Genomic DNA, 64,034 nt, shown 5'->3' with positions numbered 1-64,034 from the left:
AGAATTCAAGACCAGACTGACCAACATGGTGAAACCCTGTCTCTACTGAAAACACAAAAAGTTAGCCGGGCACGGTGGTGTGTGCCTGTAATCCCAGCTACTGGGGAGGCTGAGGCAGGAGTATCTCTTGAACCCGGGAGGCAGAGGTTGCGGTGAGCCAAGATTGCACCATTGCACTCCAGCCTGGGCTACAGGAGCGAAACTCTGTCTAAAAAAAAAAAAAAAAAGTTAACACAGTAGTCACAGACTACATGCAGGACAGGGATCTAAGTGCTTCACTCATGTACACTTCACAGCAACCTCATGAAGTAGGCGCTATCACCATCCCCTTTTTAAGACAAGGAAATGGAGGCATGGAGAGGTTTGTAACTTACTCAGAGTCACACAGCAAACAAGTGGAAGAACAGGGATGTGAACCCAGGCAGTCCGGCTCCAGAGTCTGTACTATTAGCCCCTATGCTTTACTGCCTTTCAAAACAGCTGTCAGAGCACTCTAATGCCAACAAGGGCAAAAGAGTCTGACACAGAGTACAAGCTGGGGGGGGGGATCAGGGCAGAGGTGGCATTGGTAGGGGACTGGGCCCCAGGCCTCCTCGTAACTTTGGCCTCCCAGCCCCTTTCCTGATTGCCCTGGAATGTCCACTGTGCCCACACTGGGTGGGGGAGCTTAGCTCCCCTCCATGTCAGCTGACATCCAGGTCCCAGACAGGGCACCCACACAGTCACCGCAGATGTGGGCTGAGCAATGGTGCATCAGTACAGCTGCCTTCCTGCCCACCAGGGCCCCATACTTGGAGAGACCATATCAGGAGAGCCAGGATCTCCATAGAGACAACACAGTGCAGAGGGAGGCCTGGTCCAGCCCAGTCCCAGACTACGGAGCCTGGGTCCTTCCCTGGGAACACATGGTTCCAGAGGTGAACACCCAGGCAAGAGAGGGGAAGGGGAGAGGAGAGCCATCCACAGTTGGGCTGGCCAGGATCCAGTTTCATATCTCCAGGCCATCCTGCTGAGCTGCTTACCAGCTTTGTGACCACTTCCTGTTCCTCAGCTTCAGTTTGGCCATCTGTAAAATGGGGGAAGGCAACTCATTGAATTGTGAAGGCCTTTCCAGCTCTGGCAATCTAGGAATCTAGGACCTCCGGATTCCTTTTGCATGGTCCAAGGCCCCATGCTGGCATGGCTTCCAACACTCCAGAGCCTGCAACGTTTCCAGGCCAATTGCCACCAACAGGAGCGCTTTCTCATTGTCCAAAGCCTAAGCAGGAGTGAATGATGTTGGACCTTATGAGAGTTCTGTCACCATCCCGAGAAGTGATGAGATTAACCCAAGAGTACACAGCTAGCAAGTAATTGAGCCAAGACTTGTGCCAAATACATTTACTGCCTGCTACAATCTTAGCCTTATTTGACCGTGAGCTATGGGCTCAGAACTCGAGAAAGATGGGGGTAAGGAGCAGAAGAAGAAAGTGCAAACTGGGAAAATCTTGCAGAGGACACTTGCAAAAACAATGACACACAGGGGACTTTGAGCAGAGAGAGCCAGAGGTTGGGCTGGGAAATCGTTTGCCCTGCTTCCCCTAATGCATGTTGAGTCAAAGGGCAGGTGGCCTGACAGATCAGAGGCCCCGAATCAGAGCAGATACCCTGTCCACATTCCCTAGAGGGCCTCCAGACCCTGACTCCTGCTTCCCTAACCCTGGGGAACAAAGTGCCACCTTCCCCTTAGGAAATCCTTAAGAGACCAAGGGACCTCTGAACCCAGAGTCCTCCAAAAGGAGGACTTTAGGCTTAGAGACGCCCCCACAGAGGGGGCATAAGACTTTAGACTCGGTAAGCCCCCACAGTTTGCTGGACCTTCAGAGTGATCTCCAACACCCATGCACACAGGGCCCTTACTCCCCAGCTGCATGCCTCCCCCTTTCCCCACCAGCAGTAGGAGCTTACAGATAGTACCAGTCACGCCTTCTGCATATGCCCAGACTCTCTTCTGGCCCCATCATTCCATAGCCAGAGCCAGGATCCTTCATGCCAGCGTCTATGCCTCATCCTTTCTCTCCTCCTTACCCCTGCCCACTTCATCCCAACCTTCCTCTTCTCCCTTCCCAAAAGAACATCCCGGCCTGAGGGGCCTATCAAGATTGGTGGTGACCAGACAGCCCAATCCCACTTGGAAAAGTAGGGAAGGGCCTCCGGGAAATGTGAGGGGATTACAAGAGAGGAGAGGGAGTAACGGCGTGCCTCCATTTCCTCATCTGCGAAATACGCAGTGCATGGGATTGTTAGGAGAAACTGTACAGAGTGGGTGGTAAGAGTGCCTGCTTCCAGTTATGCCTCATTTAATAAATACATATGGAAAAACATAATGGGAAACCACTCCATACCCACCAGATGGGTAAAAAAATAAAATACTGACAATACCAGAATGTGGAGTAAGGGGATTCTCATATAATGCTGGTAAGAAAACAAATTTGTATAACCACTGAGAAGCAACCAGTAATTCCACCCCTAGATATATACCCAGCAGAAATGTGTATGTGTGTGTGTGTGTGTGTTCCAAAACACATGTTCAAGAGTGTCACAGCAGCACTCTTCAGAATAGCCAAAAATGGAACCAATAGTAGAATAGTTAAGTCTCGACTTGAATATGCTGTTGATACATCCAACAATATAGACAAATCATATGTTAGCAAAAGATTACTACTGTATCACTCTATATAAACTCAAAAACAGGCAAAACTAATGCTACGGTTTGAATGTCTCCTCCAAAACTCATGTTGAAATGTAATCATCGTTGTGACAGTATTAAGAAGTGAGACCTTTAAGAGATGATTAGGTCTTGGGGGCTCTACTCTCATAAATGGATTCATACTGTTATCACAGGAGTGGGCTGGTTATCATAGGAGTGGGATCCTGATAAAAGGATGAAGTTTACACCATAATCTCAGCACTCTGGGAGGCCAAGACAGGAGAATCACTTGAGCCCAAGAGCTTGAGACCATCCTGGGCAACATGGCAAAACCCAGTCCCTACGAAAAATACAAAAATTAGCTGGGTGTGGTGGCATGCACCTGTAGTCCTAGCTACTCAGGAGGCTGAGGTGGGGGAATCATCACCTGAACCTGAGGAGGTGGAGGCTGTAGTGAGCTGTGATTGCACTACTGTACTCCAGCCTGGGAAACAGAGAAAGACCCAGTCTCAAAAAAAAAAAAAAAAAAAGATGGTGCCAGGCACAGTGGCTCACGCCTGTAATCCCAGCACTTTGGGAGGCTGAGGCAGATGGATCACCTAAGGTCAGGAGTTCGAGACCAGCCTGGCCAACATGGCGAAACCCCGTCTCTACTAAAAATACAAAAATTAGCCAGGCATGGTGGCACACACCTGTAGTCCCAGCTACTCGGGAGGCTGAGGCAGAAGGATCACTTGAATCCTAGAGATGGAGGTTGCAGTGAGCCGAGATCATGCCACTGCACTCCAGCCTGGGTGACAGAGCAAGACTCCTTCTCAAAAAAAAAAAAAAAAAAAAAAAGGATGAAGTTTGGCCTCCTTCTGTGTCTCACACACTTGCTTCTGCCCTTCTGCTTTCCACCATGGGAGGACCCTTGCCAGATCCCAGTGCAATGCTCTTGGACTTTGCAGCCTCCAAAAACATGTGCCAAATAAACTTTTAGTGTTTATAAATTACCCAGTCTGTGGTATTCTGCTATAGCAGCAGAAAACAGACTAAGACAACTAATCTACGTTTTTAGAAACCAGGATAAAGTTTACATGTGGGGAGAGGAGTGAAGGTAGCCTTATGGGGTACAGGTAATATTATTTAGTTACAACCTCACTAAGTGAACATTTATTGAGCTAGCCATTTCTCATTTCTGCACTTTTCTGTATGCATGTTATACTTCCATTTTTACTGAAAAAAGAAAAAAAGGCTTTTCCTGTTTATTTGTTTAAAGAGTGCTGGCTCTCAAGTCAGCCTGCCTGGGCTGGATTCCTGGCAGCAGAAACCAGGATAAGTTAGCCTGTGCCTCAGTGTCCTCATCCTTCATATTAAATGAATATTATTATAGTGTGGCTATGATGACTAAATGAATGAATCTGCATAAAACACTGAGAATGCTGCCTGCCAAATATTAAGTGCCCAGTGAGTGTTAGTTATTAGCCATGACCAGCCAAGTGAGTGAGATTAAGAGCCTGGAGCCAAAAGGCCTGCACTGAATCCTGGATTTGCCATTTACTAGCTCTGTGACTTTGGCAAAGTGGCATCCTCCCTCTTGTCCTCAAATGCCCTCAGTTGTAAGAGAGATAATGCCGGCCCAGCCTGATAGGTCTGTGCAGAAACCTGCTGAGACAATGTGTGTAAAGCACTAAACACAGTGCCTGGCATGGAGTAAGGCTCAATGCCTGTTTTTATGATCATTGATTACCATGGTAACCCTATAAACCCATTTTATAGATGGGGCTCCAGGTAGTAAAAACGTGGGCTTAAGGTCACATGCAACTAAATGTCATTCAAACTCATTTTTAGGACAACAAAGCCTGTGTTCCATTCACACCCAGCCTCCAGTTGGCACCTCCCGCTCCTCACCTCCAGAGGCAGCATAGCCTTGGAGACTTTTCCCCAAACCCAATCAGCACCTTTTCCTCTTGCCCAGTGGCCCTGCTACCACTGAAGCCCTTGTCTTTCCAACTCCAGTTGTCAGATTCTGTGTGCCCAGAGGGGGTTATGTCTTCCCTGCTGGCCCAGATCTAGCGCTAACCTGAGAGTTCTGGTGCCCTCAGTCAGGGTGCATCCCGGGCCCCAGATCTAACCTCAGCTGCGCGAAGAGAGGGTCTCAGAGAGAAGCCACAGATCTCAGCAGGCTTTCCATGCCAGGGGCCTCTTTCACTGCAGACTCCTTTGTCTTTGGCCTGAGAGAGGTAAAGATGACTGGTGACAGCTGGAGAGAACATGAAGGCAGAGGAACAGGGCTGGGTAGGCCCAGCAACAAGGCCTATTACGCCTGGAACTCCTAATCCACAGGGCCTCTGTCTCCTCTCCTGAAACCTGGATTCACTCCCTTGGCCTGCACCATTTTCAGAGACTTGATGTGTGGAGCCAGTAATCTTTGAAGTCGGTGCAGGCTGTTCCTTACCCCCACCCAGTCATGATGATCTAAAGAGCAGCAGAAGCTGGGCCCCAAGCCAGGGGAAAGCCAGACGGCCTGAAATGGAAAAGAGCTTTGCTCCCGGCTTGGGATGCACAAACTGTGGGGCAGTCTGCACTGGCCCTGCAGTCCGAGCCAAGGGTTCAGATCTCAGCTCTGTCCTTATTAGCTGTGGGCTTGTCTCTTCACCACTGTGAACCTCAGTTTCCTTATCTGTAAACTGGGGATGCTATTCCCTACTTCACTCTGGCAGGCTGTTAAGGAGGATCAAATGAGGCTGTCTATAAAAATCACAGGCCTGTATACCAGAAAGCAGGTTACAAATTGATGGTGTCCTTATTATGACCCTCTTGGGTCTCTTTTGATGCTAAGATTCTATGATGATTTGGAGTGAAAGGATAGAGAGAAGAGGAGGGAGTACTAGCAAGGGAAAAACCAATAGAGGGAGGGGCCGAAACAGGGAACAGGACAGAGGGATGGAAAGGCAGAGACAGGTGAATAGATGTGATGAAATGAAAAGCTTGGAGAGGTGAGAGAGATTTAGAAACAGGTATGAAATCAGATATCAGAAAACAGAATGAGTAGGTGGTGGGTGGATGACAGGTGATGGCATTATTTGGGTAGATGAGTGGTTGAAGTTCCCGTGAATTAAGGGTCTGGGGTAAACTCTCCCTCTTCATTCATTTGTTCATTCTTCAGAGGAAAGAATGAGGTAGTAGCTGTCAAGCTAGACCAAGTCTCAGAGCCCACATCTACCCATCAGGCTTGCTCCCAGCAGCACCCAAGAGCCCTCTGAGGGCAATGGACTGGAGGATAGGTTTCTGCAGTTCCTCAAGTCAGACCCCTGGGTTCTGAGTCCAAAGTCCGAGGTGGGGGTCAGCTACCTGGAACGCTGGTCTCCTGCCCCCGCTCCCCACCCTGACTTCCACTAATGAATGGGAGTTTCATTAGGCTCTTTCAGGCCACACTGACGTGTACCCCTCAGTACCTGGCTCCTGCACAGGCAAACAAGTAAGCAGGCATGGGATAGGGGAGGGAGAGAAGGTGTAGAGCCTGAAAAGGTGAGATGGTCAGGGAAACAGATGGATGCTGGGTAAGGGCACACAGCACTCCACCCCATCCTGCTCCTCTCTTCTTGGGCCCCACCCTATTGCCTCCCAAGGACCCTATGTGGAATGTCAGTGCTAGGGAGAAAGTGACAGGTTCAGGTGACCCTATTCCCCACCACATTAGGAGGCATCACTGGCGTTCTCACCCCATCCCCCAGGTCAGCTTGCTGCCCCGTTGCAGCAAGTTACACCTCTCTCTGGGCCTTAGTTTTCCCATTTGTACAATGGGGAGGTGGGACTTAGTAATCTAAAAGCCAGCCTGATTCTAACCTCTCTTCCAAGCCTATCTCATCCTGCTCCCAACTCACCTTCTGGATGTGCCTGCCCTGCTGGGCCTCCTGAATGTCAGATAAGTGCCACCCTGGGTGAGAAATCTCTGGGCCTTTGGGATCCTCTGGGATGGTAGTGGAGGGGAGGTGGGTGAACAAAAGGAAGACTAAGGAGCTGGAGTGAGACAGAAAACCTCTCTTCCCTCCTTCCATCTCTACTGCATGTCCCATTTGTTCCAGCAGGGAAAGCAGGGGCAGAGGAGTGCCCCAGGACAGAATGGGCCTCTGGCTTTCCTGGTGAAAGGGAGCTTTAGGGATCCCAAGATCCTCTGCTCCTTAGGAACTCCCCAGGGGACCTCCAGACCCTCCTCAGAGATCCTAGCCGCCCAGCACCCTCTGTGGCTCCCGATTAGCACTACTTTTGGAAGGAGCAGCTAGACCAGAGGTGAGGGTGGATGGTATGCAGTTGGTGGGAAGTGGGTGGTGAGTTGACGGTAGGCAGACAAATGGGTGGATGGTGAGTGGGTGGGGAGGAGAGTGAATGGTGGATGGGGCTGAATGGATGGTGGGTGGGTAATGAGTAGGTGGTGGGTGGATGACAGGTGATGACATTATTTGGGTAGAATTGTGGTTGAAGATCCTGTGAATTAAAGGTCTGGGGTAAAGGTGATGACAGGAGTCTCAAGCTAAGAAACCGTATTATCTCTAACTATAGAGACAATCTCTATATTTACACCCAAGTGCTGGGATAGGACCTGGAACTCAGTAGCCCCACCCCCAGGACCATCTTCAATTTCCCTAAGTGATCTCAGGGCTGTGGGCACTTTCCCATGTGCACGCTCTACTCCCAGCAGGGTTCCCAGGCTTGGCCCCACTGACCGCCCCTATAAGAGACTCCCACCTTCGAATACACACCCTACTTCTGTGGTTCACATTCACAGCTCCAGCCTCTTCTTCCAGTTGCAGGGTGGAATTGGGCCTCTGGACCTCCTGGCAGCCCAGGATCTGTATGACCCCTAGGACCTCAGGTCTACTCTGGCCACGAAGGGCCCCAGGACCACCCTGGACGCCCAGGAGTTTCTGGGCTGCCAGGAACCCTGTGGACACTGGACCTTTCAGGGTTGCCCAGCCCAGACAAGCTCCTAGGAATCCATGGAGCTCAAGAACCAGTGAAGCCTCTGGGCCAGGGTCTCCTCGAGGACAACCAGGCCAGCCAGGTCTACAGGTGAGAAGAAGCCACCTACCCTGCCAGCCCACTCCTCTGTCCCAAGCCCTCCTGAAACCTTCCTTGACACAACCTTTTAACTTCTCTCAGGTGACTGCTCACTTATCACTGAGCTTTTTAGCCACCCTTTCTCTAGATGTCCGATTCTCACAACTAGAGTATGAGTTAAGAGACATTGACGGCCAGGCGCAGTGCCTCACACCTGTAATCCCAGCACTTTGGGAGGCCAAGGACGGAGGATCACGAGGTCAGGAGATCAAGATCATCCTGGCTAACGTGGTGAGACCCCATCTCTACTAAAAATACAAAAAATTGGCTGGGCATGGTGGCACATACCTGTAGTTCCAGCTCTCTGGGAGGCTGAGACATGAGAATAGCTTGAACCTGGGAGGCAGAGGTTGCAGTGAGCCAAGATCGCACCACTGCACTCCAGCCTGGGTGACAGAGCGAGACTCCATCTCAAAAAAAAAAAAAAAAGAGAATTGACAACTGAGCCTTTCTTTCTTCCCGTTCCCCTTGTTTCTTCAGTCTCTTCCTTCCTTCTCTTTCTTTAGCACCCCCTCCCCCATCCTTCCCTACGTCTTTTCCTACAACAAATGCTGCTTACATGGATGACACCATGTCCTACACATCCCTGTGTGTTCGGAAACTGACACTTAATAGATGCTCAGTAATGCCTATTGGCTCACTAACCCTGTACCTCACTCCCCTAGGATCTCCCCCTGGGGGGATTCCCCAGGGGCTGGAGAGCTCATCTTATCCTGTATTCTACCCCCCTTCCCAATACAGGGTAGAAGAGAGAGCAAGGCTTGCATAGTGGGAGAGGCTTGGAGGGGCCTCCTGGAGCCTCTAGTCCACCTGGAAAGGTGATCTATGCTCAGGTGGGTCTCCCTGAGAGAACAGAAGAGGCCTGTGTCCTCAGGCCAGGGCTCCCTTTCTTTATGGCTGCCCTTTCCTCTTTCTCTTTTACCTCCTTGTGATGGTTAGTACTGAGTGTCAACTTGATTGGATTGAAAGATGCAAAGTTTTGATCCTGGGTGTGTCTGTGAGGGTGTTGCCAAAGGAGATTAACATTTGAGTCAGTGGTCTGGGAAAGGCAGACCCACTCTTAATCTGGATGGACCCAATCTAATCAGCTGCCAGCACGGCTAGGATAAAAGCATGCAGAAGAATGTGAAAATACTAGACTGGCTTAGCCTCCCAGCCTACATCTTTCTCCCATGCTGGATGCTTCCTGCCCTCGAACATCAGACTCCAAGTTCTTCAGCTTTGGGACTCGAACTGGCTTCCTTGCTCCTCAGCTTGCAGATGGACTATTGTGGGACCTTGTGATCATGTGAGTTTAATATTCCTTAATAAACTCATATATATATATAAACTCACATATATATAAACTCATATATATATAAACTCATATATGTATAATATCCTATTAGTTCTGTCCCTCTAGAGAACCCTAACTAATACACTCCTCTTCCTCCTCAAAGCAACATCCTCAAATATTCCTCTCAAATATCACCTCCTACCATTAAGGATTAATTCCCTTGGCTTTGAGGAAGCAGTGTGTACAGTAGAATATCCGATAGACCAGGGATTGTGATCTTACACATGTCAATTTTTTTTTTTTGTTTTGAGACAGAGTCTTGCTCTGTCACCCAGGCTGGAGTAGTGTGGTGCAATCTCGGCTCACTGCAAGATCTGCCTCCCAGGTTCATGCCATTCTCCTGCCTCAGCCTCCTGAGTAGCTGGGACTACAGGCGCTGGCCACCATGCCCAGCTATTTTTTTTTTTTTTTTGTATTTTTAGTAAAGACAGGGTTTCACTACATTAGCCAGGATGATCTCCATCTCCTGACCTCGTGATCCACCTGCCTCGGGCTCCCAAAGTGCTGGGATTAAAGGCGTGAGCCACACGTGTTAATTCTTATATGTCAGTGAAGCCTATGCAAGTGTCTTTCTCGGCTGGGCGTGGTGGTTCACACCTGTAATCCCAGCACTCTGGGAGGCCGAGGTGGGTGGATCATGAGGTCAGGAGATCGAGACCATCCTGGCTAACACGGTGAAAGCCCGTCTCTACTAAAGAATATGAAAAATTAGCAGGGTGTGGTAGCAGGCACCTGTAGTCCCAGCTACTCGGGAGGCTGAGGCAGGAGAATGGGATGATCCCGGGAGGTGGAGCTTGCAGTGAGCCGAGATCGCACCACCGCACTCCAGCCTGGGTGACAGAGCGACTCCATCTCAAAAAAAAAAAAAAAAGAAGAAGAAGAAAATGTCTTTCTCTTCTCAGAATAAATAATTCCAGATGCCTCCCCTACCCTCTCTTCTCTCACCTATCTGCTCAAAATTTAAGCCATTGGCAATACCCTGCCACTCCCCTCATTGTTTCATCTGCTCCCCTTCTCTCAAAGTTCTCTGGCAGAAGTGGATGCTCTCCCTCCTCCCTACTGCCTCTAATGCCACCATCATTACCCCTAGCACCTTCTGCCTCCAGGTGTTACCCCAGTAACAGAAGAAGGAAGGTGTCTACAGAGACACTCTGTGACTGTCCCCTGTGACTGTTTTGCCTCTGCTTCCAGAGGACAGACAAAACCTGGTTCCTCAATCAGACACCTGCTGACACTTTATCCACTTCCCAGCTAGGAGCAGGGTTCATTAGCCCTAGTGAAGAATTCCTCTCCCCTTTTACCTATGAGATGCAGCCCTACTCAAGAGAAACTTTCTCTGAGACCCTTGCAACTGACTCCTTCTGCCCCTTCTGGGTTTTCTTTCCTGCAGCTTCCTCACTGGGTGTCTTAGTCTGTTTCATGCTGCTATAACAGAATACCTGAGATTAGATAATTTATTTAAAACATGGATTTATTTCTTACCATTCTAGAGACTCGGAAGTCCAAGATCAGGGGGCCTGCATCTGGTGAGGGCCTTCATGCTGTGTCATCCCATGGCAGAAGGCAAAAGGACAAGAGAGCAAGAGATCAAACTTGCAGCCTCAGCCTCAAGTCCTTTTATAATTGTCATTAATCCATTCATGAGGCCGGAGTTCGTGACCTACAAACCTCCCGTTAGGCCCCACCTTCCAACACTATTGTGTTGGGGATTAATTTTCTACACATGCTTTTTGAGGGTCACATTCAAACCATAGCACTGGGTCTCTGAGTCCAAGTTAGAGACGTTCCTGCATAGCCCAGCGTCTCCAAGGACAGCCCAGCTGATACCAGCAATGAGTACTGTACCTTCCACTGAATCCGAAGAGGATGCAGCAAACTGCTGGTACAGTCATCTCTGGCTTCCATGCGGGCGTAAGCAGAGGCTTGTGTAGACATTTCCCTTCACTTAGGGGTTTGACAGCCCAGCCACCTGGCCAGAGACCTGACTCTCCTGCACAAGGGGTCTGTAGCTGCGTGTGCTGCCTCCAAGTGGACAATGATAGTGCTAATAATACCATTCACAGAAGGCCTCCAGTGGGTGGGCATTGTACTAGGTGAGGGCACCAAAGAAGTAAGTAAATCCCTGCCTTTAGAAGAGCTTGTGGTTTGAAGTGGGAGACCTGTGGGTAAACACACAGTGCTGTGTGATAGAGAGAAATGCATAGGAAGCCAAGAAAACAAAGACGAACCAAGGGTGGTTAGAGTAAGCTTCAAAGGAAGGTGATATTGAGCTGGGTGTGTTGGGTGACAGAATCCCAGCTTACACTCGAGGCTGAGGCAGGAGGATCCTTGAGCCCAGGAGTTCGAGGTAATCTTGAGCAACATAAGAAGACTCCATCTCATAAATAAGTAAATAAATATTTTTTTAAAGGAAGTGACATTGGATCTGTGTCTTGAAAGATCAGTAGAAATTCACAATCTTGGGAACATTGCCTAACTCTTGCAAGCCTGAGTTGCCTTAGTTTAAAGGATTGTTGTAAAGATTAGGGGGAAAGTTATGTGAAGTGCTTATAATTGGCATTCAACAAACTATAATCAGCAAAACTATTGTTGGAAATAGAGTGTGTATCAGTCAGGATTCCCATCTTCCTGCTCATGTAGCTTCTCTCCTTTCATGATCAGGAAGGAAGACAGAAAACCACATAAGCAGCACTTAACTCCAGGCCTTTGGGAAACACCATTATTTTCTTCAATCCTAAGCAGAAGGATCTAACTTTCTATTTTCTTCAGGTGAATAATTTGCTCCTAGCACCATCCCACCCCTTTCCAACCTGCCTGGTGTCTCAGATCATCGTTGAAGGGGCCCCTATAGACATAAACTGGCCCTGATTGCCTTGGAGATAGCAGCAGGGGGGGACAACTGTCAGATAATGTCGGAGGGAAGACACTCCAGAGACGTACTTTTTTATTCCTCTTCCAAGGTAGAGGATTCCAATGCAGAAGTTCCTCAGTGATGACCTTCCATGTTCCACAGTGACCAAGTAAAACATACTGGGGGTGATCATTCGAGTAGCCTGAGGACTATCAAGATACTCAGTCCAGTTCTGCCTCCCTTTCCTGGTGTGAAAAGCCGAGAGAACAGAGAGGCCTAGCCCCCACCTCTGCTTTCAGATGGGAGGGCTACTTTACCACTTCCATTCCGTGGGCTACAGAGGAAGGATGTGGGGAGCTGGAGAGTTTAGGGGTGAGGAAGCAGCAAGGGGCTCATTGTGTTTGCCCAGGTCTTGCTGATCAAGTCTCCAGTAGGCATGAAACTAAGGCCAAGCTCCGGTTCCAGCAGCTGCCATCAGCAGGCACTGGTGCCAGAGAGGGGCAATTGGGGATGTCTTAGGGAGCTGGCAGAGCCCCAGCCATACCACTAGGCCACGAGATGGGGGAAGGGATGTCACATAAAGAGTGAAAAGGATCTGTGGCCCTCCTCTGCCTCCCCATACACCAGGGTTCAGCCCCAATGGGCTTGAGCTCCTCTGCAGCCGTGGCTGGGCTCTGTGGGGGGAAAGGAAGACAAAGCTGCAGGCATACCCTGATTTAAACCAACTCAATAAATGAAAAGTCATATTTGGAATTACGGTGTCAGAACTTGAAGAGCCCTTAACAGTAATTTACCCATGAATTTAAAAAATCTAAGCAGTGGAGCCCTGTGTTTAATGAAGTTTTACACAGAACCAAAGATATGAAAAGGTGAAAGTGGGACTGTTCTGGATTGGTTAACTGGGCCTCACCTCCTCCAAGTGCTTTCACTATCACCTCTCTCTTTTTTTTTTTTTTTTTTCTTTGAGACAGAGTCTTTCTCTGTTGCCCTGGAGTGAGGCTGGAGTGCAATGGCGCGATCTTGGCTCACTGCAAACTCCGCCTCCCAGGTTCATGCCATTCTCCTGCCTCAGCCTCCCGCATAGCTAGGATTACAGGTGCTTGCCACCACGCCTGGCAATTTTTTTTTTTTTTTGTATTTTTTGTAGAGACAGGGTTTCACTGTGTTAGCCAGGATGGTCTCTATCTCCTGACCTGGTGATCCACCCGCCTCGGCCTCCCAAAGTGCTGGGATTACAGGCGTGAGCCACCGTCCCGGCCTCACTATCACCTCTCTGAGACTGTGAGGAAGGCATTTTGCAACACACTCCTCTAGCTGGGGTACCTCAACTTCAGTTTACAGGTGGGGAAACTGAAAACTAGAGAGAGAAGGGGATTTACCCAAGCTCATGCAACTCGGGACAGCAGAGCTGGTCTGGGACTTCTCACCACAGCACAGTGTCCCTTACTTTGGTCCAAAGATTTAATTTTTCTGCAGAGTTCTTACCACTGAGTTCCCAAGTCTACTGATAATCTATCTTTATCTATAAAAATTACATTCTCACACAAACTTGTATAGACGGGTATGCCTGCCTTCAATGAGGTGGGGGAAAGTCACAGGGGTGAGAAGGGTGACCATACTTTTAAATTTTCAAATAGGAGGAAAAATACAAAAAACAACTCTTGGCTGGGTGCAGTGGCTCACGCCTGGAATCCCAACACCTTGGGAGGCTGAACTGGGAGGACCACTTGAGCCCAGGAGTCGGAGACCAGCCTGGGAAACATAGCAAGACCTCGTCTCTACAAAAAAAATTTTTTTTAATCAGCCAGGCTTGCTGGCACAGGCCTATAGTCCCGGCTACTCAGGAGGCTGAGACAGGAGAATCACTTGAGCCCAGGAGTTTGAGGCTGCAATGAGTCATGATGGTGCCACTACACTCCAGCCTGGGCAACAGAGGTGAGACTGTGTCTCAAAAAGAAAGAAAAAAGGAAGGCTTCCTTTCCCTCCATCTCCTTTCAATTCCTTCCAGATAGTCTCAGTCCATATATATATACTCAATCCATATATATACACATATAATATAATATATATAATTTTATACATATATACATATATACACATATAATATATAATATATATAATTTTATTTACCCAAATGGAATTATGCTCTACACAGTATTTGCCTCACTTTTAAAAAAACTTAACAGTATGTCTTAGAGATACCTCCATATCAGTGCACTTAGACCAACGTCCATCTCTTTAATAGCTGCGTATCATTTCATTCCATTAGCTTGCTGCCCGTTATTTTCTATTAAAAACAATATTGCAATAAATAGGCCAGGTGCAGTGGCTCACACCTGTAATCCCAGCACTTTAAGAGGCCAAGGCAGGTGGATCACTTGAGGTCAGGAGTTCAAGACCAGCCTGGCCAACATGGTGAAACTTCATCTCTTCTAAAAATACAAAAATTAGCTGGGTGTGGTGTCATATGCCTGTAGTCCCAGCTACTCAGGAAGCTGAGTCAGGAAAAATCACTGGAACCCGGGAGGCAGAGGTTGCAGTGAGCCGAGATTGCACCACTGCACTCCAGCCTGGGCGACACAGCGAGACTCCATCTCAAAAAAAAAGAAAAAGAAAACCACCAACATTGCAATAATCCTATATATATGTACATACATCTTTGCACAATTCCACAACTGAATTGAATTGATTGAATTCAGTATTCCTAGAATTTAAACTGCTGAGTTAACAAGGTATGTACGTTTTTAAATTTTTGATGGATAGGGAACTTCTGTGCAGACTTAGGGATTACTCATCTCTGGTCCTGAGCTGCTCCCCTCTGTAACCTCCCTTGCTCTCCTCCCAACTTTGTCCACATTTCTTTGCCAGGGGCCACCTAGAGGCTAGGCCCTATGGGACATTTTGGGTTTTCTTGGCCTCCTCCAACCGGAGGCTGGTATTCCTGGTAAAAATAAATAAATAAAAATAAATAATAAATAAATAAACTGACCAGGCTCTGCCAGTTGTCACCCTCAAGGTAAACAGAGCTTCTTGGCCCAGCCCTAACCACCTGAGTACTCTGGCGCTGGCCCAGCCTCATCCAGGAATTCCCAGTGGGCTCCAGCCTAGCCAGCTCCAAACCCCAAATCCAGAGCCACACTTTCAGTCCAGCCTCCTTCTGCTGGGAAAGCCTGCAAAAGAGAAGAAATGCTGCTCTTTCTAGGGGACCTTCCAGATCCATGAAGGGGACACTATGCCTCCAGGACCTTCCCACCCCTTGCCAAAGAGCAGAAAGAACGGAAACATACAACCCAGGAGAAAACAACCAAAGAATACTTATAAAAGGAACTTATCTGCATATGCAAATATACCTTAAAAGACTTGAGGAGGTTCAATGAAAAAGACTGTCAGAAAAGGCTCCCTGGGTAGGAGAATTTTGAACTGGTTTTGGAGAAGGAATTTGTGGGACTAGCAGGGAGGGAAGATCCTGGAAAGGAGCAGAGGTAGTCATTGTTAACATGTCTTGAGCACTTATTACCTGCCAGACAATGCACTAAGAGTTTTGTGTAAGAATTTTGCAGAGTGGGGCAGGGTGGGTGGATACTGAGAATGGCTCACCCTATGAGGAGCAGGAGAAGGTACTCCCATTATCCCCATTTTAGATGTTAAAAATTATAGGTCGGGCGCGGTGGCTTATGCCTATAATCCCAGCATTTTGGGAGGCCGAGGCGGGTGGATCACGAGGTCAGGAGTTCGAGACTAGCCTGACCAACATGGTGAAACCCCATCTCTACTAAAAATACAAAAATTAGCTGGGTGTGGTGGTGGGCACCTGTAATCCCAGCTACTCAGGAGGCTGAGGCAGGAAAATTGCTTGAACCTGGGAGGTGGAGGTTGCAGTGAGCCGAGATCACACCACTGCACTTCAGCCTGGGCGAAAGAGTGAGACTCCGTCTCAAAAAAAAAAAAAAAAATTATGGGAAGTTGGCTGGGCGTGGTGGCTCACGCCTGTAATCTCAGTGCTTTGGGAGGCCAAGGCAGGAGGATCACTTGAGGTCAGGAGTTCAAGACCAGCCTGGGCAACATGGCGAAACCCCGCCTCTACAAAAATTAGCTGGGTGTGGTGGTGCACGCCAGTAATCTCAGCTACTGCAGAGGCTGAAGCAGGAGAATTACTTGAGCCGGGGAGACGGAGGTTGCAGTGAGCCGAGATCGCACTCTCACACTCCAGCCTGAGCAACAGAGTGAGATTCTGTCTAAAAAAAAAAATTATGGAGGCCATTGTTTTCGACTGAGCTCCTACACTAGGCCCCAAAAGACTAGACCAAACCAAGATCGAGTCATTCATGCTAAATGCCATGTAATCCAACTGAAACTTTAAAGAAGCAGATAGATTCCAAAACAGACCACTTTTTCCTGAAAACAGGAGAGTCCAATCTACCTAAGTCAGTTTAATAAGGAAGTCCCCTCTGCTTTAACTCCACAAAAAAGTAACTGAAGTGCCTGATGTTAACCAATCAGGTTTTTTCCTATTCTGTTTCCTGGTTCCCACCTTACAAAACCCACTGTTCTGCTATTGCCCAGTGGAAGCTTTCATTCTATTTTGTAGAATGGGGGCTGCCCCAATTCATGAATCACAAATAAAAGTCAATTTGATCTACAACTGAACTTGTGAGGGAGACTGAGTGACTTGCCCAAGGTCATATACCCAGCAAATACCTAGTCAGGGGTCTGCCTTAAGTACTCAACCACATATTCAAGTACAGGTTGGGGGAGGGAGGGGGTAATATCCAGGTAGCTACTTTCGGCCCCTGCAGAGTGGGGGCAGGGTGGGTGGATAATGAGGATGGCATCGTTCCCCTCCCCCCCACCACAGCCCCCTGGAACTACCCCCAACCCCTTCTTGCCTCCCAGGAGTAGCAGGCACCTGCAGTTCCCTCTTTGTGTGCAATGCCTTCCAGGACCACTCATCCCAGACCCCCACCCACTTCTTTCTTCAATAGTCCCCACAAGTCCTGCAGGACCCCCTGCAATAGGCTCTGGGAAGAGGGAGGGACTGGCAGAGAAATAGCTTGTACCTAGAAGAGAAGGGGGGTAGGCCAGAGCAAGACCACCTTGTGCTAGAGAGCTGGGAAAGGATTGTCCCAGACACTTGCATATCTCATTTTGCCCTCTGTGCCTTTGATAAAGGATAATGGCATGGGGAAACCAAGAGACCTAGGAAGAATTCTAACTTAGGTGTGTGTGGCCCCAAAGTCCTTTTGTGTTTTTTGTTGTTGTTGTTTGTTTGTTTGAGACGGGGTCTCGCTCTGTCGCCCAGGCTGGAGTGCAATGGCACGATCTCGGCTCACTGCAACCTCCGCCTCCTGGGTTCAAGCTATTCTTCCACCTCAGCCTCCCGAGTAGCTGGGATTACAGGCACCCGCCATCAGGCATGGCTAATTTTTTTTTGTATTTTTGTAGAGACGGGGTTTCACCAAGTTGGCCAGGCTGGTCTCAAACTCCTGAACTCAGGTGATCCACCCACCTCAGCCTCCCAAAGTGCTGGGATTACAGGTGTGAGCCACCATGACTGGCTCCCAAAGTCCTTTTGACTCCACAGTACTGCTTCTGGGTTTCTGGAACAAAGACACACAGGATCAGACTAAACTGCAGGACAGATTTAAAGCTGGGCCCCTAAAAAATAGGGCTGGAGCTGCTTGTTAAATTCCTGTTGCCTCATCGCCCGGTGGGTCACTGTAGGCTGGGATGAGCTACAGGGTGGAGGCCGGGAGCTGCAGAGACTGAGCTGCCATCCTTGGGGAAGCATGCCCACCATCCCCACTACCTTGGAGGTAGTGTGTTCCAGGAGGTAGAAGCCAGCCTGGCTGGTTTCTGTCAGGGCCCTCGGGTGTCCTGCAGAGAGTGGCATGCTGGTCCTGGATCCCAGGGCCTGGTCAGCCTTCTGGCTGAGCAGAGGCTACTGGCCAAGCTTCCCTACCACTGCTCTGAGCCCCTGGTGGTCCTGTGCTCTCTAGCACATGTGGTGAGCAGAGCAGAGCTGGGAACACGCGGAGACTGCTGGAGGCCAGGGGGCCAAAGTTCAAGAGAGCAGAACAATGCCGAAGCACCATACCTATGGTTTCCGAGTGCCCCTAGCCCATGGGCAACTTCCATCCTTGGCTTCCTGCCACATCATGCTCCCCATTGGCCCTCCCTTGACACACTGTGGTTATGTAACAATGGTTGACCTCTGGTTTCTTTTAGAAGAAGAAAAAAAATTACATCCACAATTGTCACACCAGCCTAAGGAAAATTCCTGCTACTTAATACTGTCAGCCCACTGTTTACCTTACATGTCTCTCATGTAACCCTCACATTACTCTGAGATCATAGTTAATTATTCTCCTTTTTAGGAGAGGAAACGGAAGCACCGAGAGGCTTCCTCCATCAAAATGACACGAATGGCAAATTGCTGAGCTGGGAATGAAACCCAGGTAGAGGAAGGAAGCAATGAATGGAAAGAGGTGGCTCAGTTGGAATTAGTAGGCACTCAAATTGTGCAGTTTTTTTTTTCTGGCTTCTTGTAAGGGCAATAACTTTGTTTAATCCACTCAAACATTTATATGTAAGAGTAATTTAAAAACTTCAGTCTTCGCCGGGCACAGTGACTCATACCTGTAATCCCAGCACTTTGAGAGGCTGAGGCGAGCAGATCACTTGAAGTCAGAAGTTTGAAACCAACCTGGTCAACATGGCAAAACCCTGTCTCTACTACAAAATACAAAAATTAGCCAGGCGTGGTGGCGAACGCCTGTAATTCCAGCTACACGGGAGGCTGAGGCAGAAGAATCGCTTGAACCCAGGAGGTGAAGGTTGCAGTGAGCCTAGATCGCGCCATTGCACTCCAGCCTGGGCGACAGAGTGAGACTCCATCTCAAAAAAAAAAAAAAAAAGCAACAACAACAAAAACAAAAACAAAAAAGCTTCAGTCTTTGGCATTTCCTTGTCAAATTGGAACAGCTGCTCTGGACTGCAGGGTTCACGGAGGTGAGCAAAAGTAGCCAGTCGGAGGGCATCTGGCCAGCTGGCTGCGGAAAAGGTTTCAGCTCCGGACGGCTGAGCCCACCCTCAGCTCAAGAGGCTACGACCACAGGTTATCCCTTTCGATTTACCAGTTGTAGTCCAGCGCTGCTCTACTGGGGACCTGAATGCTGCCCTCCATTTTGCAAAGCCTTTCTACATCTTTCCATTATATGGAACCCCCAAACCACAACTGTAGCACTTTTATTTTAATTATTTTTATTATTTATTTATTTATGTATTTATCTCTTGAGGTGGCCTCGCTCTGTCACTCAGGTTGGAGTGCAGTGGAGCGATCACGGTTCAAGGCGCCTCGATCTCCGATCTCCGATCTCCGATCTCCGGGGCTCAGGCGATCCTCCCTCAGCCTACGGAGCTGGAGTTACAGGCGTGCGACGCCTCGCCCGGCTATTTTTTTTCCTTTTTGGGTAGAGACGGGGTCTTGCTATGTTGCCCAGACTGGTCTCCAACTCCTAGGCTCCAGCGATCCTCCCGCCTCGGCCTCCCAATGTGCTGCGAATACCCGCACACAGCCTATTTTTCTTTCTTTGAAAAGTAAATTCGAGGGTAAAGGGGGCGGGGTTGAGGCAGATGCCAGAATCTGTTCGCTTCAACCAAGCAGCCAGGCTGCCTGTCCAGAAAGCCCGCACTCCGTTTCCTTAGGAAAACGAAGTTAAGGCTCCCATTCCCCTAGCTAACAACGTCAGAACAGAGGACAGTTTTTAGATTTCAGGGATCTTAAATAGATTGGCAGTTCCTGGAGAATAAACATCCTTTGCTTTTCACCTGCACACTTTTGCCTCAGGCAACCCCTTCCCGCTTCCAAAGCCCATTTCTTCCAAGCTTTCCGCCCGAGAAAACAAGTGAGCCCTTCTCATTGGCCAGATTCCCTGTCAATCTCTCCGCTATGCCGCCGAGTGGTGCCTTTTGAAACCGCTCTAGTCCCGCCTCCCTAACCTGATTGGCTTATTCAAACAAACCCCGGCCAACTCAGCGGTTCATAGGTGGATATAAAAGACAAGCTACGATTGGTTCTTCTGGACGGAGACAGTGAGAGCGAGTCAGGGATTGGCTGGTCTGCTTCGGGCGGGCTAAAGGAAGGTTCAAGCGGAGCTCTCCTAACCGACGCGCGTCAGTGGAGAAGCGGCTTGGTCGGGGGTGGTCTCGTGGGGTCTTGCCTGTTTAGTCTCTTTCAGGGTTCTCGAGCCCCTTCACGACCGTCACCATGGAAGTGTCACCATTGCAGGTACGGCTCCCGGGAGGGACTGGCGGTGGAGCCTCAGCGCGGCCCGGGCATCCCTCTGGCCGCCCGTGACTGGTGAAGCTCCGGAGCTGCGGTCAGGCCGGCGAAGGGCTTGGGAGCCATATTCTCCATTTCCCGGTTCCGGGGTGATCGTGAAGAGGCGGAAGCCCCTTCTGGTGCTACTAGTGAAGTATGACCCGGCTTCCAGGGTGTCGTGCGTTGTTGCCCTGTCTCTAGGGGCAGGAGTCCGTTGGTCCCGTAGTGGATCCATGTTACAGCGGCCCGGGTGCGACGTTATTGAGTCGCGCGTACAGATGCTTTCCCTTCCTGCCCTCTGTTTGAAAACGGTCTTGAATGTCCCCGATCTTGGAAAGGGCAGAGCCTGGCACAGTGTTTCCCTGGAGCAGCCGGCCAGCTCTCAAAAGCGCCCCCTTCCTGAGTTCACAACGCTCAGGTGGCCAAGGGATTGAACGGATAGCCGCCCAAACTGCTGCTGCCGAGCTAGAATCTGTCGTGTGCTCGGGACACCGTAAATAATTTATAATAATAGGCACTCGGTAAATAATGTATGCAGGAACTGAAAGATGTGGGTGTGTTTTATTGATGACATCTACCACGTTGCTCAAGAAAAGAGGTTTCCAGACAGACCCACTTAGTGAGATAATATGTGTCTGTTTAACCTGACACCTGAGGACTTGGCCGCAGCGAATTTAAATTGTCCTGTTTGTACAAAACTGTCAACTCCACCACTGCCTACTAACAGATTGCAATGTGTGTTGACATCTCACTATGGTAGGCATTTTGTTCCTAGTTTGGGGTAAACTTATGATTAAAAATCCCCTTTCTTCTTTCTCTTTTTTTTAATTGCTAGCCTGTAAATGAAAATATGCAAATCAACAAAATAAAGAAAAATGAAGATGCTAAGAAAAGACTGTCTGTTGAAAGAATCTATCAAAAGAAAACACAATTGGAACATATTTTGCTCCGCCCAGACACCTACATTGGTTCTGTGGAATTAGTGACCCAGGTAAAATCAAGCTCATCAAAGGCAGTTACCTAGTAGTTGAAATGGATACTCTTCTTTCTGTACCTTTCATGTACCGAGTGTGACCTTTCTGTACCTCTCATGTACTGAGTGTCACTGGAACTGGCCTAAATGTGGTAATACTTAATATGAAGACTTTATGGTAATCATGATAACAGAACAATGAATACAGAGTAAAAATAACAGTATTTCTTTGCCTTATTTCTAGCAAATGTGGGTTTACGATGAAGATGTTGGCATTAACTATAGGGAAATCACTTTTGTTCCTGGTTTGTACAAAATCTTTGATGAGATTCTAGGTGAGTAAATCATTTAATATAAAGATCTGGTCAAATCTTTCGTAAGAAGTATCATTCCAAATAAAAATTAAAAAAAGATAAAAGTAAAAAAAAAAAAAGTATAATTTCTACTAAACCTGCTGTAGCCAGGGCTCCTGTCATTTCAATTAGTTGATAAAGGAGAGGTGGTTTCCTGGAGCCCAGGAGGTTGAGCTTTCTCCTAGAAACAGTACTATGGACAAAAATCGCTAAATTAACACCTTGTTAATGCCACTCCTGTGCTGTTTGGGAACCTTTTTTTTTTTTTTTTTTCTATATCTTACTTAGCATTACAGAATTTTTTAAAACACTAATTTCTTACAAATGTATATTTTATTTTCTTTCAGTTAATGCTGCGGACAACAAACAAAGAGACCCAAAAATGTCTTGTATTAGAGTCACAATTGATCCGTACGTCTTTTGCTTTGTTTTTATTATGTAACTCGTTGCTATTGTTAGTTGCATGTATTTTGATTACTGGTGAGGTTGGCTTTTCCTAAACAGAAGTTCACAAAAGTACACAAAAGCAGAATGCTAAAATGAAAAACCTATGGATACCCACCACCTAGATCCAACAGTTGCCAACGTTTTTCCATATTTTCTCCATCTTTTTTTTAATTAGTTAATTTTTTTAGAGGAAGGGGTCTCGATATTTTGCCTGGGCTGGTCTTAGAACTCCTGGCCTGAAGCACTCCTCCAGTGTTGGCATTATGGGTGTGTGCCATGGCACGCAGCCTATTTGTCTGGATCATTTCAAAATAAATTACAGGACTTATGACACCTAATCCCTAAATATTTGAGCAAGCACCTTCAGTAATTGCTGTAAGTATTCTGGCATCTGGAGTTTTAACTTTTTCTCATGATGCTATTCAAACAGTAAACCAGTAGGTGGTGGTAGAGAATAATTTGATCTGACATTTCTGCTTATAAACGTGGGGTGTCCCTTGTGGGTGATCAGGGTGCTTATTTCGCTTTTTTGATAGTCTGATTAATTATGACAAAGTATACCTGGATTTTCCTAAGGACTCAATATCATAGTCTTTAAAAAATGTTGAGCTAGGGCCAGGCATGGTGGCTCACGCCTGTAATCCCAGCACTTTGGGAGGCCGAGGTGGGTGGATCACAAGGTCAGGAGATCAATACCATCCTGGCTAACACGGTGAAACCCTGTCTCTACTAAAAATACAAAAAATTAGCCGGGTGTAGTGGTGGGCGCCTGTAGTCCCAGCTACTCGAGAGGCTGAGGCAGGAGAATGGCGGGAACCCAGGAGGTGGAGCTTGCAGTGAGCTGAGATTGCACCACTGCACTCCAGCCTGGGTGACACAGCAAGACTCTGTCTCAAAAAAAAAAAAAGTTGAGCTAGTTTTTTTATAGATAATAAGTACTATGTAGAACAAGAACCATAATGTATATCTAGTTATTAACTAAAATATATTACCATTCAAGAATTAACTTAAAATAACTGAAATAAGTCTTCAGCATTTTATTTGAGAGCAAGGCAGTTTATGATTGATAGTTTTTTTTTTGTTTTTTTGTTTTTTTGTTTTTTTTTTGGAGTTTTGCTCTTGTTGCCCAGTCTGGAGTGCAGTGGCATGATCTCGGCTCACCGCAACATCCACCACCTGGATTCAAGCAATTCTCCTGCCTCAGCCTCCAGAGTAGCTGGGATTACAGGCGCACACCACCACGCCTGGCTAATTCTGTATTTTTTTTAGTAGAGACGGGGTTTCTGCATGTTGGTCAGGCTGGTCTCGAACTCTTGACCTCAAGTGATCTGCCTGCCTTAGCCTCCCAAAGTGCTGGGATTGCTGGGATTACAGGCATGAGCCACTGCGCCCAGCGTGTTTTTCCCTTTTATGTTTGTTTTGCCATGTACTTTGTTGAGTGGGAACAAGAGATGTATAGATGATCCTCTTGAAAGGGCTATAACAGGCATGATGGCTCACTCCTGTAATCCCAGCACTTTGGGAGGCCAAGGTGGGAGGATCAGTTGAGCCCAGGAATAGTTTGAGACCAGCCTGGGCAACAGTGAGACCCTCATCTCTACAAAAAATTAAAAAATTAGCCAGGTGTGGTGATGGACACCTGTAGTCCCAGCTATTCAGGAGGCTAAAGTGGGAGGATTGCTTGAGCTCAGGAGGTCAAGACTGCAGTAAGCTGTGATCCTGCCGTTGCACTGCAGCCTGGGTGACAGAGCGAGATGCTGTCTCAAAAAAGGAGTGGGAGTGGTGTATAATAATGTTTCCAGATTGTCCTTTTCTTTCCATTGGGCATAAATCATTTCCCTCTGTTTATCCTAACATTTTAAAATTTTGTATTTTTTCAACATTATCAGTGTCTATTCAGGTGTTGGAAAAGGTTTTTTTTTCCTCTTGACTCCTATTTCAGGAATGTCAGGAACTAAGCATGGTGGGAAATGTTGTTCCTGCTGAATTTCAGAAGGTATATATGAAAAGTGCCAAAAAAATTGAGGGCTGGGCATGGTGGCTCACATCTATAATCGCAACACTTTGAGCAATTCTCCTGCCTCAGCCTCCCAGGTAGCTGGAATCACAAGTGTGCGCTACCATGCCTGGCTAATTTTTTTATTTTTAGTAGAGACGGTTTCAACATGTTGGCCAGAACTCCTGGCCTCAAGTGATCCGCCCTCCTCAGCCTCCCAAAGTGCTGGGATTATAGGAACAGGCCACCGCGCCCAGCCTGAATATACATATTTTAGAAATAATAGTATTTAAATATTTTTAAATGTTAAGCATTCGTTTAATGTGTTGTACAATACAATTTTCAATCTTGTTTTCTTAGGGAAAACAATATAATTAGTATATGGAATAATGGAAAAGGTATTCCTGTTGTTGAACACAAAGTCGAAAAGATGTATGTCCCAGCTCTCATATTTGGACAGCTCCTAACTTCTAGTAACTATGATGATGATGAAAAGAAAGTGACAGGTAGAGTATTGAGGGGAAATAACGTATTTGTTACTAAAAATATATATATTTTAAATGACTGTCTGTGGCATGAGGGTTAAAGATATGGAAATAAATCTCTATAATTGAATAGCTCTGCCAGTGATTAAGAAATAAAGCTGTCAATGAGATAGTAACAATAAAATAGTGTTTCATATTTATTTGCCCAGGTGGTCGAAATGGCTATGGAGCCAAATTGTGTAACATATTCAGTACCAAATTTACTGTGGAAACAGCCAGTAGAGAATACAAGAAAATGTTCAAACAGGCAAGTAAATAAGTGTCTTGTACCTTAATGATAAATGGTAGTAGTATAGCCATTTATAATGGCATTAATGATAGGTTTAATTTAACATAATTTATAAGCTATTGAAGTATGGAAAATTATTCAGAAGCATATATTAGGTTATTAGGACTCATAAATTTATGTTATTTACTTCCAGTTTGTGAGATGACTTGAATTTTTCATCTTTCCTATTCTTTACTTCCATAGACATGGATGGATAATATGGGGAGAGCTGGTGAGATGGAACTCAAGCCCTTCAATGGAGAAGATTATACATGTATCACCTTTCAGCCTGATTTGTCTAAATTTAAAATGCAAAGCCTGGACAAAGATATTGTTGCACTAATGGTCAGAAGAGCATATGATATTGCTGGATCCACCAAAGATGTCAAAGTCTTTCTTAATGGAAATAAACTGCCAGTGAGTACTCTCCTGGATGTTAAGGATAATAAGGGATTTTGTAATCATTGTCAAGTGCAAAATTGAATTTTTTCCCCTCCCATATGTCCTTTTTTTTTCTTTTTTTTTTTTTTTTTTTTGAGACAAGAGTCTCACTGTTGCCCGGGCTGGAGTGCAGTCGCACGATCTCAGCTCACTGCAACCTCCGCCTCCCAGGTTCACGCAATTCTCCTGCCTCAGCCTCCCAAGTAGCTAGGATTACAGGCACCTGCCACCACACCTGGCTAATTTTTTGTATTTTTAGTAGAGACAGGGTTTCACTATGTTGGCCAGGCTGGTCTCGAACACCTGACCTCGTGATCCACCCGTCTTGGCCTCCCAAAGTGCTGGGATTACAGGCATGAGCCACTGCACCTGGCCCAACCATATGTATTTTCTTACCACTTCTCACATATGTTCTTGAAAAGAGAATGGTATGCCACATTTTTTAATCAGCTCATTTTAAACTTACTGAAGGATTTCTTTCTCAAAGAAACATCTAAAATAAATATTTCATGTCCTTTTTTTATTTTACTTTTTTTTTCTTTTCTTGATAGCCTCTCGCTGTGTCACCCACGCTGGAGTACAGTGATGCAATCACGGCTCACTACAGCCTGGACCTCCCAGGCTCAAGCGATCATCCCACCTCAGCTTCTGGAATAGCTGGAAATACAGGCAGCACCACCATGCCCAGCTAATTTTTTTTTTCTTTTTAATAGAGGTAGGGATCTCACTATGTTGCCCAGGCTGGTCTTGAACTCCTGGGCTCAAGTGATCCACCCACCTTGGCCTGTGTCCTTTAATGACCATTCCCTTATGCCTATCAGTGAACATCATTGCACTGGTTTTGGAAAGTCCTCATAGTCTATCACTAAACCTATTTTTTAATAACTTTCTTAATACTATTACCTTTAATTCCTGTACAGGTGAAAGGATTTCGTAGTTATGTGGACATGTATTTGAAGGACAAGTTGGATGAAACTGGTAACTCATTGAAAGTAATACATGAACAAGTAAACCACAGGTGGGAAGTGTGTTTAACTATGAGTGAAAAAGGCTTTCAGCAAATTAGCTTTGTCAACAGCATTGCTACATCCAAGGTAATTTTATTCTTAAATTATTAATCATGATTTATCTTTACATATATGTGTTCTTATTGTTTTTAATATATAAAGTGGACTTGAATATTGGGCTAGCGTAGTATAAAGGAGGTTAAATTCGTTTTTTTAATGTTTGATTATTATAATTTTGAGGATACTGAGTTTTATGGTTTGGTGTTTTTCCTTATTAGGGTGGCAGACATGTTGATTATGTAGCTGATCAGATTGTGACTAAACTTGTTGATGTTGTGAAGAAGAAGAACAAGGGTGGTGTTGCAGTAAAAGCACATCAGGTATGTGCTTTTGGCAGTTTTCTTTTTCTAAAGTCAAGAAAGAAGAGAAAGGCTATAAATAAAGCATGAGTACATTTTTAGTGACTTAATATCAACTTTTATTGCAGGTGAAAAATCACATGTGGATTTTTGTAAATGCCTTAATTGAAAACCCAACCTTTGACTCTCAGACAAAAGAAAACATGACTTTACAACCCAAGAGCTTTGGATCAACATGCCAATTGAGTGAAAAATTTATCAAAGCTGTGAGTACTTAGAGGGAAATAAAAATAGAAACACCTGACTTTATTTTCCATTGTGCTTCTCAGCTCTGCAGAAACAATGATTCTTCCCATAGTGCACTTCTCCAAGTCTTCCCAATCTGAAAAGGAAGTAAAAAAGGGCTTTTCTTTAACTGATTTACCAAGGACTTGATTATCGTCTATATTTCAGTATTTTCCAATTACATTTCACCATTAAACTTAGATCACTTTTTAATTAATCTAGCTGTTTAACAAACACCCTCACTTAAATGCCTAAGACTTGCTCTCAATCAACACATCCAAAATTAAATTTGTTACCTCCATACTCACTGATGTCCCCATACAAGCAGCCCCCACTCTCCAACAAAAAAACAACTTCCTATCTTAGTTAAAAAAAAACCCCAACCAACCTCTAGGTTGTATAAACAAGAAAGCTGGGAGCCTTCCTTTATTTCCCCTCCTCTCTAATCCAATGAACAAGAATCATCTCTTGGATGCCGCAGTAGCTTCTCACCATTATCTCTTTTTTGGTTTACTACAATAGGTTCTTAACCTTCATACTGGTTAAGTCCTTTCCTTGCATTGCTTTTGAGTGACTTTTGTGTTAAAACACACATTTTTGTCTTCACTCTCATTTGAAATCTTTCAATGACTTCCACTCAGGGAAAGTCCAGATTCCATAATTTGGCCAACAATAAAGATCTGCTGTAATCTAATTACACCTGCTTCTCCAACTCATCTCAGTGCCAGTTTTTCCTATATTGTCCTGTTGCTTTTAAATTACTGAAAAGCACAGTGCTCTTCCCCTCAGAGTTTATTCACATGCTAATCCCTCTGCATGAAATACATCCTTTTCACCTGGCTACTTTAGGTCTTGTCCTTTCCTCAGGAAAGCCTTTACTTTCTACCTTTCCCCCCACCTAAGTTGGTTCCAATATAATATTGAACATACCTTATTAGCAAACTTTTTGCTTATCCATAACACTTATAATACTGTAACTTATTTTATTTCTGTCTTTTTTTTTTAGGCGGAGTCTCGCTCTGTCGCCCAGGCTGGAATGCAGTGGCATGATCTCAGCTCACTGCAACCTCCGCCTCCTGGGTTTCAGTGATTCTCCTGCCTCAGCCTCCCAAGTAGCTGACATTACAGGCATGCGTCACCATGCCTTGCTAATTTTTTTGTTGTTGTATTTTCAGTAGAGACAGGGTTTCACCCTGTTGGTCAGGCTGGTCTCAAACTCCTGACCTCAAATGATCCACCCATCTCAGCCTTCCAAAGTGTTGGGATTACAGCCGTGAGCCACTGTGCCCGGTCTTTTTTTTTTTTTTTTTTTTTTGAGACGGAGTCTTGCTGTGTTGCCCAGGCTGCAGTGCAGTGACGTAATCCCGGCTCATTGCAACCTCTGCCTCCCAGGTTCAAGTGATTCTCCTTGCCTCCCGAGTAGCTGGGATTCTCCAGCCTCCTGAGTACCTGGGATTACAGACATGCACCATCACATCCAGCTAATTTTTTATTTTTAATAGAGATGGGGTTTTACCATGTTGGCCAGGCTGGTCTTGAACTCCTGGCCTCACTTGATCCACCATCCTCGGCCTCCTAAAGTGCTGTGATTACAGGTGTGAGCCACTGTACCCAGCTATGTCTGTCTTCTATGTTGTGTCTTAAACTTGATGAGGACAAGTGTCTCAATTTGTTTTATTTGTGTCTAATTTTATTTATTTATTTATTTTTAATTTTTTTTGAGACAGCTTCTCACTGTTTCCTGGGCTGGAGTGCCGTGGCTTGATCTCAGTTCACTGCAACCCCCGCCTCCCAGGTTAAAGCAATTCTCCCGCCTCAGCCTCCCAAGCAGCTGGGATTACAGCCATCTCACCACCACCATGCCTGGCTACTTTTTTTTTTTTTTTTTTTTTTTGAGACGGAGTTTCACTTTTGTCACCCAGGCTGGAGTGCAATGGCGCGATCTTGGCTCGCTGCAACTTCTACCTCCTGGGTTCATGCGATTCTCTTGCCTCAGCCTCCCGAGTAGCTGGAATTACAGGTGCCCGCCACCACGCCAGCTAATTTTTGTATTTTTAGTAGAGACGGGGTTTCACCATGTTGGCCAGGCTGGTCTCAAACTCCTGACCTCAGGTGTTCCGCCCACCTCGGCCTCCTAAAGTGCTGGGATTATAGGCGTGAGCCACAGTGCCTGGCCTAATTTGTTTTAACCACTATATCTCCAACAAGTAGCTCAGTGCTAGCACAATATAAGTATATAGTAAGTATTTATTGAACGAATGAACCAAAAGGAGCAGCTCCCTCAGTGGTGATAACCTGACATGGGAAGATATGCCACCCTCTATCCAGAAATTATTGTTCTACATCTGTTTAATTTTTGAATCATTTTTATTTTTATTAAGGCTCATTTGTATTCTAGATTTCTGATAGATCCCTTCTTCCCTAATATGATCTCTAATATGAATCTTCTCATTTTCAGGCAATTGGCTGTGGTATTGTAGAAAGCATACTAAACTGGGTGAAGTTTAAGGCCCAAGTCCAGTTAAACAAGAAGTGTTCAGCTGTAAAACATAATAGAATCAAGGGAATTCCCAAACTCGATGATGCCAATGATGCAGGTATATATTTAATAATGTTTCCAAACTTTAAGTCTTATAGTTGTTATTTTATTCATTAATGGCATACCATGGATATTTATTTTTCCCTTGACAGAATAACTATATTCAACAGAATAACTTGTTAAAAATCGACCCGTTTCCTATTATGGAACATTTAGGTCATTTCCATGTTATAAATAATATTGAGGTGATTATTTTGGAATATAAAACAAGAATGTTTATATTATGATCTATTACCTAACAAATAATTTTACTTGTTATATAATAAATTATTTGTGTTTTATCACAAGGCTATAAACAGCGTGTTCAAGTTAGTATATTTGAGGTTGAACTAAATGTGCTAATATTAATTTGTATATTTTTATTTTAGGGGGTCGAAACTCCACTGAGTGTACACTTATCCTGACTGAGGGAGATTCAGCCAAAACTTTGGCTGTTTCAGGCCTTGGTGTGGTTGGGAGAGACAAATATGGGGTTTTCCCTCTTAGAGGAAAAATACTCAATGTTCGAGAAGCTTCTCATAAGCAGGTAGAATATAAAACTATCTTTAGAATCTAAATCTAATTTATAATACAAGACTTTATACTTATATTTAATTCCCTCATTAGGCATTTTAAAATATATTTTAGACAATTTGTGCTTATTTTGAGAAATTAGGTACATTGTAGCCTATTTTAACAGACCTTTCTGATGTAGTAAATTGTAAGCTAATAGCTCAAAATACTGGAGCTCAAGAAAATCCAAGCAACATGTACTGTTAAATTTCTTTGTTCTTTTCAAATTTATAAACAAGACACTTTTTTGGTATATGTCCATTTCAGATCATGGAAAATGCTGAGATTAACAATATCATCAAGATTGTGGGTCTTCAGTACAAGAAAAACTATGAAGATGAAGATTCACTGAAGACTCTTCGTTATGGGAAGATAATGATTATGACAGATCAGGTCAGATTTGCTATTAAATTTTTAGATTGTCAACTAAATTAAGCATGTCTTAATTTAATTTCATTGTTTTTTTGCCATGAAAATAAATTACTTAAATAGGAGCTTTATTCATCATCTCTAATCAACATCTAATCAGATATGCTTATATCATGTATGTTGCAAATACAGGTTAAGTGAGTCTGGATTTGAACAGACCTTTTTTGATTCCCATAGAAAATTTGACAAATTGCCAGTAGGTCATAATTTTTTTTATTTCTAAACAATTCTTTGAGATGGAGTTTCGCCCTTGTCGTCCAGGCTGGAGTGCAATGGCACAATCTTGGCTCACTGCAACCTCCGCCTTATGGGTTCAAGCGATTCTCCTGCCTCAGCCTCCCGAGTAGCTGGGATTGCAGGCAGATGCCACCACACCTAACTAATTTTTGTATTTTTAGTAGAGACAGGGTTTCACCATGTTGGCCAGGCTGGTCTCGAACGCCTGACCTCAGGCGATCCGCCCGCCTCGGCCTCCCAAAGTGCTGGGATTACAGGTGTTAGCTACCACGCCCAGCCTAACAATTCTTTTGAACTTTGGCTTTCAAATCTTTCTAGGACCAAGATGGTTCCCACATCAAAGGCTTGCTGATTAATTTTATCCATCACAACTGGCCCTCTCTTCTGCGACATCGTTTTCTGGAGGAATTTATCACTCCCATTGTAAAGGTACGCTAATTTCTAAGATACGATCATGGATATTTTAAGACCCTACTCCTCAAACCTGGATATACATATAAGCCCAGTCACATGTAGTGGTATACAGGGGACCCCACAGTGTACAAAGCCACAGTCATTGTTTTTTATCACAGGTGTCTAAAAACAAGCAAGAAATGGCATTTTATAGCCTTCCTGAATTTGAAGAATGGAAGAGTTCTACTCCAAATCATAAAAAGTGGAAAGTCAAATATTACAAAGGTTTGTAATGAAACCCATATAGAACTTCTCATTTTATGATACACCCTGTACAAGACTATATGAGGGAACTTGGTATTCTTGGTTTTACAGGTTTGGGCACCAGCACATCAAAGGAAGCTAAAGAATACTTTGCAGATATGAAAAGACATCGTATCCAGTTCAAATATTCTGGTCCTGAAGATGATGCTGCTATCAGCCTGGTAGGTTTGAGTTGTATTTTATATATACATTCTAATTTTAGAAATCACTACTTTAGTCAATTGAAACATTTACGTTTTTGTATAAGACTCCATATCAAAAAAAAAAAAAAGAATGTTTTATTAGAATAGAATGTTTCCAGTAAGCATATCCCAGAGAAGGAATCAGATATTTTAGAAAATTTTGATTTTTGGCTGGGCTTCGTGGCTCATGCCTATAATTCTAGGACTTTGGGAGGCCAAGGCAGGTGGATCACCTGAGGTCAAGAGTTGGAGACCAACCTGTCCAACATGGTGAAACCCCTCTCTACTAAAAATACAAAAATTGGCCGAGCGCAGTGGCTCATGCCTGTAATCCCAGCACTTTGGGAGGCTGAGGTGGGCGGATCACAAGGTCAGGAGATCAAGACCATCCTGGCTAACAAGGTGAAACCCCATCTCTGCTAAAAATACAAAAAAATTAACCGGGCATGGTGGCACGCGGCTGTAGTCCCAGCTACTTGGGAAGCTAAGGCAGGAGAATCGCTTGAACCTGAGAGGCAGAGGTTGCAGTGAGCCGAGATCAGGCCACTGCTCTCCAGCCTGGGCAACAGAGTGAGACTCCATCTCAAAAAAAAAAAAAAAATTAGCCGGGCGTGGTGACACGCGCCTGTAATCCTAGCTACTCCTGAGGCTGAGGCAGGACAGTGGCGTGAACCCAGGAGGCAGAGCTTGCAGTGAGCCAAGATGGTGCCACTGTACTCCAGCCTGGGGGACAGAGCGAGACTCTGACTCAAAAAAAAAAAAAAAAAAGAGTTCGGACGCAGTGGCTCACGCCAGTAACACAGCACTTTGGGAGGCCAAGGCGGGCGGATCACCTGAGCTCGGGAGTTCAAGACCAGCCTGACCAACATGGTGAAACCCCGTCTCTACTAAAAATACAAAATAGTAGCTGGGCGTCGTGGCGCGTGCCTGTAATCCCAGCTACACGGGAGGCTGAGGCAGGAGAATCACTTGAACCTAGGAAGTGGAGGTTGTGGGAGCCGAAATCGCGCCATCGCATTCCACAAGAGTGAAACTCCATTTCAAAAATATATATGTATATAAAAATTAGCTGGGCGTGGTGGCGGGCGCCTTTAATCCCAGGGGCTCGGGAGGCTGAGGCAGGATAATCGCTTGAACCTAGGAGGCGGAGGTTGCAGTGAGCCAAGATGACACCATTGCACTCCAGGCTGGGCAAGAGAGCAGTAACTCCGTCTCAAAAAAAAAAAAAGAAAAAGAAAACAAAAGGAAAACAGGATTTTTGTTGTTTTTCTGTTGTTCGTTCTTTGTAGAAGGATATTTTGGAAGCTATTAGTACCAGTGACATCTTTTTCATCCTAATTTATAGGCCTTTAGCAAAAAACAAACAGATGATCGAAAGGAATGGTTAACTAATTTCATGGAGGATAGAAGACAACGAAAGTTACTTGGGCTTCCTGAGGTAAAGTTTTAAATATATCCCACAAAATGGATTGTTAGACTGACATTTTGGTATTGATACTATAGCAAATTGAATTTACTGAATAGTTATTTTAGTAAAAAATTTGATATGATAGAGTTGTGCAGCAGTTAAATTTGCTTTATCTTTAAAACATAAAATATTTCTGTATTATTCAATATTTTTTATAGACTTAACAATTACAGAAATAATTCTTAGTTCTTAAAGGTTTCTGTTTGATTTTTGTGTTGAGCATTGTTTAGACCAGTGGTCTCATGTAATACTATTTGGTCCTTCAGGATTACTTGTATGGACAAACTACCACATATCTGACATATAATGACTTCATCAACAAGGAACTTATCTTGTTCTCAAATTCTGATAATGAGAGATCTATCCCTTCTATGGTGGATGGTGAGTTCCAATTTGTTAGTCTGTTTTCATTGTAAGATGGAAATCAAATTTCCAAAAATGGTTAAATTGAGGATACTTATGTTTGCTCTTATTTCATTTTAAAGGTTTGAAACCAGGTCAGAGAAAGGTTTTGTTTACTTGCTTCAAACGGAATGACAAGCGAGAGGTAAAAGTTGCCCAATTAGCTGGATCAGTGGCTGAAATGTCTTCTTATCATCATGGTGAGGTAAACACACAATCCATGTTTCCAGAAAGCATTATATCAGAAATCCCTGCAGTCATTCTCAAAACAGATTTGGTGAAAGTATAAGCTCATATATTCATAGTAAAGAACAAGTTGGTGGCCGGGCGTGGTGGCTCACGCTTGTAATCCCAGCACTTTGGGAGGCCGAGGCAGGCGGATCAGGAGGTCAGGAGATCAACACCACGTTTCACAACAGTGAAACCCCGTCTCTACTAAAAATACAAAAAATTAGCCGGGTGTGGTGGCGGGCGCCTGTAGTCCCAGCTACTCGGAGAGGCTGCGGCAGGAGAATGGCGTGAACCCGGGAGGCGGAGCTTGCAGTGAGCCAAGATGCTCTACTGCACTCCAGCCTGAGTGACAGAGCAAGACTCTGTCTCAAAAAAAAAAAAAAAAAAACAAGTTGGTAAAACCTGTCAAAGAATAAACCTGCTTGCCCTTTGATTTCTGAAAGTAATATTCCTGCAGGGATACTCATAAGTCTGCAAAGGTCTACATTAAAAAATAGTATGTTTATTATAACTTTGTGATGTCAAAATTTAGACCTCCACTGATTTGAAAATTGTTATAATAAATTGTGACACAGGTATGCATGGAATCAGTGCTGTAACTTCAGTAAATCTGTGTGCACTGACACTGAGGAATATCCAGGGTCTATTGTCAGGTGAGGAAAAAAAGAGATAGAACAATAACTAAAATTGTCTACAAGGATATGTTCCAAATTGTTCACTTTAGTTACCCCTGAGAATTGGAAAGGGCAACTTTCACTTTTTATGTGTGTCTGAATTGTTTGACTTTACACCAATATTTTGTGGTTGCTTTTTGCATTAATTATGTAAAACAGTTTTAAAGAACTAGACTGCCTACAGATTTCTAGAATTTTAAATATAATGGTTGTCTTGTTGCTTTCAATCAAAATATAGTAGGGATAAGATAAATTTTCACCCAACGAACATTTGTTGAATGCCTACCATGTACCAGGTATACAAAAATAAAAATATGTACCTTATCCCCAAGATATAATAACAATTTAGCCAGAGGGCCAATACACACACAGCTATAAAATAAAGTGATACATGCTAGAATAGAAATGAAAACAGCATTGTAACACAAAGGAGGAAATATTTCATTTTGAGGATAAGGAGAGGAACTATGCCTTCAAAGCTGAGTGGGATTTAATAGAAATTGTTGGACGACAGCCCTAAACTTGGAGCCAGAAGTTGTAGGTTCAAGTACTATTTCTGCCATCTATTAATCTGAGGAAAGTCACTAAACAACTAAACCTCACAAAATGTTACAGGATTATAGTGAGGTTAAGTCATAATAATGTATTTGTATTAGTAAAAGCCTCAGCTTAATGAATCTTTTTTCCCCACAGATGTCACTAATGATGACCATTATCAATTTGGCTCAGAATTTTGTGGGTAGCAATAATCTGAACCTCTTGCAGCCCATTGGTCAGTTTGGTACCAGGCTACATGGTGGCAAGGATTCCGCTAGTCCACGATACATCTTTACAATGCTCAGGTAGGTATGCTTTCACTTTCTAGTGACTTGCCATTTCCAGTTTTGAAACAATGTGAGATTTAGTTGACCAAAAATACAAAAACTCAGTTAATCAGAAGATACTGGCATCTAGTGGCAGAGGCCAGGGCTGAGGCTTATACAGGAAAGCTGCCCACCCCCCCATCACAATTATCCAGCACAACATGTCAATTATGCTAAGGTTGAGAAATCCTGATGTAGAGCTTGGGACTGCATAGAGGAAACTTTGATTCTTCCTAAATATCACAATTGAAATTTTACTCCTTTACAAGCCTATGGAAAGTATATTATGAATGGTCAATTTTCAGCTGTCATCCCAGTCACCCTTTCAGTGGCATTCAAACGGTTACTAATTGCTCCATCCTTCTTGAAACTCTTTGGCCTCTGACTGTAGACTCTTCTGGTTCTCTTCTATCTTATTAGCTTTCTCTGCTGGATCCTTCTCACCTTCCCAACCTCTAAATACTGGCCCATTCCAGGGCTCCTTCATCAGATCTCTTTCCAATGCCTACACTCATTTCCCAGATGATCTCCCATTCATCCAGTCTATACCTTTAAATCTCCAGTCTTGGTCTCTCCCCTGAACTCTCAACTTTTATGTCTGACTGCCCTCTCAACGTTTCCCACTTGGATACCTAGTTAAGTATCTCAAACATAAGTCTAAAACCAAATCCTTAGTTTTCCTGTCTCAGTAAATGAAATGCCATCCTTCTAATTGCTCAGGCTGAAAACCTTGTCACCCTTGACTCCTTTGCTCGATACTTACATCCAGTTCCTCAGCCAATCCTATAAGATCTGCATTGGAAAAATACTAAGCCACCTGCATCTCATCTAAACTATTGTAACATAATATATCATCTTTTCTTATAGCAGCCAATTATTTTTTAAAAAATAAGTCACTCTGATTCAGAACCTTCAACTGCTCAGAGTAAAATCTAAAGACCTGTTTTAGCTAACCAGACATTATGTGATCCGTGTCCCCACCTTCCATATCTTTTGATTCCTTCTCATACCATCTCCTCTCCAGCCACACTGTCCTCGGCCTATACTCAAATATACCGAGCACATTTCCTCTTCAGGGCCTTTTACTTACTGGTTCCTTTGCCTGCAACACTCTTTCTCTAGATATCCACATGGCTCAGTCCTTCAGTTTCTTTTTTTTTTTTTCTTTTGAGACGGAGTTTTGCTCTTTTTGCCCAGGCTGGAGTGCAGTGGCGCAATTTCGGCTCATTGCAACTTCCGCCTTCTGGGTTCAAGTGATTCTCCTGCCTCAGCCTCCCGTGTAGCTGGGATTACAGGCATGTGCCACCACGCTCGGCTAATTTTATATTTTTAGTAGAGATGAGGTTTCACCATGTTGGCCAGGCTGGTCTTGAACTCCTGACCTCAGGTGATCCGCCTGCCTCGGCCTCCCAAAGTACTGGGATTACAGGCGCGAGCTACTGCACCTGGCGCCCTCAGTGTCTTTCCTCTGCTCAAATGTTATCCTATCAGAAACTGCTTAACTTTCCTTAGCACCTCTTCAGTCACTTTCCTACTTTTTCTTCTCTTGTTTATCCTACCACCTAACAAAATATGTGTTAATTGTCAAACCTCTACTGAAATGTGAGCTCCTTGAGGATTGAGACTTTATATCCGTGTGCGTGACACATAGAAAGTACTCAATAAATATTGTTAAATGAATATTAGTCAGCAAGTAAAGCCAAGATAATTTTCCTGTACAACACATGTCCTTTCCATAAAAGTGTCAAATTCAGTATTTTTATAAAATAACATTCTTTTGTTTCTTTTCTTTAGCTCTTTGGCTCGATTGTTATTTCCACCAAAAGATGATCACACGTTGAAGTTTTTATATGATGACAATCAGCGTGTTGAGCCTGAATGGTACATTCCTATTATTCCTATGGTGCTGATAAATGGTGCTGAAGGAATCGGTACTGGGTGGTCCTGCAAAATCCCCAACTTTGATGTGCGTGAAATTGTAAATAACATCAGGCGTTTGATGGATGGAGAAGAACCTTTGCCAATGGTAAGTATTCTGTGTGTGTTAAGAGCCTTAACTTTTCCTTGGGTTTCAGTTGAATAGACTGTATGATTACAGATGCTGCAAACATAAATTTTAATTTCATACTTTAGATTTATTGTTAAACGCTGTTGTGATTTCTGTTTAGTATCACATTTAGAAAACATTGTTTTTTAAAATGCCAATTTAGCTTCCAAGTTACAAGAACTTCAAGGGTACTATTGAAGAACTGGCTCCAAATCAATATGTGATTAGTGGTGAAGTAGCTATTCTTAATTCTACAACCATTGAAATCTCAGAGCTTCCCATCAGAACATGGACCCAGGTAAATAATTGTGGATTCCTGTTTTAGTTTTGTGATCAAAAGAAACCCTTTTTGTACTATTGCTGTTGACTATTCAGAAGCCTATATTTTAGAAACTTCAGGATTATTTCTTTCTTTAGACATACAAAGAACAAGTTCTAGAACCCATGATGAATGGCACTGAGAAGACACCTCCTCTCATAACAGACTACAGGGAATACCATACAGATACCACTGTGAAATTTGTTGTGAAGATGACTGAAGAAAAACTGGCAGAGGCAGAGAGAGTCGGACTACACAAAGTCTTCAAACTCCAAACTAGTCTCACATGCAACTCTATGGTATGTATTTGTTTTGTGAGATGTACACGTTTCAATTTATATTAAAGATTAGTATCAATTTTAAAAGTATATCTTAGTCTGCCTTTATAAAGTTTAGCCAATTTGTCTATTCTTGGCTCTAATCTTGTTTTCCTTTTTCAGGTGCTTTTTGACCACGTAGGCTGTTTAAAGAAATATGACACGGTGTTGGATATTCTAAGAGACTTTTTTGAACTCAGACTTAAATATTATGGATTAAGAAAAGAATGGCTCCTAGGAATGCTTGGTGCTGAATCTGCTAAACTGAATAATCAGGCTCGCTTTATCTTAGAGAAAATAGATGGCAAAATAATCATTGGTATGTTTTGGGAATAATAACTGCTTACTAAAACTCTAGTTACGCCAAACTTCCTTTAAACATTTTTGGTGAGAGTAATGGTGGAGAAAGAGGCAAAATCCATTTAATTCACCTGGTCACTTATACACGCATTTCTTTAAAATATCTGATTAGGTATTTATAGTTTGAAAGAGATGATGTTTCCTTGACTGAGCATCTTGAGAAATCAAGATTTAGTTGACAATTAGACATGAGGAGAATAGAGAGCTAGAAGACCTTGCATAAACTGATTGACCAAGAGAATAGATACACTAATCATATCTACAGGAACAGAAAATGAAAGAGACAAAGAGAGAAGAGATAATAAATCTGATGGTAAAAAAGAAAAAAAAAAAGGCAGGAAGATTACAAACGGCTTATACTGTCTGGGTGCGGTGGCGCATGCCTGTAATCCCAGCACTTGAGCTGGGGAGGTCAAGGCTGCAGTGAGCCTAGGTAGTGCCACTGCACTCCAGCCTGGACACAAGAGTGAGAGAGACCCTGTCTCCAAAAAAAAAAAAAAAAAAAAGATTTGATCATAGCCTCATATATGATTTGACTGCCCCCTTGTGGTAATTTACATTTGTCAATGGTTTAGGGATACTTGCCTGTATACCGGGATAATACAAATTTATGCAAGCACCAAGACAGTTTAATTTCCAGTTTTAAACTTTTGACTTGTGGTAAAACCTTATCCCTTTCCTAAAATATTACTCAAAATCATTATCTCTGTTTACTGTTTTAAAAATAGAAAATAAGCCTAAGAAAGAATTAATTAAAGTTCTGATTCAGAGGGGATATGATTCGGATCCTGTGAAGGCCTGGAAAGAAGCCCAGCAAAAGGTAATCTTGGGTGGCACTTTTCTATATTGTTAAAGACTATGTGTTGTATAATGTTTATGTTTCACATTTTCTAATAAAGCCAGATTTTAATTAATCCTTTAGGTTCCAGATGAAGAAGAAAACGAAGAGAGTGACAACGAAAAGGAAACTGGAAAGAGTGACTCCGTAACAGATTCTGGACCAACCTTCAACTATCTTCTTGATATGCCCCTTTGGTATTTAACCAAGGAAAAGAAAGATGAACTCTGCAGGCTAAGAAATGAAAAAGTGAGTTGATGGTAGGATGGTACATGCTGCTTAGTTTTGTTCTAATGGTAAAAGTAAAAATTGTGTGTTGCATGAAAATGTTGCTTGTATACATATATTAACTCAATTTTGTAATTATCTTATGAAGGAACAAGAGCTGGACACATTAAAGAGAAAGAGTCCATCAGATTTGTGGAAAGAAGACTTGGCTACATTTGTTGAAGAATTGGAGGTGTGTAGTTTATAATGCCAATGTTAGAATTTTTATTAATGAAATAATATATTCCAGCAGTATACCTTTGTCAAGATAGTTCACAATTGGCAATAAAAAGAAAATAAGAGGCATAAGGATAAATTCAAAATAGCGTATTAAAGAACAGATTATATTGGCCAGGTGCAGTGGCTCACGCTAGTAATCCCAGCATTTTGGAAGGCTGAGTTGGGTGGATCACTTGAGGTCAGGGGTTCAAGACCAGCCTGACCAACATGGTGAAATCCCATTTATACTAAAAACACAAAAATTAGCCAGGCATGATGGCGCATACCAGTTACTCAGGAGGCTGAGGCAGGAGAATTGCTTGAACCGGGAGACAGAGGTTGCAGTGAACCGAGATCGCACCACTGCACTCCAGCCTAGGCAACACAGCAAGACTCCATCTCAAAAAAAAAAGAGGGACAGATTATTAAATACTACTTAGAATACAAGGCCGGGTCCAGTGGCTCACACCTACAGTCCCAGCACTTTGGGAGGCCGAAGCGGGCAGATCACCTGAGGTTGGGAGTTCGAGACCAGCCTGACCAACATGGAGAAACCCTGCCTCTACTAAAATTGCAAAATTAGCCAGGCATAGTGGCACATGCCTGTAATCCCAGCTACTTGGGAGGCTGAGGCAGGAGAATCACTTGAACTCAGGAGGCGGATGTTGTGGTGAGCTGAGATCGCACCATTGCGCTCCAGCCTGGGCAACAAGAGTGGAACTCTGTCTCAAAAAATAATAATAATAATACTATTTAGAATACAGTAAATGATACCAGGAGACTGCCCCGACGTTCAGACATTTTTGGACAAAAAAAGAAAAAAGCAGGAGTTGATTTTTGATAAAGGGAAGAACATATTAGGACTGAGAAGATAAAAAGAGCTTAAATGTGGAAGAAGACCACCAACCCAGTCCCCCAAGTCAACTTAAAAGGACAAAGCCACAGGGCATGGTGGCTCATGCCTGTAATCCCAGCACTCTGGGAGGCTGAGGTGGGCAGATCACTTGAGGTCATGAGTTCGAGACCAGCCTGGACAACATGGTGAAACCCTGTCTCTACTAAAAATATAAAAAATTAGTTGGGTGTGGTGGCATCTGCCTGTAATCCCAGCTACTCAGGAGGTTGAGGCAGGAAAATTGCTTGAACTCAGAAGGCAGAAGTTGCAGTGAGCCGAGATCGCGCCACTGTACTCCAGCCTGAGTGACAGGGCAAGACTCCATCTAAAAATAAAAAAGGAGAAAGCAGGGCTATCCAGATGGTTTCAGAAGGTTATTTGTTACTTAAATCTTCCTAATAACATTTGTTTCTCAACATTATTTTAACATAAAAAAGGCCAGCACTGTGGCTCACACCTGTAATCCCAATGTGCTTTGGGAGGCTGAGGCAGGAGGATCACTTGAGATTAGGAGTTCAAAACCAGCTTGGGTAACACAGCAAGACCTCATCTCTACAAAATTTTTTTTTTTAAATAGCCAGGCATGGTGGTGTGGGCCTATAGTCTCAGCTACTGCGAAGGCCAAGGTGGGAGGATCACTTGAGACCAGGAGTTTAAGGCTGCAGTGAACTATGATCATGTACCACTGTACTCAGCCTGGGTGTCTCTTAAAAAAAAAGAAAGAAAAACACCAAAAGCTTTATTTCTTAAATTTAACATGCAAATTTGTATTACTGCACTTCAGTATAGCTGCCTAGCTCATTGTAATCAGTCGGTTGGATAAGTGCATCACTTCCTTTCGTATTTTGTATGTGAGTTTACAAATATATATGTATATACGTGTTTTATTTTTAGTTTCTCCCTTGTTTTCCTCAAAAAGGTTAAGTGGTAGAATCAGGAATAAAACCCAGTCTACTGTCTCCATGCCTTCCTTCAAGGTGTGTTTTAATTACATCTTCACTATTGTTGATAGTATACTAGGTTATGGAGCAATTTATCACTAGTTTTTAAGATGTAACAAAATGAAATCAGTTTAACTGTTGGCTGTTTACATATGGTAATGTTTTTGTTAACATTTAAACTTGCTTTCTTATATCCCTTCTGTAGGCTGTTGAAGCCAAGGAAAAACAAGATGAACAAGTCGGACTTCCTGGGAAAGGGGGGAAGGCCAAGGGGAAAAAAACACAAATGACTGAAGTTTTGCCTTCTCCATGTGGTCAAAGAGTCATTCCACGAATAACCATAGAAATGAAAGCAGAGGCAGAAAAGAAAAATAAAAAGAAAATTAAGGTAACACTCTTGTGGTGCCTCACGCTTGTAATCCCACCACTTTGGGGGCCAAGGTGGGTAGATCACTTGAGGTCAGTGGTTCAAGACCAACCTGGCCAACATAGTGAAACCCTGTCTCTACTAAAAATTAAAAAAATTAGGCGGGCATGGTGGCGGGCGCCTGTAATCCCAGCTACTCGGGAGGCTGAGGCAGGAGAATCGCTTGAAACTGGGAGGCAGAGGTTGCAGTGAGCCAAGGTCACACCACTGCACTCCAGCCTGGCCAACAGAGCAAAACTCCATCTCAAAAAAAAAAGACGTAATACTCTTAAAAATATTATGCATAAAATATTGATGCATATCTCCACTTAAAATTGAAAAAAAAAATGTGTAAATTTTTTTTTTTTTTTTTTTGAGATGGAGTCTCGCTGTGTTACCCAGGCTGGAGTGCAATGGCAGGATCTCAGCTCACAGCAACCTCCGCCTCCGGTATTCAAGCGATTCTCGTGCCTCAGCCTCCCAAGTAGTTGGGGGCACATCACCACACCCAGCTAATTTTTGTATTTTTAGTAGAGACGGGGTTTCACCATCTTGGCCAGGCTGGTCTCGAACTCCTGACCTCAAGGGATCCGCCCACCACGGCCTCCCAAAGTGCTGGGATTACTTTGCATGAGCCACCTCTCCCGGCCAAAAATGTATAAAATCTCTAATCACATAGTTCAGAATTTATTCTATATCTAACCCTAACTTTGGTATCTTTTAGAATGAAAATACTGAAGGAAGCCCTCAAGAAGATGGTATGGAACTAGAAGGCCTAAAACAAAGATTAGAAAAGAAACAGAAAAGAGAACCAGGTATTACAACATTTTTAGGAAAATGGTATAAAGTGAAGATTAAATTGTGTTTGTTACCTAGTACATTCCACATAGATGTTCAAAACCTTTTTGTTGAATTGAATTGAGAAACGTGAAAGAGGACTGTATCTGAATTCTACTTAGACCCCTTTTTTTTTTTTTTGAGACAAAGTTTCACTCTTGTTGCCCAGGCTGGCATGCAGTATGCAGTAGTAGTGAGATCTTGGCTCACTGCAACCTCCGCCTGCTAGGTTCAGGCAATTCTCCTGCCTCAGCCTCCCAAAGTGCTGGGATTACAGGCATGAGCCACTGTGCCCGGCCACATTTATTTATGAGATTAAGCGACCAAGCTATATACACCACAAAAACAGGGACCATATCTGTCTCTTTTCACAATTGTATTCTCAGAACTATCACAGGAGTTAATAAATTTGAAGGATGGATGGATGATAGATGGAGAAAAGTGAGTCTAAGAATATATAAAGGTAGTTAATTTCTATCTCCCCTCTAGGTACAAAGACAAAGAAACAAAGTACATTGCCATTTAAGCCAATCAAAAAAGGAAAGAAGAGAAATCCCTGGTCTGATTCAGAATCAGATAGGAGCAGTGACGAAAGTAATTTTGATGTCCCTCCACGAGAAACAGAGCCACGGAGAGCAGCAAGTAAGGAAAACTAAAGAACATTATAGATAAGCTGTAAGAGTGGAATGGCCAATATACTTCAGGGTACTTTGCCCCAGAAATTACTGTGTCTTAATAGAGCAGTAAATTATGTTAAAGCTTTGAAACACTGAAGCATCTTTCAGGAGATTAAAAACTAAAATATTCATGAAATGTTATATCGACCTATGAATTGTTTCTCCTACTACCCTCTTTGATTTTTTTGTATATGGTTTTTTTACCAGCAAAAACCAAATTCACAATGGATTTGGATTCAGATGAAGATTTCTCAGATTTTGATGAAAAAACTGATGATGAAGATTTTGTCCCATCAGGTGCTAGTCCACCGAAGACCAAAACTTCCCCAAAGCAAGTATCTTATCTAATACGGGTTTTCTCATGATTGTTTCTAATATATTTTTTGCTTAACACATTTAGAATTGGTTGTCAGGATATTTTTTTTTTTAATTCTAGACTTACTAACAAAGAACTGAAACCACAGAAAAGCACCATGTCAGGTATGTATTTAAGTAAAAGTAGGGAGACATCTGCCTTACTGGGACACTCAGATCCAACTGGGTTCTAATCCTGGCTACATTATCCAAGTACTTCCTTTGGAAATAAATTTGAGTTCTTATTAACATTACGTTGATACTGTTCACTGGGTTTAGTTTCACATGTAAATAGGTACTGCATTCAGTATACTAAAAGTAATCATAGTGCTTGCCAGGTACTTTGCTAGGTGCTAGAGATACAAAAAATAAAAACTGTTCTTGCTAATAAAAAATTCAGAAATTAGAACAAAGTTTTAAGAGTATGTTTTCAATATTCCAGAAAAGTCACATATTTGGTGTTTAAATAGGAATTCATACCAGAGACAAGGCAGAAAATGGATTTTCATGTGTTGCTTAAATGTACTATCTTTCTTTCCATTTGAAATAATAGACCTTGAAGCTGATGATGCTAAGGACAGTGTACCACTGTCTTCAAGCCCTCCTGCTACACATTTCCCAGATGAAACTAAAATTACAAACCCAGTTCCTAAAAAGAATGTGACAGTGAAGAAGACAGCAGCAAAAAGTAAGCCTAAATCTTTGAGATGGGTTAATGTTGCAATTAACTAACTGGTTTCCATGTGTCAATTTCAATTTTTTATTGCCAAAACTTACCATTGATATTACAAATTAAACGTTTTCCAATTGGAAGCAATTTCTTTTATATCTTTATAATCAAAATTAGTAGTCAAGACTGGTCCAAAACAGTAAGTTATCTCTATTGATTGTTCAGTTACAGATCAAACTCCTTGTTCTACTCTTTTCCCTCCTTCTCACTACTGCACTTGACTAGTCAAAAAACAAAACAAAAGCCAGGCAGAGTGGCCCATGCCTGTAATCCCAGCACTTTGGGAGGCTAAAACAAGAGGATTGCTTGAGGCCAGGAGTTCAAGGTTGTAGTGAGCTATGATCAAGCCACTGCACTCCAGCCTGAGTGAGAAAGCAAGACCCTGTCTCCAAAAATAAGGTAGTCCAAATGTTTAAAATCAGTGTGTTTCTCCCAGTACCAGGCTTCATCTAGTTCATTTCTATGACAAGGATAGGATTTATAAGCAATTGCAAATGTTTAACGTAAAGCGTATTCTTGAAAATGAATTAAGTTTAAGGCTGGGTGCAGTGGCTCATGCCTGTAATCCCAGCACTTTGGGAGGCCAAGATGGGTGGATCACCTAAGGTCAGGAGTTCGAGACTAGCCTGGCCAACATAGTGAAACCTCGTCTCTACTAAAAATAAAAAATTAGCCAGGTGTGGTGGCACGTGCCTGTAGTCAGCTACTTGGGAGGCTGAAACGGGAGAATCGCTTGAACTCAGGAGGCAGAGGCTACAGTGAGCTGAGATCGTGCCACTGCACTCCAGCCTGGGCGAGATAGAGCAAGATGCTGTCTCAAAAAAAAAAAAAAAAAAATAGAATGTTTAAGAATACTTTGATTCTCTATTTTCACCTCTCTTAGATTGTCTTTTCCTATGTTAAATATACATAGTCATCACATTGCTGAAGAAAGTTCGCAATGAGAACAATTCATCTAAGAGTGGCTGTGACTAGGTCAGGCATGGTTGCTTATGCCTGTAATCCCAGCACTTTGGGAGGCCGAGGCAAGTGGATCACCTGAGGTCAGGAGTTCGAGACCAGCTTGACGAACATGGTGGAATCCCATCTCTACTAAAAATACAAAAAATTAGCCAGGTGTGGTGGCACACGCCTGTAATCCCAGCTACTCAGGAGGCTGAGGCAGGAGAATCGCTTGAACCCAGGAGGCAGAGGTTGCAATGAGCCGAGATAGCGCCATTGCACTCCAGCCTGGGCGACAGAGTGAGACCCCATCTCAAAAAAAGAGCGGCTGTGACAAATGCCTGTGTTGAATTACAGGTCAGTCTTCCACCTCCACTACTGGTGCCAAAAAAAGGGCTGCCCCAAAAGGAACTAAAAGGGATCCAGCTTTGAATTCTGGTGTCTCTCAAAAGCCTGATCCTGCCAAAACCAAGAATCGCCGCAAGAGGAAGGCATCCACTTCTGATGATTCTGACTCTAATTTTGAGAAAATTGTTTCGAAAGCAGTCACAAGCAAGGTGAGTGTTGATCCTAGTCAGTCCTTTTGCTGTAGATGTTCTGAAACAAGTAACTAAGCCATTGCTCTTAAAAATTTGGCATATCTTTAAGAAAATTAACTCTCATAATCTATTAGCTTTTACTGTACATATTTAGTTTTAACAAAGTTAAATATGCCACTTATTTGGGCAATGGAAGAGTTGGCCTTAGATCTGCTTCTTATTACTTGGTAGAAAGTAGAAAACTCCTTGAATATAGCGTCTTGATACATTTTTTTACATTACAATTATGTTGTCAGATTTACAATGTGCAAGTTACCTGGGCTTTTCTCTTTTAGAAATCCAAGGGGGAGAGTGATGACTTCCATATGGACTTTGACTCAGCTGTGGCTCCTCGGGCAAAATCTGTACGGGCAAAGAAACCTATAAAGTACCTGGAAGAGTCAGATGAAGATGATCTGTTTTAAAATGTGAGGTGATTATTTTAAGTAATTATCTTACTGAGCCCAAGACTGGTTTTAAAGTTACCTGAAGCTCTTAACTTCCTCCCTTCTGAATTTACTTTGGGGAAGGTGTTTTTAGTACAAGACCATCAAAGTGAAGTAAAGCCCAAGTGTTCTTTAGCTTTTTATAATACTGTCTAAATAGTGACCATCTCATGGGCATTGTTTTCTTCTCTGCTTTGTCTCTGTTTTGAGTCTGCCTTCTTTTGTCTTTAAAACCTGATTTTTAAGTTCTTCTGAACTGTAGAAATAGCTATCTGGTCACTTCAGCATAAAGCAGTGTGTTTATTAACCTCCACTAAGCTAAAACTAGAGCAGTTTGATTTAAAAGTGTCACTCTTCCTCCTTTCCTACTTTCAGTAATATGAGATAGAGCATAATTATCTGTTTTATCTTAGTTTTATACATAATTTACCATCAGATAGAACTTTATGGTTCTAGTACAGATACTCTATACTCAGCCTCTTATGTGCTAAGTTCTTCTTTAAGCAGTGAGAAATTGCTCATGTTCTTCATCTCAAATCATCAGAGGCTGAAGAAAAACCCTTTGGCTGTGTCTATAACTTGACACAGTCAATAGAATGAAGAAGATTAGACTAGTTATGTGATTATTTCAGCTCTTGACCTGTCCCCTCTGGCTGCCTCTGAGTCTGAATCTCCCAAAGAAAGAAATCAATTTCTAAGAGGCACTGGATTGCAGAAGACTCGGGGACAACGTTTGCTGCAAGATCCTAAATGTTATATTGATAACCATGCTCAGCAATGAGCTATTAGATTCATTTTGGGAAATCTCCATAATTTCAATTTGTAAACTTTGTTGAGACCTGTCTACATTGTTATATGTGTGTGACTTGAGTGATGTTATCAACGTTTTTGTAAATATTTACTATGTTTTTCTATTAGCTAAATTCCAACAATTTTGTACTTTAATAAAATGTTCTAAACATTGCAACCCATAGAATGCCTCTTTTAAAACACACACTACACCCTTTTCCTTATTCTGAAATATAGTCTTCACTTCCCTTTCAGAAGCATTCCAATCATATTCTGACAGACCTTACAGCCTCTGGCTAAGGTGATAGGTCCAAGAGATAGGCATTATGACCTAATTAAGGCCAAAGGCTCTTTATTGAGATTTTATACATGAAGACTAAGTTCTTCATCTCCACCACACTTGATCAGTAAATATGCATGTATCTTTTTTTTTTATGATACCTTCCTTTAACAACTATTTTGATAACCTAGTCAACTACTTGATGGTATCAGTAAGATATATTCAGGCAACTGGCTAATCCATTTAGAAAAAAATCAGATAAATCTCTTCACACCTTACACCAAAATTAAGTTCAAATAGATGAAATATTTAAATGTCAAAAACTATTTAAAAAGTAACTATAAAAAAGGTAATCTTGAGTTACAGAGGGATAAACTAAACAAAACCCAAAAGTAGTGTTGACAAAGATATGGAGGAATTAGCCCTTTCAAAGAAATCTGGGCCAGGCGTGGTGGCTCACACCTGTAATCCCAGCAGTTTGGGAGGCCAAGGAGGGAAGATTGCTTGAGCCCAGGAGGCAGAGGTTACAGTGACCAGAGATTGTGCCACTGCACTCCAGCCTTGGCAACAGAGCAAGTCCCTGTCTCAAAAAAAAAAAAAGGAATTTCGTTTGACAGAAGAATCAGACATGCAAAAAACTATGTAAACACACACAAATATGAGTACAAGTAAATCTGAATAAGATCAATGGGTTGTTTCAACGTAAATATTCTGGTTACTATATAATTTTGCAAAACTGGGAAATGGGCAAAGTATACGATGGATCTCCATTCTTTTTTTTTCCTTTCAGAAAGAGTCCTTGTTTCTGATCCATTTCTTTTTTTTTTTTTTTTCTGAGACAGAGTCTTGCTCTGTCACCCAGGCTGGAGTGCAATGGCGCCATCTTGACTCATTGCAACTTCTGCCTCTGGGGTTCAAACGATTCTCCTGCCTCAGCCTCCCAAGTAGCTGGCATTATAGGTGCATGCCACCACGCCCAACTAATTTTTGTATTTTTAGTAGAGACAGGGTTTCACCATGTTGGCCAGGCTGGTCTCAAACTCCTGACCTGTGATCCGCCCGCCTCAGCCTCCCAAAGTGCTGGGATTACAGGCGTGAGCCACCACGCCCGGCCTGATCCATTTCTTAAAACTATGTGAATGTACAATTAAATCAAAACAAAGCCACATGCAAAGATGCTTATTGAAGTTGCTGTAATAATAAAATGGAAAATAACCTAAATGTCCAAAAGGTTAAAATGGTAAATATGGAATACCAGGTGCCTATTAAGAATGATCATGTAGGCCAGGCACAGTGGCTCACACCTGTAATCCCAGCACTTTGGGAGCCCAAGGCAAGTGGATCACAAGGTCAGGAGTTCGAGACCAGCCTGACCAACATGGTGAAACCCCGTCTCTACTAAAATTACAAAAATTTGCCAGGTATGGTGGTGTGCACCTGTAATCCCAACTACTCAGGAGGCTGAGGCAGAAGAATCGCTTGAACCCAGGAGGTGGAGGTTGCAGTGAGCCAAGATTGTGCTATTGCACTCCATCCTGGGCAACAAGAGTGAAACTCCATCAAAAAAAAAAAAAGATCAGGTAGGCCAGGCACAGTGGCTCATACCTGTATTCCCAGCACTTTGGGAGGCTGAAGTGGGAAGATTGCTTGAGCCCAGGAGTTTGAGACCAGCCTGGGCAACATAGTGAGACCCCCATCTCTACAAAAAAAAAAGTAAAAATCAGCTGGACATGGTGGTGCGTGCCTGTGGTCGCAGCTACTTGGAAGGCTGAGGCAGGAGTATTGCTTGAGCCCAGGAGGCTGCAGTAAGCCATGATGGCACTGCACTTCAGCCTGGGCAACAGAGCAAGACTGTCTCAAAAAAAAAAGAATGATCATGTATACTGTTTATTGACATGAAAAGAGATGTTCACGACATTGCCAAGTGGAAAAAAACAGATTACAAATCAAAGATGAAATCCCCATCTGGTAAATATGCATTTGTTTACAAAATAAATAGTGGGAGGAAAGTATGTAAACCCTTTTTAGAAAGTAAAAGAATCAAATATTTTTCCTTTTTTTTTTTTTTTTTTTGGGGGCGGGGATAGAATCTCATTTTGTCACCCAGGCTAGAGTGCAGTGGTACGATCTCGGCTCACTGCAATTCTCTGCTTTCTGCCTCCCAAGGTCAAGCAATTCTCATGCCTCAGCCTCCCAAGTAGCTGGGACTACAGGCGCCTATCGCCACGCCTGGCTAATTCGTGTTTTTATTTGTGGGATTTTCTGGGGTTTTTTGTTTTTTGGGGGGATAGAGTCTTGTCTTGCTCTATCACCCAGGCTGGAGTGCAGTGGCACGATCTCGGCTCACTATAACCTCCGCCTGCCTGGTTCAAGTGATTCTCATGCCTCAGCCTCCCAAGTGGCTGGGATTACAGGGAATACAAAAATTACAGTTAATTTTTGTATTTTTAGTAGAGATGGGGTTTCACCATGTTGCCCAGGCTGGTCTCAAATTCCTGACCTCAAGTGATCCTCCCACTTCAGACACCCAAAGTGCTGGGATTACAGGCATAAACCACCATGCCCAGCTTAAATTTTTTGTATTTTTAGTAGAGATGGGGTTTCACCATGTTGCCCAGCCTGGTCTCCTGAGCTCAGGCAATCCGCCTGCCTCAGCTTCCCAAAGTGCTGGGATTACAGGCCTGAGCCACTGCACCTGGCCAAAAGTTCTTTTTTAAAAGTAGAAGTTTTACATTTCCTGATGAGTAAAGACCTTGCTAACTGAAAGTGGATAACGTTTCCTTGACTCTATTTTTTTTTTTCTTTTTTTGAGACGAAGTCTCATTCTACCGTCCAGGCTGGAGTGCAGTGGCTCAATCTCGGCCCACTGCAACCTCTGCCTCCTGGGTTCAAGCGATCCTCCTGTCTCAGCCTCCCAAATAGCTGGGACCACAGGTACACACCACCACACCTGGCTAATTTTTGTATTTTTTGTAGAGACAGGGTCTCACTATGTTGCCCAGGCTGTTTTGGAACTCCTGGGCTCAAGTGATCCACGTGCCTCAACCTCCCAAAGAGCTGGGATCACAGGCGTGAGCCACCATCCCAGACCTATTCATTATTTCTTTTTTTTTTTTTCTTTTCTTTATTTCTTTTTTTTTTTTTTAATGGAATCTGACTCTGCTGCCCAGGCTGGAGTGCAGTGGCACAATCTCAGCTCACTGCAACCTCTGCCTCCAGGTTCAAGTGATTCTCATCCCTCAGCCTCCTGAGTAGCTGAGATTACAGGCATACACAACCATGTCCTAATTTTTGTATTTTTAGGAAAGACAGGGTTTCACCATGTTGGCCAGGCTGGTCTGAAACTCCTAACCTCAAGAGATCCTCCAGCCTCAGCCTACCAAAGTGCTCATATTACAGTTGTGAGCCACCGTGCCCGGCCTTCATTATTTCTTTTTTTTTTTTTTTTTTTTTTTTGAGACAGAGTCTTGCTCTCTTGCCCAGGCTGGAGTGCAGTGGCGTGATCTCAGCTCACTGCAACCTCCGCCTCCCAGGTTCAAGCAATTCTCCTGCCTCAGCCTCCCGAGTAGCTGGGACTACAGCCGCCCGCCACCACTCCCAGCTAATTTTTTGTATTTTTAGTAGAGACGGGGTTTCACCATGTTAGCCACGATGGTCTCAATCTCCTGACCTCGTGATCCGTCGGCCTTGGCCTCCCAAAGTGCTGGGATTACAGGCGTGAGCCATTGCGCCTGGCCTTCGGCCTTCATTATTTCTTAAGCTACTGACACATTAAAGAATATACAGATTTGCTAATAAATGTGATGGTTTTATGTATTTAGACCCTTTATAGAATGTGGTTATTTCCTATGTGTATGAAACATTCCTTAAATACATATTATATCAGTTATGAATTACAAAAGAATGGCTATTGAGAAAAGATTCAAAAGTTGCATTAATTGGTAAAGGATTCAACAATAAGTTTACCGAGTCTTTTTTTTTTTTTTTTTTTTCATGAGACGGAGTCTTGCTCTGCTGCCCAGACTGGAGGGCAGTGGCACCATCTCAGCTCACTGCAACCTCCACCTCCCGGGTTCAAGCAATTCTCCTGCCTCAGCCTCCCAAGTACCTAGGATTACAGGCACCTGCCACCACTCCCGGCTTTTTTTTTTTTTTTTTTTTTTTTTTAAGATTGAGTCTTGTTCTGTTGCCCAGGCTAGAGTGGAATGGCACAGCCTCAGCTCACTGCAACCTCTGCCTCCCGGCTTCTAGCAATTCTCCTGCCTCAGCCTCCTGAGTACCTGGGATTACAGGCGCGTGCCACCACACCCAGCTAATTTTTGTATTTTTAGTAGAGGCAGAGTTTTACCAGTTTGGCCGGGCTGATCTCCAACTCCCGAACTCAGGTGATCCACCCATCTCAGCCTCCCAAAGTGCTGGGATTACAGGTGTGAGCCACTGTGCCCAGCCTGACCCTTTTTGTTTTTAAGATACATTGCATCCCCCTGTTTCTGCTGCAATGGATTTTTTTTCAATGAATTCTAGCCATTTTTCCTGAAACCCAAACAAAAAATTTAATTCATTAACTTTTTATTCTTAACGGATACCTGTTCTTGCCTGTCCAGTACCCTTTCCTCAGTAATTTAGCTGTGGAAAAATATGTTAAAGTCCAAACGAAAACATTTAAGTCCAAAAGCATTCATTGAAGCATTATTTACACTGGTGAGAAATTGGGAACAACATAGATGTCTCACAGAAGAAGAACTGGTTAAACTGGGCTGGGCACAGTGGCTCATGCCTGTAATCCCAGCACTTTGGGAGGCCTAGGCAGGCAGATTGCCTGAGCTCAGGAGACCAGCCTGGGCAACATGTCGAAACCCTGTCACTACTAAAAATACAAAACTTACCTGAGTGTGGTGGTGCACACCTGTAGTCTCAGCTACTTGGGAGGCTGAGACACAACAATCGCTTGAACCCAGGAAGTGGAGGATGCAGTGAGCCAAGATTGCGCCACTGTACTCCAGCCTGGGTGACAGCAAGAAACTCCGTCTCATAAATAAATAAATAAATAAATAAATAAAAGAATTGGTTAAACTGGATCATCCTTACCTACAATGTATTGTACAGCCATTAGAAGTCATGTTTTTCCAAAACATCTAATACTACAGGAAAGTCCTCATTATGTTGGGTAGAGAGACAAAAGGATACAAAACTATTTAGTATCATTTTGTCAAAACTCATCAAATTATACATTATAAAATGATGCATTATGTGTAAATTCTACCTCGATATGGTGGGGGGAGTAACTGTTATATACTATGAGGCTTAAAATATAAACCAATACTTCTCAAACTTAAAATTTTTTTTTTTTTTTTTGAGATGGAGTCTCGCTCTGTCACCTAGGTTGGAGTACAGTGGCGCGATCTTGGCTAACTGCAACCTCTGCCTCCTGGGTTCAAGCAATTCTCTGCCTCAGCCTCCCGAGTAGCTGGGATTACAGGCACCCACCACCACGCCTGGCTAATTTTTGTATTTTTAGTAGAGACAGGGTTTCACCATCTTGGCCAGGCTGGTCTTGAACTCCTGACCTCGTGATCCACCCGCCTTGGGCTCCCAAAGTGCTGGGATTACAGGGGTGAGCCACCATGACTGGCGCTTAAAAATTTTTTAGGGATCTTATTAAATTACAGATTATGATTCAGTAGGTCTGGGCTGGGGCCTGAGATTCTGCATTACAAGTTCCCAAAATGATGTCAATGCCTCTGGTTGCAGACCCTACTTGGAACAGCCAACGTGCACATATCCAGTCCTTCTCAATGTATGACACCTGGACCAACAGTGTCGGACACCTGGGAGCTTCTTAGAAATTCAAATTATCAGCTGGATGTGGTGGCTCATGCCTGTAATCCCAGCACTTTAGGAGGCTGAGATGGGTGGATTGCCTGAGGTCAGGAGTTAAGACCAGCCTGGCCAACAGTGAAACCCTGTCTCTACTAGAAATACAAAAAATTAGCTGGGCATGGTGGCGGGCACCTGTAATCCCAGCTACTCGAGAGGCTGAGGCAGGAGAATTGCTTGAACCTGGGAGGTGGAGGTTGCAGTGAGCCAAGATCGTGCCATTGCACTCCAGTCTGGGAAACGAGTGAAACTCTGTCTCAAAAAAAAAAAAAAAGAAAAGAAAGAAATTTAAATTATCGGCTCCACTCCAAAACTTCTAACTCAGCACTGTTTTAACAAGCCCTCCAGTTAATTCTGATGCACACTAAAGTTTCAGAACCACCGTTATCTGAATCCAAAGGCATTTTGCAAGTCTCAGCAAAATGTCAGCTGCTTTTATCTGGAGAATGAGATTTCAATGATTTTTGTTTTCTTTGTGCTTTCCTATAGTTTATAAAAATAAATATATGTTTTCTTGGCTGGGTGCGGTGGTTCACACCTGTAATCCCAACATTTTGGGAGGCCAAGACAGGTGGAACACTTGAGGTCAAGAGTTCGAGACCAGCCTGGCCAACATGGTTAAACCCCGTCTCCACTAAAAATACACAAATTAGTTGGGTGTGGTGGCACATGCCTGTAATACCAGCTACTCAGACGGCTGAGACAGGAGAATCATTTGAACCCAGGAGGTGGAGGTTGCACTGAGCCGAGATCGCACCACTGTACTTCAGCCTGGGTGACAGACAGCGAAACTCTGTCTTAAAAAAAAAAAAAAAAAAGTTAATAGGGCATGGTGACTTCCACCTGTGGTCCCAGCTACTCAGGAGGCTGAGGTCAAGGCTGCAATGAGCCATGATCGTGCCACTGCACATCAGCCTGGGTGATAGGGCAAGACCTTGTCTCAAAAATACATAAATAAATACAGAAAATTGTTGAGTTTTGCCAGTCTCTTCTGTTGTGAGGAATTAAAATGCTAAAAAATTAGTGGGCACAAGCTCACTTCTGGGGACCAGCAGGAAGGCCTCACAAAGCTGCTCTCTGACCTACTGATAGGTGTCCTCAGTAGGACAAGTCATCTGTGGGAAATCAGGACAGTTTGCAAAACAACTGAGCTGCGTGGCTGGAGGTCAACACAGAGTTACACCTTCACAATATTTAGCTTGAGTTCCCAACCACATCAAATTGATGCTCTTGGGGTGACTAAGAAATGATGATTTTCATTAAAGCATCTTCGGAAGAGCCTCGTTTTTTGTTTTGAGACAGTCTCACTCTGTTGCCCAGGCTGGAGTGCAGTGGCACAATCTCAGCTCTCTGCAACCTCCACCTCCCAGGTTCAAGCAATTCTCCTGTCTCAGCCTCCCAAGTAGCTGGGACTACAGGTGTGTGCCACCATGCCCAGCTAATTTTTGTATTTTTAGTACAGACGGGGTTTCACCATGTTGGCCATGCTTGTCTCGAACTCCTGGTTTCAAGTGATCCTCCCACCTCGACCTCCCAAAGTGCTGGGATTACAGGCATGAGAGACCATGCCTGGCCCGACCCTTGTATTCTTTATTTTTCTGTTTGTACAACCCCCAGTGCAAAAAGTTCACAAGCTTTGCAGCCCACCAGCCAATTTGCATAAGATTGGATAATTGTAATTCCTGATAACACTTCTAGAGGTGGTTATCAAGTAGCTCTTTCTGAAAAACACAAATAGGAATCAGTAAAAATAAGCCAAAGTCAAGCTGTCTTCAGATCTGGAATTACTTTGACTGGTCCAATACACAGAAAAATTTCCAAAGACCCTGATGCTTCTTGTCCACTGGTTTGCTGTAAAGGCTACAACTATCAACTGGAAGAGAGTGTAGGCAGAGAACTCAATCAGAACACAGCAGAAAGGTATGACACTGAGGAGGGTGAATAGACTGCTTGTGCTCAGCAGTTGCTGGTCCACACTGCAGTTATGTGATAATGCTGAGCCTCTTTCGTGTCACTTTCCAAGGTCTGAAGCGGTGGCCGTGAGGCAGATTAGCAGGTCCTTTACTTGGGTTGCAGCTTTTGGTAATAACACTTTGTACAGTGCATAAGACTCCCTTCTGACACAGTAGATATGTCTTCAATAATTGAAAAATAACAGTGTGAAGAAAGAAGACTGGCCGGGCGCCGTGGCTCACGGCTGTAATCCCAGCACTTTGGGAGGTCGAGGCGGGCAGATCACAAGGTCAGGAGATCGAGACCACGAGACCATCCTGGCTAACATGGTGAAACCCCGTCTCTACTAAAAATACAAAAATTACAAAAATTAGCTGGGCGTGGTGGCACACGCCTGTAGTCCCAGCTACTTGGGAGACTGAGGCAGAAGAATTGCTTGGACCCGGGAGGTGGAGGTTGCAGTGAGCTGAGATTGTGACACTGCACTCAAGCCTAGGCAACAGAGGGAGACTCCGTCTCAAAAAAAAAAAAAAAAAGAAAAGAAAGAAAACCACTAATGTATCTTTTCTTACCGGATGAAACACAGGAGTTTGAGCTGGATGGAAAAATGGTCGCCTTACCATCTGTGTGGTTGTAGAATCCAGGGAGTGCAAACTCAAATTATGTGCTTTATAATTGTCTCTGTTAGACAAGACAGTCTATGAAAAGACTAAAAATGAGAACATAAAAACCCATCTTTGATAAATTACAAAGTGAAAAGGTGGAGCGCTCTGGCAGACACCACATTAACTAAGTGATCAAACTTGGCACACCAGTAACGAGACCAAATGCCCTAATGCGCTCCTGATGTGATGCAATGGGAAGCATACATCATCACTCATGGAGTATCCTTGCCAAAAAGACTTAACTTGAACCTAATCGTGAGTGAACAATTAGACAAAGTGAGTTATAAAACAAATTCCCACTGAAAGGGGTGAACTTGGGGACTGCTGCTGATAAAACAGACAGGCTCAACTACAAGAAAAGAAGCAACCTGGGCCGGGTGCGGTGGCTCACGCCTGTAATCCCAGTGCTTTAGGAGGCTGAGGTGGGCAGATCGCGAGGTCAGGAGTTTAAGACCAGCCCGGCTAATATGGTGAAACCCCATCTCTACTAAAAAAAAAAAAAAAAAAAAAAAAAATTAGCCAGCCGTGGTGGCACATGCCTGTAATCCCAGTTACTCAGGAGGCTGAGGCAGGAGAATCGCTTGAACCCAAGAGGCGGAGGTTGCAGTGAACCAAGATCTCACCATTGCACTCCAGCCTGGGCAACAGAGCAAGACTCTGTCAAAAAAAAAAAAAAAAAAAAAAAAGGAGCAACCTGGTCCCAAATCTCAGCCTTGAATCACTAACCCTAAATCTCAGTCCTCATTTATTTTTAATGTAGAAATCCTCAGTCCACCTGACATGGTCAAACTGTTCAGGGTGGGGTAGATGACTTTACATGCTTGAGGGTAAAGAAATAATATGGAAATGATAAGGTAATCAAACCCATAGTATTTATAATTTAGTGTTAAAAGTCATCAGGATAATGTGTCTGTATTGCATATTTTAAATGTCTCTAATGTTTAAGAGAATGTAACATTCTTTCAACCTGTCACATTAGAGAATCTTTCAGATTTGCCTTGTAATTTCAATTTTTTTTTTAAGAGACAGAGTCTTTCTCTGTCACCACGGCTGGAATGCAATGGCACGACTACGGCTCACTGCAGCCTCTACTACCTGGGCTCAAATGAGCCTCTCATCTAGGCCTCCTGTGCAGCTGGGACTACAGACACTTGCCACCATGCCTACACCCAGCTGTTTGTTTTGGTTTTGGTTTTTACTCTCCCTCAAATCTTGGAACCCAGCTGTTTTTTTCAATTTAAATGCACAATTTTTTAGGTATGATTTTACATTGAAAGGCTTAAGGAACTTGATTAAATTTGTAAACATTATAACATTATTAGAAAATTTAAAAGAACCTGAATTAGGGTGAGGTGCGGTGGCTCACGCCTGTAATTCCAACACTTTCGGAGACCGAGGTGGGAGGATCACTTGAGGTCAGGAGTTCGAGACCAGCCTCGCCAATATGGGGAAACCCTGTCTCTACAAAACTACAAAAATTAGCTGGGCCTGGTGGCGCATGCCTGTAATCCCAGCTACTCAGGAGGATGAGGCAGGAGAATCGCTTGAACCCGGGTGGTGGAGGTTGCAGTGAGCTGAGATCATGCCACTGCACTCCAGCCTGGGCGACAGAGCAAGACTACTCCAACTCAAAAAAAAAAAAAAGAAAAAGAAAAACGCACGTGAATTACATTTGTAAATTTGGTTTATGCAGTTTACAAGAGTTGTTTTAATGCATAGGAAGATATTATTTTGTTGGAGTTGCACGTCTGCCCCATCAGGCATTAGAAGTGTTTAGAAATGTCATCAATTAGGTGTTCATTGCTTAGGCAAATTTGACTTCTCAAAAGTGTGAGATAATTAAAAATTAGATAATACGTGAAAGTGATTATTCTTATTTTTATTATTATTTATTAATATTATTTTGTTTGGAGACAGTCTTGCTCTGTTGCCCAGGCTGGAGTGCAGTGGCACGATCTCAGTTCACCGCAACCTCCGGCTCCCAGGTTCAAGCAATTCTCCTGCCTCAGCCTCCAGAGTAGTTGGGATTACAGGCCCACGCCGCCATGCCCTGCTAATTTTTTGTATTGTAGAGACAGCGTTTCATCATGTTACCCAGCTGGTCCCGACCTCCCGAGCTCAGGCAATCCGCTGGCCTCGGCCTCCCAAAGTGCTGGTGTGTCCGGAATTGGTGGGTTCTTGGTCTCACTTACTTCAAGAATGAAGCCGTGGACCCTCACGGTGAGTGTCACAGTTCTTAAATGCGGCGTGTCCAGAGTTTGTTCCTTCTGATGTTCAGATGTGTTTGGAGTTTTTTCCTTCTGGTGGGTTCCTGGTCTCACTGGCTCAGGAGTGAAGCTGCGGACCTCAGCGGTGAATGTTACAGCTCTTAAGGCGGCACGTGTGTTGTCATTGGTTCCTCCCAGTAGGTTCGTAGTCTCACTGGTTTCAGGAGTGAAGCCGTAAACCTTCACAGTGTTACAGCTCATAAACACAGAGCAGACCCACAAAAACAGCAGCAAGATTTATTGCAAAGAGTGAAAGAACAAACCCTCCACATCCTGGAAAATCACCCGAACAGGTTGCCACTGCTACCTCGGGGAGCCTGCTTTTATTCTCTTATCTGGCCCCACCCGCATCCTGCTGATTGGTCCATCTTACAGAGAGCCGATTGGTCCATTTTACAGAGAGCTGATTGCTCCGTTTTTGACAGGGTGCTGATTGGTGCGTTTACAATCCCTGAGCTAGACACAAAAGTTCTCCACCTCCCCACTAGATTAGCTAGATATAAAGTGTGCACACAAAGGTTCTCCAAGTCCCCACCAGAGTAGCTAGATACAAAGTGTCGATTGGTGCATTCACAAACCCTGAGCAAGACACAGGGTGCTGATTGGTGTGTTTACAAACCTTGAGCTAGATACAGAGTGCCGATTGGTGTATTTACAGTCCCTTAGCTAGACATAAAGGTTCTCCAAGTCCCCACCAGAGTAGCTAGATACAGAGTGTCGATTGGTGCATTCACAAACCCTGAGCTAGATACAGAGTGCCGATTAGTGTATTTACAATCCCCTAGGCCAGACATAAATGTTCTCCAAGTCCCCACCAGACTCAGGAGCCCAGCTGGCTTCACCCAGTGGATCCCGCACCGGGGCTGCAGGTGGAGCTGCCTGCCAGTCCCGCACCCGTGTGCCCGCACTCCTTAGCCCTTGGGTAGTCGATGGGACTGGGCCCCGTGGAGCAGGGGGCAGCGCTCGTCGCGGAGGCTCGGGCCGCACAGGAGCCCACGGGAGGAGAGGCTCAGGCATGGCGGGCTGCAGGTCCCGAGCCCTGCCCCGCGGGGAGGCAGCTAAGGCCCGGCGAGAAATTGAGCGCAGCGCCAGTGGGCCAGCACTGCTGGGGGACCCAGCACACCCTCCGCAGCCGCTGGCCCGGGTGCTAAGCCACTCATTGCCCGGGGTCGGAAGGCCGGCCGGCCGCTCCGAGTGCGGGGCCCGCCAAGCCCACGCCCACCCGGAACTCCAGCTGGCCCGCAAGCGCCGCGCGCAGCCCTGGTTCCCGCTCGCGCCTCTCCCTCCACACCTCCCTGCAAGCTGAGGGAGCCCGCTCCGACCTTGGCCAGTCCAGAAAGGGGCTCCCACAGTGCAGCGATGGGCTGAAGGGCTCCTCAAGTGCCGCCAAAGTGGGAGCCCAGGCAGAGGAGGCGCCGAGAGGGAGCGAGGGCTGCCAGCAAGCTGTCACCTCTCACTGGGATTACAGGCGTGAGCCACGGCGCCCGGCCCCAAATTATTAAATGTATAACTAGAATAACAAACTGTGTAAGTTGGACCTGAAGGCTTAAAAGGAAAAAATTAGATTTTTTAAAATTTAAAGTTTTAATCAACTAAATAAATTCAAACCCAAGGATACTGATTTTGAGCACAAAATCCCTTTCAAACATTAGAAACTCGCTGGGCGCTGTGGCTCACGCCTGGAATCCCAGTTCTTAAAGAGGCAGAGGTGGGCAGATATCCTGAGCCCAGGAGTTCAGACCTGCCTGGGCAATACAGCTAGAACCTATTCTCCACAAAAAGGGGGGGAAAATGTGTAACTCAAACATTAGAAACTCAAAACTGATCGTGAGGTAGGAGGCGGGACTCGACTCTGCAGGCGGGCCTCGGACACCGCACAAAATTGAGGACTAGCTAAAATAGGGATGAGCGGAAGCAGCTTTCCATCAGCGCCCACCAGTGGGCCCTGTCAGTTTCCGATTGCCATGGCAACACCCAGGGGAGTTACCGCCCCTTTCCATGGCAACAACCTGACCACCAGGAAGTTACCATCCTTTTCCTAAAAATTTCTGCATAAACCTCCCCTTAATTTGCATATAACTAAAAGTGGGTATGCATGTGAGTGCAGACCTGCCTCTGAGCTGCTTCTCTGGGCACATTGCCTATGGGGTAGACCCGCTCCGCATGGAGCAGCACCTCTGCTGCTGCTGTGCACCGCTGCGTCAATAAAAATTGCTACCACCACCAGCTCACCCTTAAATTCTTTCCTGGGCAAAGCCAAAAACTCTCTTGGGCTAAGCCTCACTTTTGGGGCTCGCCTGTCCTGCATCATCAGGAGCAAGCCAGATTACTCTATTTCATAAAGAACAGGGAAAAGACAGGCAACAAAAGAGGAGAGGGTGAACAGTGTGGAGTGTAGGAAGACAAAAAGGAGGAGGAGGGGGAGAAGAAGGAAAGAAGTCCACCGGAGAGGTGAGAGAGAGATGTGTGATGATGACTTAGAGAAAGCCTTACTCTCTGTTTTCATTGTCGCCTCAATGATTTTCAGCACAGATATGCATTGCTTTTTTCTTTTTAATCAACCTTGAGTTGTAATTTACTTACATAAAATGCACCCATTCTTGTTTTTTTTTGTTGTTGTTGTTGTTGTTGTTGTTTTCAGACGGAGTCTCACTCTGTCACCCAGGCTAGAGTGAAGTGGTGCGATCTCAGCTCACTGCAATCTCTGCCTCCTGGGTTGAAGCAATTCTCCTGCCTCAGCCTCCTGAGTAGCTCAGACCACAGGCACCCTCCACCACACCCGGCTAATTTTTGTATTTTCAATGGAGATGGGGTTTCACCATGTTGGCCAGGCTGGTCTTGAACTCCTTACCTCAGGTGATCCACCCAATTCAGCCTCCCAAAGTGCTGGGATTACAGGCATGAGCCACCGCACCCGGCCATAAAATGCACTCATTCCAAGTGTAAAGATTGATGACTTTTTGATAAAGGTAAACTCCTCCCTTCCAAGTGCTAACCAGGCCCAACCCTGCTTAGCTTCCAAGTTCAGGGTGGTATGGCTGTAAACGGTAAATGTATCCACTTGAACAACCACAATCACAATCAAGATATAAAGCATTTCCATCACCCCAAAAAGTTCTTATGTGCCTCTTCAACCCCTGGCCCCAGAAAAACACTAATTTGATTTCCAGCATTACAGATTACATTCACCTATTCTAGAACTTCATATACATGAAATCACAGTATGTATGCTTTTGTGTCTGGCTTCTTTCATTCAGCATGTTTTAGAAATGCATCCATGTTGGCCGGGTGCGGTGACTCAAGCCTGTAATCCCAGCACTTTGGGAGGCCGAGGTGGGTGGATCACGAGGTCAGGAGATCAAGACCAAGGGCCCTGGCCCTTCTTTTTTTTTATTGCTGAATATTTTTCCATGGTATCATCTTGTTTCTCCATTCACCTGTTGATGGACATCTGGGCTGTTTCCAGTTTGGGTTCATTATGAATAAAGCTGTAATAAACATTAGAGTACATATCCTTTTCTAGACATAACTTGTCATTTCTCTTGGGTAGATACGTAGGAGTGGAATTGTCGAGTCACATGTTAAGTGTATGTTTAACTTCATAAGAAACCGAGGAGCTGGTTTTCAAAGCAGTTGCATCATGGTACATTCTTCCTTCTTACTTGCTGGGTACTTTCAGGAGTCAGATTTGTGTTCTCTTGGGTGAGACAATGTATTAGTCACGGTTCTCTAGAGGGAGAGAACTAGTGGAATAGATATATATAACGGGAAGTTTATTAAGTATTTACTCACAGGATCACAAGTTCTCACAATAGGCCATATCTGCAGGCTGAGGAGCAAGGAGAGCCAGTCCAAGTTCCAAAACTGAAGAATTTGGAGTTGGGGGGCAGGAAGCATCCAGTATGGGAGAAAGATGTAGGCTGGGAGGCTAGGCCAATCGCTCTTTTCACATTTTTCTGCCTGCTCATATTCTAGCTGCCCTGGCAGCTAATTAGATTGTGCCCACCCAGATTAAGGGTGGGTCTGCCTTTCCCAGCCCACTGACTCAAATGTTAATCTCCTTTGGCAACACCCTCGCAGACACACCCAGGATTGTATCCTTCAATCCAATCAAGTTGACACTCAGTATTAACCATTACAGACAATATCTTCACTGGGCTCAAGGTAGCTCCAATACATCATGGTGAGTGTAAAAAGGTATTATACCCATAAATGTTGTTTTTGTCAGGCCTCTGAGCCGAAGCTCAGCCATTACAACCCCTGTGACCCGCACATATATGTCCAGATGGCCTGCAGGAGCCAAGAAGTCTGGGACAGCTGAAAAACCACAAAAGAAGTAAAACAGCCAGTTCCTGCCTTAACTGATTAACCAACATTACAACATTCCACCATTGTGACTTGTCCCTGCCCTACCTTAACTGATCAATCGACCTTGTGACCTTCTTCTTCTGGACAATGAGGCTTATGATCTCCCCACCATGTACCTTGTGACCCCCTCCTCTGCTAACAATAGATAACCACCTTTTACTGTAATTTTCCATTATCTACCCAACTCCTATAAAGCAACCCCTTCCCCATCTCTCTTCACTGACTCTCTTTTCAGACTCAGCCCACTTGCACCCAAGTGAATAAACAGCCTTGTTGCTCACACAAAGCCTGTTCGTGTTCTCTTCACACGGATGCGCTTGACAGTTTCTAGGTAGAAGAAAGGAAGCTCCATCCATAGACGACCTTGTCTTCTGCCCCTAGTAACTTTCCAGGGCCTGTGCCAAGCACAGCCCTTTGGGTCCAGAATTGCTTTCAGGGAAGGAGCTTCAATGGTCTGTGGGTCCACTGATCTTGAGCTGACCTGATTGCACTACTGACCTGCTTAGTCCCCCTTGAGAGACTCTGGAAGGGAAGGGACCTCGGAGTACTCTCAATCCCAGTCCAAGTCCAGGATCATGAGGCTGGGGTGATGGAAAAAGGATCGGGACCCCAGGCTACAGGCAGTGATAGTGATTGCTTACACACCTTGACATGTACAGAAACACAGGCCATTCAGAGCCGCACGGTGAAGGGGTGGTGGTGGGAGGGTGCAGGGGAGGGACTCTGAAAAATGCCTCTTGATGACTCAAATCCTTCCCCTGCCCCAGCCCCAATCCCAAAGCAGTTTCTCTCACCTGTCAGTTCACTCTTTCAAGAAAAAGAAGGGCTTTCAAGGAAAGGAAGAAAGGGACTCCCAAGCCCCTTGGTCACTAAGAAGAGGCTACCGCAGGCCCCAGCCACCTTCAGGTACAGTCATTGTCTTTCCAGAGCAAGGTTGCTACATGTGCAACCTAAAAATGGGTGAAAACGCAGGCGCTCCCCTTGGAGGAAATGACCCTTCTGCCCAAGGACAGTAAAGAAGGGATGAGGCTTGGCAGAGGGGTGTGAAGGAAAGCCCAGAGGTGCAATGGTTTGGAAGGGCCTAGGGACAAGGTGACAGGCAAGACTGTGGAGGCTTCCTTCTTCCTCCAGAGCAGCTAATGGGGGCAAAGACTTGGGAGGAACCCAGTGAGTCCAACGACCCATGTCAGCGTGGGGGACCAATGCCAGAAGCAGATCTGTGACAACGAGGGAGTCTCCCTGCTCCCTCCTGGGCACAAGAATAAAGACTACATTTCCCAGCATCCCTTGCGGATAGGTGTGGTCGTGGGGCTCATCCTACCCAGTGACATGTGA

At 44.2% G+C, this 64,034-nt stretch overlaps 1 protein-coding gene across 2 annotated transcripts; it reads left to right on the top strand.

The window, feature by feature from the left end:
• Positions 1–20,126: 20,126 nt before the first annotated feature.
• Positions 20,127–47,467, top strand: TOP2A (DNA topoisomerase II alpha). Of its 2 annotated transcripts, none has more exons than XM_032163551.2 (35): positions 20,127–20,266; positions 21,135–21,290; positions 21,517–21,607; positions 21,973–22,036; positions 24,429–24,574; positions 24,763–24,860; positions 25,086–25,298; positions 26,243–26,416; positions 26,608–26,709; positions 26,817–26,954; positions 29,432–29,570; positions 29,941–30,098; positions 30,392–30,517; positions 31,109–31,219; positions 31,363–31,468; positions 31,559–31,668; positions 33,035–33,127; positions 33,424–33,538; positions 33,643–33,764; positions 35,158–35,306; positions 37,122–37,353; positions 37,538–37,672; positions 37,792–37,992; positions 38,134–38,329; positions 39,099–39,190; positions 39,293–39,457; positions 39,585–39,668; positions 41,736–41,918; positions 42,661–42,751; positions 43,263–43,415; positions 43,658–43,781; positions 43,887–43,930; positions 44,358–44,492; positions 45,834–46,033; positions 46,351–47,467. In XM_032163551.2, exons 1-35 carry the CDS (start codon positions 20,246–20,248, stop codon positions 46,477–46,479), a joined length of 4,596 nt encoding a protein of 1,531 aa, XP_032019442.1. In that variant the 5' UTR covers positions 20,127–20,245; the 3' UTR covers positions 46,480–47,467. The 2 variants fall into 2 exon arrangements, with proteins under 2 accessions (XP_032019442.1, XP_058301601.1); XM_058445618.1 differs by lacking the exon at positions 20,127–20,266 and adding an exon at positions 20,309–20,453.
• The last annotated feature ends 16,567 nt before the right edge of the window (positions 47,468–64,034 follow it).

The sequence above is a fragment of the Hylobates moloch genome, unplaced genomic scaffold, assembly GCF_009828535.3.
Source record: "Hylobates moloch isolate HMO894 unplaced genomic scaffold, HMol_V3 SCAFFOLD_10, whole genome shotgun sequence".
In the NCBI taxonomy this organism is placed as follows: Eukaryota; Metazoa; Chordata; class Mammalia; order Primates; family Hylobatidae; genus Hylobates; species Hylobates moloch.
Note: the sequence above shows the minus strand (reverse complement) of the source record. Positions and strands in the feature narration are given on the sequence as shown.

Coding starts and splice junctions, on each gene's coding strand:
- TOP2A (XM_032163551.2), top strand. CDS start 20,246: ATGGAAGTGTCACCATTGCAG. Junction 20,267..21,134: donor TGGAAGTGTCACCATTGCAG/GTACGGCTCCCG, acceptor TTTAATTGCTAG/CCTGTAAATGAAAATATGCA. Junction 22,037..24,428: donor ATTAGAGTCACAATTGATCC/GTACGTCTTTTG, acceptor TTGTTTTCTTAG/GGAAAACAATATAATTAGTA.